Source organism: Aplidium turbinatum, chromosome 2 (assembly GCF_918807975.1).
Source record: "Aplidium turbinatum chromosome 2, kaAplTurb1.1, whole genome shotgun sequence".
NCBI classification, from domain to species: Eukaryota; Metazoa; Chordata; class Ascidiacea; order Aplousobranchia; family Polyclinidae; genus Aplidium; species Aplidium turbinatum.
In genome coordinates, this window is record NC_137473.1 from 7,368,680 (window position 1) to 7,419,502 (window position 50,823).

Here is a 50,823-nt window from a genome sequence, read left to right on the forward strand (position 1 = left end):
GGGTAGCTGATAGGGTTTGAAACAAGAGCGAATGCAAAGAAAAAGGTTTTGATTTACTTTTCACATTAATGTATTAATACCATATCTGTGACCTAAAATAAAGCAAACGAAGGCACCTGCTATATAAACTGATCATGATTGACGTCGTAATATTTACAGGGGATTGATCAGTTTTGTAGATTAGTGTCTCAACTTAAGTTGTAACTGTTTTGGTTCATTTGTCAATTCATTTGTTGCACTCCCCGTGGACGTCGCTATAATAACATCTGGACTGGAAGCCAAATTCGACCGGAGAAGATGCGGCTCAAACAGGATTGCTATGTTGACAGATTTAATGTTAAATTTGAGAAATTTGGCAATTTTAATGAAATCTCACAAGGCACTGTCGCAACACATTTGGCCATTGGTCAACGGTCGCAAAATTTCTATCAATTTTTGATAAAGTTTATAAAAAACATTAAATGAGCATAGGTTTGTCGTGTGTTTCTGAGCACGGCGCTCTGTCCCTCAAGCTTTCTACTCAGTTAATTATTGCCTTGTTTTCTTCCAGCCTTGGTTCTACGTTTTCTTCATTCGTTCATTCATTCAGTTCTGTTGTTGCAGCATTGTGTACGTTCGGAAGCAGTTATTTATGTATCCTTTTATTTGCAGATGTAGTTGCTTTCTATTTTATTAAAGCCTTTGCAAGGTTGTTGTACAAGTTAATTAAGTTTACTTCAAGGCTATAGATTACTGATTTTTTATCCTGTGTGCCGACATATAGCTCATAACATAACTTCGTCAATACCATCAATCGTCATAAGTGCGTCGCGAGCTCAGCAAATTCTTGTGTGCCGCTTCGAAACTTATGAAACAGTTGATTCCATTAGGAGACGCGAGATACCAAAACTTCAAGTAAACATTTTTTAGACGTCCGCGACCGCTTCGAAAGCACCACAAGGTGTCCGCCAAGACAAACAGGTTTAGAATCACTGCCTTAGGCTATGGGAGTAATCATGCTGTTGGCAAATTAACCTAAAATGTAATATGCCAAATGTAATATGTATATATGCCACAGCAAATTGAATGATCAAGTTTTTCAAAACATATCAAATGCTGAATACAATTAAAAAACGCCAAACATATGTCAAAATGCCAAACTCAAAGTAGCTTGCTGCCAAACGCATTAAAAAAATGCCAAATTTCTGAAATCAGACATTGAAACTGCCAATATGGCTATCTCGTTTGAGCCTCATCTTGCACGACAGCGTTTGGCTTCCAATCCAGATGCTATAAAAACGGAGTCCACGTGGTACCGAAAGGTTTTCTCATCAGTTGAGATTTTGCTAGTGCAAGTATGAAGTTGCTGATTTTCTTCGAGTATGTGGTGATCACAGAAGGAGGCATTGAAGTCACAATAGTTCAGAGAGGTTGACAGAAGGGGGCATTCAGTTCATTTCAATAGGTCGTAGCCCTATGGAGGGTGGGAGTCATTTCTCTACAAAGCAGCTTTTTTTGCCCGATCAAGTCCACCACTCCAATCGAGAACTTTCTCCATCCTCTTTGTTCTTCTTCTTTCAGATTTTCCTTTTCCATACACCTCTCTTTCGATAGTAGCCAAAACTAAACTATCTCCCCCTTTTTCCAATGACCATATTTGCGAAGCTTCCTCTCTTTGACGTTCGTCAGCATTCCTTCACTTTCTCGGATTCCAATTATGTTTCTCACCCATTCATTCCTGCGTCTGTCAGTCCAACTTTCTCTCAACACTCCTCTCCATAACCACATTTCAAAAGCATTGATTGTATTCTCCTTTGATTTTCTTAATGTCCACATTTCCAATCCGCAGAGCGCAAGACTCCACACTGAAGCTTTTGCTGTGTGGTTGATGGCATCCTAAACAATTAATAACCTTTTATTTTTAATAATTCCAGTTTGATCATAAGCAACATGTGATTAGAAAGCTCAACCACATCAACAATGCCGGGTTCGATTCTGAAACAACTAGATCAGTGCTCTTCAACTTCTCCTGTATCTTCCAGAATCGATGCTGTTATGCCACGTTCCCTTGTTATTGACGTAATAACCAACTGGTTTTATTGATGATTTACAAACCTGAAATGAAGTCGCCAAACTAGAAAATCTCAAATGCGATGTCAGGAATATATCGAGTAAAGCGTTGATGTCCGAGACCTCATCAAACAACTCATTTGTCATCTCTACATGAAGATCAATCTGTTCTGCCATTTCTTTTACTTCTTGATATTTTACGATTTCTGAGGAATGTCCATCCAATGTTAGCTGGGTGCTTCCCTTGATGATACCATTTGTCAATATAATCCAGAGTGATGACGTAATTGGAAGCTTGAGGGTAGCATCTCAGCATAGTCCTTAGCAATTCCTTTCAGTAATTCAGCTGTTCTTGCTCCTTAAAAGTCAGAACTACGACTTTGTGAGATTGTCACCTTGAAAGATTCAATTATAAAGTCATAAGACTCCGATCGAACGAAGATGGAAGACGCCATACTTGAGTTTCACCCTTGCTTTGGTGAAAACTCTTGTTTGGGTGTAACTTGATACATGGATATGCACCACTGATGATCCCTAACAAGGGTGAAACTCGAGTATGGCGTCTTTCATTTTCGTTCGTTGGGGGTCTTATGACTTCACAAGCCCTCGCATCCCCTTCTTAGACTCGATTGTACTAGCCAGTTCAGAAAATTATTCACTTGTGCTTTGCAACAGTAACAACAACGTCTCGTTATGTCAACCAATAGACTGCTGTGAAGGAATTATTTAATAACAAGGGACTCTTTTGATTTAAAACAATTCACAAAAATTCCCCGTGTACACTTCAGTGACAAAAATACTGCTTTGAAGGCTCCTGAAATTTTATCATCTGTTCGATCACAATACATAATGTAGTCCACTGGGTTGGTGTGTGCGTAGTTAGTGCAGCATACCTGGCTTCGAGTGTGCACAGAAGAGCTCTCTACTTTCTAGCCCAAGCTCATTTCTTCAAGAGCAGAAACGATGAAACTTACGCCCTGTTCTAAAGTCTCATGTGGCATTGATCGATGCTGGAGAATGTGCATCAGTATCTCACCTTTGGCACTAAAGAACTTGATAATCAGGGGAATGTTTCACTGCGTTAAGAGTGGACGCATCAACAGATATTGAAAATGGCTGCTGTTCAAGTGCTGACAGCCTTTACTTCTGTGGACCAAGAACACCAGTAACAGAGCCATAACTATCACGAGTGCAGCCGTAACTACCGCCAGTGCAGCCGTATAACTACCACCGGTAAAGCCGTAACTACCAACGGTGAAGCTGCTGCTGTAACTAACACCAATGCAGCTGTAACTACCGTCAGTGCAGCTGTAACTTCCACCGGTGCAGCGGTTGCTACCACCGGTGCAGCCGTAACTACCACAGGTGCAGCGGTTGCTACCACCAATGCAGCCGTATCTACCGCCGGTGCAGCCGTAACTACCACCGGTGCAGCGGTTGCTACCACCAATGCAGCCGTATCTACCACCGGTGCAGCCATAACTACCATCGGTGTAGCCGTATCTACCACTAGTGCAGCCGTAACTACCACCGGTGCATCCATAACTACCACAGGTGCAGCCATAACTACCACCGGTGCTGCGGTTGCTACCACCAATTCAGCCGTAACTACGGCCGGAGCAGCCATAACTACTACAGGTGTATCCGAAACTACCGCCAGTGCAGCCGTAACTACCACCAGTGTATCCGTTACTACCACCGGTGCAGCGGTTGCTACCACCAATGCAGCCGTAACTACCGCCGGTGCAGCCATAACTACCACCAATGCAGCCGCATCTACCACCGGTGCAGCCATAACTACCACCGGTGTAGCCGTATCTACCACCAGTGCAGCTGTCACTACCACCGGTGCAGCGGTTGCTACCACCAATGCAGCCGTAACTACCGCTGGTGCAGCCGTAACTACCGCCAGTGCAGCCGTAACTACCACCAGTGTATCTGTTACTACCACAGGTGCAGCAGTTGCTACCACCAATGCAGCCGTATCTACCGGCGGTGCAGCCATAACTACCACCGGTGCAGCAATTGCTACCACCAATGCAGCCGTAACTACCGCCGGTGCAGCCATAACTACCGCCGGTGTAGCCGTATTTACCACCAGTGCAGCCGTATCTACCACCGGTGCATCCATAACTACCACCGGTGAAGCCATAACTACCACCGGTGCTGCGGTTGCTACCACGAATGCAGCCGTAACTATCGCCGGTGCAGCCGTAACTACCGCCAGTGAAGCCGTAACTACGCCAAGTGCAGCCAGTGTAATGCTCCGGGTCCCCAGAACGATAGGGTCCATCATTGACCAAATGCAACATTCTGAAGTAAAAACATTGCTCTCTCATGCGACTGGTTAACAATTGAAATTGACCTACTACTGCTGTGTATGAAGTGTGAGGTGAAACGTGCCTTGTTTCTGGATGTGTGACATGGTTTTTGGAAGTGTGAAGGGAATTAAGGGGCAGCACTTATCGCCACCAGCGGTACCGGTAATCTTGTTTATTCCAGCCAATCTATACACATCTTTTGAAATTTCTAAATGGCCCTAGTCTAATAGAAAAGGACATGAGACTTATTTCAGGTGGTTTCAAGTGACAATTCACATTAGATGTGCTAACAAAGTAGTGGGAAAGCATAACTATACTGGCATTTTGTTTACAGAGCGATTCTTTTTAAAGTCAGTGAATCTCGTTTAGGACTGTAGGCCGACTTCACATAATACCAGAGAAGCATAGATTTGAAACTGCTCAAGTACTTTAGTAATGACTCAGCTTCCGATCTAGTTCTTAAGTTTCAAGTTGCTACATTTCTGTAAGGCCTTTAGAGCTTCAATTACAAAAGGGATGAAAAGCCATAGGTTCGACAACGCCAGACATGTGCAACCAAAGCAGTGGCCCGCGGGCCGCACTGCAGTCCGCCAGGTTGTTCCGTACGGCCCGCGTGGTGCTCAGCAAAATGTTAGAAGTTCATACTAGCCATCACTATTTGATGCAGTTTACATCAAAGCATAAGAAATTTTCGCACGCTGTGCACAGAAATATTGTGCTTTGTGATGCAAGAATGCTGCGTTGCATAATTTCGCAATGCGAGATTAGCACTAAGAAAAAGCTGTGTGGCATTGTACAGTACCGTAGTTGATACTTGATGTAGTTGTTGGTGCTACATAGATAGTCTACTGTTGGATTTTGTTTTAGCTTAAGTAGTTGGCATCATTTGCTAGTTCTTTTACTTACGTTATTTGTAGTTGAAAGTGTTAATTTCGACACTTTTACAGTTGATAAAAAGTTGTAATTTTTAACAATAATTTAGTTTTTAGCCTACATCCAATTATATTATGAGTAAAAAGCGAAAAAAATAACGATGAACGGCGGTTGTTTAATGACGAATGGTTTGTAAAATACTTTGTTATTCATTAAAATACAAATCCCATTTGCTTGATTTAAACATAAAAAGCATAAAGGATTTTGTAAAACATTTTTGGAAGCATTTGGAGCACAAAAAATTGTTTTGAACCATTTTATAATCCATCAGGAAAATTTGTCTATTAAATTCCTGATGGCATTGATATCACGAAAGAAGTTGTTCACTGTGTCAATTACGTTCGTTCTCGAGGATTAAACCATAGGCAGTTTAAGGTTTTTTTGAAAGAACTGGATTGCGATTACCCGGATATTAGTCTACTTATTTCTCGTCGGTTCGTTGGTTAAGCGGGGCCAACAATTTAAAAAGATTTTGTAACTTGAGAAATCAGATCAAATGTTTCATATCAACTAAAAATCAAAATGTCTCTTTTTTAAAAGATGAAAAGTGGTTAAATGACTTGGCAATCCTCTCCGATGTAACGCAACATCTCGCACAATTAAATGGACAACTACAAGGAAGGAATCAACTGGCAAATAAAATGTTTGAGCACATTACATCATTCCAGAGGAAACTGGTTCTTTTTATAGGTCAATTTAGCAACTCTGTGCTCACACACTTTCCATGTTTGAAAATGCAACATGATGAAGGACAAGATATCAATACCAAAAATACGGCTCTATGATAGAAAAATTGTCTGCTGCCTTTGATGCTCGCTTCTTGGATTTTCGACAACTTGAAAGTGATTTTAATATTTTTTCAAACCCATTTAACACAGCTGTAGATCAAAGTCCTGATCAACTTCAACTTGAACTGATTGATTTACAGTCAGACAATGACAGACATGAAAAGAGCTTTTGATGAAAACGATTTGTTGAACTTTTATAAAAACTATGTTAGGGGGAAGCACCAGAATCTTATCGACCATGCCTTAAAAACTTCGCTTTTTGGAAGCACATATTGCTGAGAGCAATTTTTCTATAAGATGAAATATTGCAAAGGAAAGCAAAGAGGCCAACTATCGGACCATCATTTTAAAAGTCAACTTCGAGTTGCTTGTAGTTCTGTGAAAGCAAATATTCCAAAAGTTTGCAAAGACCTGCAACAGCAAAAATCACATTAATCTGTGATTAAATACGCTTGACTGAATTTAGATTCCTCATCTTCCATCGACAATTATTAACAGTTTTTCAATAAACTGTCGCACAAGTGTGTCGTTGACTACATTAAATCTATTTCTTAACTACATAAACTATTTTCATAGGAAAGTAGTTTCATGATACTAATTTTTTCTGAAAAAATCATGTGGCCCGCGTTAGCATTCAAAATGTTGTATTTGGCCCTCCAGTGAAAAAGGTTGCACATGCCTGGACTACGTCATGCCTTATCCTTTACAACGAATAAGAAATCTGTTTTTCCCCAAGATATTTGAAACAACTATTTTCAGTGGGCATTCACATTTATGTACATGGTACAATAGCCAATGTGTGCCTTCCGTATACTAGGGTAAAGTGAAACAACACTGGATTTGTTGGAACTACGTTAATTAGTTGGTATCCTTACATTCTTATTTATCAACACGCAACAACTTGGTGAGATGCCTAGCTGGAACATCTTGGAGTGCTAGTACATCCACACTACGTAAAAGTGCTCTTGCACATGTTTACATAACCAATAAATGTGTATAGGCATACCTACTAGGCCTATGTGATAAGATGGGGACGCCACGGACGGATATTCGAAATTTCCTAAACGACTATAGGCAAGTCTTCGTCGAAGATGCGCTATCAAATCATGTCGCCATGAAAAACTTTAATTGAAACTTAACTTCAATGCTAAAACAAACTTTGTAGCTCTAACTTCTACAAAAATATAGATTTTAATTACATCAAATGTAGCTATTATTCTCTAAACCCTTACAGCCTGTTTCACCCTAAAAGGGGGATCGTCAGAAGCTCCTTATTCAAGGATAATAATAATATATTTTAATTTGGTATATTTAGTCAAATACAAAGCATCAGTCTTAGGCAAAAAGCCGAATATTAGAGAACAATATGCACAAAATGCGACCAAAAAAGTAAAAAGATGGATTTTTTTTTATTTCGAAATTTACATTGTTCATTTCGCAAGTAATTTAGGGTCATTTTAAAGTCTAGTACCCCAACACTCAATTTTTTTTTCTGGATCCGCTTTTGCGTAAAGCCACCACTTTGAATTTCAATCTCATATGTATTATATAGGCTACAAGCAATTTTTAAATAAATTTAGTCACTTGCACACACTAGAATATTTGAGTAGGCTGCCAAGGCTACACTGAATATTTGAGCGTAGTTATGCCTAAGTTTTTTTGTTTTTTTTAAATTTCCCAACGCACCTCTCTAAAATAATTGTATCTTCGATAATCTATTTATCGATCCTCAAAAAGGATTTTTATATTTTTACCGGTCGGATGAACTTTTATTCTTGAAAGGTGAAGAGCCACTGACCCCTACGCCAATATCATGATTACTAAACCCGTTAAAAATAATAATGAAGGAAGTCTAAACTTAAACCATACTGTGATATCATCAAAACGTCTACTGGTGATTTTTATGCAATAGCCTATTTATACGCTTAAGATCTAACGCAAACCATTTTGAGCCTATTATGATTCAAATTTGTTTAGTGTCTGATATTGGCCACCATATGATCAGTCGCCATCTCCGCCTGAAGCAGACTACGCATCAACCTGGGTCATTTGCCTCCATGAGTCACGCTTTTTAGCAAGCTTTCCCACTGTTGCCAAATGTTGTCATGCCATTGCCTTGGTGGTCTGCTTCGTTTTATTTTTCCGTTAACTTTACCTTCCATGCAGATTATGCTGACAACGTATTTTGATTTTTTTGTATGGTGGAAAATTTTAAAATTTTTGATTTTATTGTAAATGCGATTGGGTGTAGCTTCGTTATAGTCAATAGGTCTTCTATTCTCATGTGGTCAAGTAGCCTTTTGTTGGTCATGCTTCTCATGATGTGATTTTGGAAAGTGGTGAGTTTTTGCATTGTTTTGTACGCTTTAATTACGCATTCTAGACTCGGTAAAATTTTTTTGGCGAATTTTTCATTCCCCAACCCTATTCTATCATAAGTGGAGGTTTTTCATGCTTGGGAAGAAAATATCAGTAACAAAGCTTAACAAGTATAAAAAGTCACCCTCCTCATTGAAAACGTTTTCACGTATTGCACGATAATAAGATATATATAAAAGCAAGTGTGATTTAACGGTTCTCATTATACTAAGCCTTCGGCACTAAAGAGAGTAGAGTGGCCAGTTCCTTTCTCTCGCCGCCTTTACTTCAGCAACTACGCCCACCCAATTTATTACACCCTGGGTAGACGTGAGCGGTGTTTTTCAACAACCAGCTGAAGCCGGGAGTCGAACCAGGTTTGCATAATTGGAAAGCCAACGCCTTATCCGTTGCGCCATCCCACCAGAGTTGATGACTTATGCAATAAGAAGCAATTCCATCCGTCCCATTGATGTTGTCAGTTTTTTAAATAAACAAAATTCGGTTTTATTTATTTTTATCTTTGTATCGGAATTGGGGGTCCGCGAATAAACAGATTTATAAATAGTGGTCCGTGGCCCAAAAAAGTTTGGGAAACCCTGGCCTACTGTATCAATTTACCTTCTCCACATGTATCAATTTACCTTTTTCAAAAAAAGTTATAAAATACTGATTTTTGTATGCTTGGATGCACATTGCAGAAAAAACGTGACATGCCCTTGAAGCCTTATCAATGAACTGTCAAATGAGTTTGGTTTCATCTTTCAGGAACTTTTCTTTAATTTTCCAGACGAAAATAATCATGAGTTAAAAATTTTACGAAATTACTCAAAAAACACACTTTCACAATTTTATGCCATAAAAGCACGAGATAGCTGCATGGTGCAAGTTTTGTAGGCATTATTTTCACAGATCTTCCACCTAATGACAATATTTTTTGTACATTTCTGTAGGGGGGGTGTATCAAATTACCTTCCGTATCAAATTACCTTCCCTTCCCCTATTCTTTTTTTTCTGTAGCCTAACTAAACTGAGTGTTTTTCTGATAGTTTTATTTTCTGAAACTGAGTGCAAGAAGGATCTTAATGACTGCAATCAGCCTACCCCAAAAATGGGGTTTTGAGGTACCTTTGTTTAGGCTAATAACTTAAGATGTTCAGTTTCAGTTCAGTAATTTTTATTTCTGACCATCACAGCAAAAAACAATACACGTCAACATAGCAAAGGTCGAGAAAAAGGTGGAAGCGACAAAACGCGAACGTTAGAACGTGCTTGTGACCGAAGTAAATTATTGAGTTGAAAGAAATTTGCACGGTCGCAACACCTTGAGAAAAATTTAACATAGAAAGGGAAATATAAAAATAAAAATTTACAAATGTAAAATAAACAGCATAGGCGTAGCTTACACATTCAGTCAATGGTTTAAACAAAGTACATGTTTGAAATATGCAAGTAATATACACAATGCAAAAGTTGCGCAAGTTCCCATACCGACAGGGAGACTGCCATACGGTGTAGGGCCTACTAATCAATCGCCACCCTACGGAAATAACGACAATTGGATGTTTAGATCCATTTTGTGATGTAGATTATTTTATTAGCCATTGATTGAAAAAAAGCTTTTCATGTTTTAACTTGAGTTGAGCACTACCTAAGGTTTCATATTGGATGGCAATCATCAGGTGCAAGTGCAACACTTATTCAAAGAGATTTTATTCTGATGGTTGTTATCCAAATTAAAACGTTAGGTGGCGCTTAACTTGGCGATGTTAGTTTTCTGTAATTACTTTAGCTCTGCTTGCTGCATTTATTATAGCAGAGCTAAAACAAATTTAATGTTTTAGCATTGCTTGCTGCATTTCACTCAGCAGCGTTAATTTAACGTTATTTAACGTTAGTAAATAAAGGCAGTAAAGATGAAGATCTTTAAAGCAAAGTTCACGTCAAATGTTTTGCTGCCTTTATTTACTAACGTTAAGCATGTGTGATTAAAATCAAAACTGATCAAATTAAGAAGAGATGTTTTGGGATGTAGAAGTTATATCCTTTTGTCTACACTTCGAAAAAGAGTTTAATTTAAAGTGCTAAAGCTACAAATTGGTTGATCTTTAGTTGCCGAAGATGGACAGGTTGCCTACATTGCAAACTTAAAAGAAGCAAAGAAGTGATCAAATATTGCCTCGGCTACATGGCATTAATTATAAAAAACAAAAGTTAAAGTTTATTGCCAGATAACAATTGCTTTTTTTTCATAACCCGTGACGTCTCTAAAACTTAAATGTGGCTTGGGCTGCTTGTGAAGTCAAACAGAGCTATCGACTTACCGATAACCTTTTGCCTGAATGCAGTTTCTTTAGCCAAAATATAGCTTTAGAGTTTAGGCAAACAGGATTTTGCCAAGGGTTTTCTCTTATCCCTTCCAATTATACCCTATGTTTTTGGGGCCCCAAATTCAGACAGGCATATCTAACAAGTTCTAGTTCGTAGGCCCCGTTGGAATGGTTACGGGTCCCTAAAATTATCCCGGGTCTAAAACTACCCTCTGGACCCCTTTTCAACGTCACAATCCACATGTTTTAAAACAATAGGCTACCCGTTTAAATTTTTAAGCACCCTTCATACAGAGTTATGACAAAAGAAATAAACCGAAGAACGTGTCGGAATCTAAGTCTTTCATGTGTTCTGTGTGAGGCCCGACTTGTGAGGTAACGAAGAGCCTTTCTCCTTTGTAGAGTTTTATGTATCTGGATTGATAGGACGTCTTTTCGCCATGTATTCCTGAACCTTCTCCAAGCAGATAACTGTTTTCCAAGATGTTAAATGTTTTTTTACCGTTTCGAAGATAGGTGACATGGCGGTGTAAATGTCCGCTTTCTAAAACAAAAAGAATTGAACATTTTAGGAAAAATAAAGGGTTGTGCTTATAAATATCTATTGCATTGACTCTCACAATGCAATATGAGAAGCCATAGATAGGTTACCAGTTGACTTTTATATCGGTCAGTAGGCTAAGTAAAAAATAAATATCTGGCTGTAATCAAAATGTGGATTTGAGGTATTCCTTGTCACTAGAACGAACAACGGTTGATTGAAAATTTGCAACTCATGCAGCCAGGTAGGCTATCTCATCACCATTGTAGTTCCGTTCAACAGACCATAGCTCTAAGAAGGTCTTAGGCATTCCTCTCTAGAGCAGCGTAGGCTACTGTTCATACATGAAAGAAATCAAGGGCTGTAGTCGAAGGGGCGCCACTCCGCAATCGACTATTGCAGTACGGTGGCGTACATAAAATCAAAGTAACCTTAACAGCCTGTTTTACTTTTTGTGAAATCGTCAAAAAGTTCTTATTCAAATTAATGGAATTATTGATATTTATTAGGGTGGTCCTTAAAAATCATTTTTTTGAAATTTACTGCTCCTAACCCTTAAAAAGTTTCGTCCTTACAAAAAATGAGGTCTTGCAAAATTTTTTTAAATTTGAAGATAATTTAGAGGGTGCACAAGACCCCTCAAGTTCCGCATCCCCCTAAAAATGCAAAATTTAGATATCTCGAAAACCGCTTGAGCTAGAGATGTGCTTTTGGTGTCTAAAGATGCAGAAGACAAGGTTTTCTATACGCTTTTTGAACATTGAATATGCCTATCTAAAGTAGAAAAGCAGTTATTTTGAAAAAACTACTTTTTAAGGGTTTTGCGTGTAAGATTCTCAATTAAACAATAGTGTAGACCAAAAAACACAATTCTGCAATTTACTTTTCTGACCTGTTAAATTGAAATGTTACAAGTAAGCAAAAAACAGTGTTTAAAGTGACTAGAAATCCAGCGACCTAGGCAGCAGATACACAATGTTCATAATCTTTAACAACCTGTAAGTACTGTTTTCATGTCCCTAAGTCTAGCTGAGTTCCGAGCTAATGTAAAACTTCATGAAATTCATGTAAAACTTAAAGCTGAGTTCCGAGCTAATGTTCCTGTGGTTGTCAACTGGGATGGAAAGCTTCTCAGAGACTTGACAACCAAACAGCATGTCGACCGCTTGCACTTTGCAGATTATTGTAACTGGTAATGGGGTTTCTCAGCTGCTGCAAGTAGCAAAATTGCCAAACGGAACGGGATCAAAACAAGCAAAAGCTGCTGTAGAAGCTCTCAATGAATGGGGCCTAAAAAGAACAAGTGATTGCGCTATTTTTTGACACTACTGCTTCCAACACAGGGCGAAAGCTTGGCTCATGTGTTCTCATTGAACAAAAGCTGCAAAAAGACCTATTGTATCTAGCATGCCGCCATCATATTCATGAGCTGCTAGTACAAACAGCTTTTACCACAATCATGGGAAGCATTGCTTCACCAGATGTTCTAGTATTTAAAAGATTTCAAACACGCTGGGAGTTTATAGACACGACAAGGTTCACCACAATAGCTGAAAACAAACAAATAGCTACTACAGTCATCGATGTGGATTTAATAGCTTGGGCTGAAAAATCTTTGAAGGAAAGAGAAGAGTTACGATTTACTATTCCTCCGAGGGGTGTTCATTTTATGACTCCTGGCCCAATGCATAAAGAAATGTCGAAGATTTTGTACTCATTAAAAGTTTAGATGTTTTATGACCAGTTTAAACTTACAGAAAGAGAAAGGAGTGGGCTCTTGCAAATGTGTATTTTTGCTACAAAATTGTACCTTAAGGCATGGATAGAATCTCCTGCTGCGGCCCCAAATAACGATCTAGATCTTTTAAAGCATATTCCAGTATTAACACTGCAGTGTCGAATGCTGTATCATCCACGTTTTCCTCCCACCTGTGGTATCTGTCTGAAGAACTAGCTGCTCTTGCCTTTTTTGATCATTCTGTGTCGGCCCAAACCAAAAAACTCATGGTTAAAGCAATACAAAAGCGGGAAGAAACTGAGGATGCCCCTTAACGACTGACCATCAATTCTGCAATGACTGATCGACTGGAGTTGTCTGACCAGGTTAATAAGGGGTCATTGTCACTGTTCAAAGAACTGGACATATCAACTGAGGTTATGGAACAGGATCCAGAAACCTGGGGAATCTGTGATGCTTACTGTGAGGCATCAAAGGTAGTAGACACTCTAACTGTCACAGATGACCACACTGAGCGAGGTGTAGCTCTCATAAGAGGGATATAACCGCATCCTCACTCACAATGAAGAACAGGTTCAGTATCTGATGCAGGTGGTTGCAGACCTTCGGAAACGATTTCCAAACTGCAATAAAGCCACTTTAGCTGACAAGCATGTGTTGGCAAACAATTAACAATGCGGACAGAAAAACTATGTGATTTTTATGCCAAAGCAATGCGAAAAGCTAGTTAATTTTGCGGTCAGTGATATTCTGATAAAGCCCAATAATTTGTCATAATGCTAAGCTTATGCTTTGTATGATATAGTTTACTGCGCATTTTTTTCCTGTTTTTGATTACAAGAAGTGATTTTGTAGCTTTTTTCAAAAACAAATTATCGAGTCTCAGAATTTAAGTAAATTTTCTCGTAAGGACCACCTTACCTGACCCTGTTATTTGTGCAAGGACCACCCTATTACCCTACAACACATGTTTGCAATGTTCTATTTGTTTACTTGTAACATCACAATTTAACAGGTTAGAAAGGTAAATTGTAGAATTGTGTTTTTTTGGTCTACACTATTGTTTAACTAAGAATCTTACACGCAAAACCCTTAAAAAGTAGTTTTTTCAAAATAACTGCTTGTTTACTTAAGATAGGCATATTCAATGTTCAGAAAGCATATAGAAAACCTTGTCTTCTGCATCTTTAGACACCAAAAGCACACCTCTAGCTCAAGCGGTTTTCGAGATATCCAAATTTTGCATTTTTAGGGGGATGCGGAACTTGAGGGGTCTTGTGCACCCTCTAAATTATCTTCAAATTTAAAAAAATTTTGCAAGACCTCATTTTTTGTAAGGACGAAACTTTTTAAGGGTTAGGAGCAGTAAATTTCAAAAAAATGATTTTTAAGGACCACCCTAATATTTATTTAACAATAGTTAAGAGTAAAATAACAAAGGTTAGGTAAAGTTGTTAATTAATTACAACTTTTATATATCAAACAATAGGTTGACTTTTGAAGATTTGTAGTCTGCGTATTATTCCATCCACTAAATACTGCTAAAGGCAGAAAACTTCTTCAAACGCGTTGTCTCATCTCACACCCGAGAGTCGATCTTGCAGTTGTTTCGTTCACAAAGTCGGGAGCTTAACAAACTGAGCTATACACTTACTACTTGGCTTGTATCTGTATTTGAGTTGGCTGTAGACGTAGTATGGACCGGTTTGTTGAATAATCAAGTGATTTGTGTCCAATTTAACTCCGTTGCATACGTATGTGGTCCCGGATTCATTGTCCTCCCAATAAGTGATAGTTTGTTCTTCTGTAAATGATAGAAATTTGTTTAATTGTCCAGTATGGTGGCCTCTACCAAAAATCCCAAACGCTAAATTTTACGCAACTTGTAAAAATTGAAGGTCTCACGTTTGGCTGCTGAGCACCAGGGAATTAGAAGATTACTTTCTATTAGAGTTAGACTATAAGTTTATTTAGTTTTGGAAATAACGAAATTTGGTTGGCCCATTCTTTTCACTCCGCTACCTTTCAGCAACTACATCCACCCATTTTATTGGACCCTGGGTAGACGTGAGTGTTATATTTCAAAAAAAAGCAAAGAGTAGGCAAAACTCATTTTAAGAAAACTTTTCTTTCTGACTCAAAATTAGTCTAATTACTGCTTCTCTGTGCTCGCCTATAGGGTTACATTACACAAAATTATTCTAACTAAATGAGTAAATACATAAAATTGTCATCAAAGCCTTTGCTAAAAAGTCGTTTTGTTCTACACGAGAATAAGCTAGTTGATGAAAAATAGGCTATTTTAGCTCAGACAATCATTTCATGTGGTAGCTTACACAGATCTTTAATTAGACCGGGACCAGTCTTCCGTAGGCCTACTCGATCTGAAGAGGATCTGTAGGCTTACAAATAAAGTGGTGGCTATCTGGAAGACAAAATCAAAATTTTAAGTAGGATTATTTGAGCTCTTTTATACGTTCATGTATAGAATATTTACTTTCATGCTTCTTTTCGTACAGTTTACTATCCGCCGTCAGATGAGCCATCGGCTTTCGTACTTTCAAGTATTTTTCCATCGTTCTATTGTCACCTTGTTGAAGACTTTTTATCACTGAAATAGAAGTGTAACAGGTTTAAATAGTAATAGTCTACGAATATAGTGTTTATTTTGAGTGATAACTCACATATAACATTTTGTCTTCAAAGGAAGCAAACTTGATAAAAATGCAGAAATGCAAGAAAGTAAACCGGTTGTAGCGTAATTGAGCTGAAATGAGGTACCGTAGCCTATTTATATAACATCTTCGGCTGTTTTATTTTTTCTTTCTTATATTGTATTACGCTAATATCTGACTTTATATTTTTTGTTATGGATGTTTTGTTGAAGATTAGACAAATAGCGTATTGCGTTTCAGTAGGGATATGTTATGCATTTGTGACATCATAAAAGCATGACACAAAAAGAATATGAAGTTGAAAACGCTGTTGAGTGTAGAAGTAGATAGTAGAAGTAATTAACCGACAGCTTGCACACTTTCACACATCTGTCCAACATCGAACAGCATAAATCGTAAACACACCAAAACAGTTTACACAAAGACGGTGCAAAGATTACTACTTGTGCCCCTGAAAAAAGGGCATATGAAACAATACAAAAAAGACAAAAAAAAGACACTTCCAAAGAAAACTTTTAAGACTTCAAAAACACGGAGTGATTTCAACGATACCGAGTCTCCTAGAAAGATTCAGAATTTCTAACACGGTCTTGGGCCTAGATTAAAAAGTAGCCTATCACTTGGACTCTTCTTCGCTACACATAGAGCTTGTGTGAATTATGTGTGCAGAGGCAACGCGGAAGAAATAGCCTGTACAAGAGCAAAGACGAATTATCAGATTATTATAAAAAAGCGATCTGTTTTCCGAAACCGATGAAAGAAAGCACTTTATCGATTTTCCTTGTTTGATTACAACGTTTTTGTTTGTTTGGAAAAGCTGTTGGGTAGCAAAAATAGAACCTGTTATCAGGTGATACCATAATATCGATTCCAGTTCCTTTTTCAGGACAAAAGAGAAGTCATTAAGTGAAGTGTATGTAAATACCCTTTTTATGACTTTATAAAAATTTTTGAAAACCCCAGGTAAATATTTTTTAGGTAGGTCTACAGGCTACACAATAACCTAGCCTATTTGGTGCTAAGTTTCAAATATTGTGGATTTAATTGTGATGTAATTGTTCTTCTTAGCCGAGCTCAGTTTCCAAATTGAAAAATTCTGTTGTGCTATTAAATCTTTTTTTTTTATTGGACGGATGCACGCTTTACAATAATTTTCCGTCAAAAACAAAACACCGCATGTAAAATATTTATACTGTAGTTTATATCAAAAGAAATACTTCAGAAAATCTGTATTTCTACAATAATCTATCACTTTACGTACCTTTTAAATTAATAGACAGCGGTCCTACAGAACTGCACTTTTCCAACTCTCTGTCAACCAGCCTAACAATATTCTAAAAAAAGTGTTTATTTTTTTAAAAAGGATTTTAATTGAGTTGCTGTATAACGGTGATTCTTAACTGGGGGGCACGCCTCCGATAGAGGGCGTGAACTACTTTTCATAAGGGGCGTAAGCTTTCCAACGATATTTAATCTTTTTGCAGTAATTTCCATATTCTGAACTATTGGTTTACCATTTCTATTTTTCAAGAACTGGAAGTAACAGACAGGGCAATATGCAGGAAGATTAAAATATTTCATGTATGAACACTCATTGAGTTATTTATCGAAGAGACTCAGCATAAGAGACTTTGCCTCTAATAAATAACAAAAAGTATCCTGAACTTAGTTATCAAGGTACTGTAGTTATGCAAAAGCAAAGTCTTCATAAAAAGACGGAGCTCTTGTAGGCTAGATGTTTTTTTAACCTGTGTAAGGAGATGCAGTCTGATTGCAAATTGTATAATCTAGTGTATTTTTCACACGAATGATTAATGGTTGTCTAAAAAATATATGCTAATTAGAAGGTTCATACCCAAACTATACATCTGGGAAAATCGAGGTAACAAGGAAATCCGGTGATTTCAGTGACCTAAGTTGGACGCTGCACTCGCAGATGGTAACTTTAAGTTTGAGTGGACTAATCAACAACAGTTCATCTGATTGCCTTGAAAGCAAACAGCAGAAAACAGTTTCAGATAGAGATGAAAACATGGAAACCAATTAAAAAAATTTTGAAGAAGCACAAGAGGAATTTTCTACATGAAAGTTTAATCACACAGGCAAAGCAGACTTCAAAAACGTGGAACTGCTGATTATCTTCCTATTTCCCAACTTCCCCCAATTCAAGATATTCAAAGACTAACAATGGTCGGATCCACATATCTTTGCTCCTTTTCTACTGCAGTTGCTGCCAGAAACAAGGACTGGCTGAGAGTTGAAGACTTATCAAACAACGTTGCGCAATTTCTGGAGTTAAACTTTACATTAAGGATCTAATTCTAATTGCTTAAAATTAGTTCGCCCAGTTAGCTCAGTGGTTACGCGCGCGGCTCAAGATCACGCGGCGCTGGTTCGACTCTTGGGGCGTGCGCTTGAGCAACGCATTTCAGGACTGCTTTCCATTCAACTAATAATTCCCCGACAAGATCACTTCAACAATCGGAAAACTTCACTCAGCCAATCTCGATAACCGGCCCTGCGTCAAAAACCTCTACAAGTATGCGAAACTACCAGGGATAACCTATCAAGGCTTTGTCAGTCCGAGGATAAAGATTCAAAACCAACCATCCAAAATCAATTTTAAGTAAGCTTATCTCACTCGTAGGTGCGTGATCAACAAAAACAAAATTACTTCTGGTGTTACAGTTGTTCGAAACCGGGAGGGGGAGACGTAGAACTTGTAATTATTGGTGAAAGGGGCGTACCAAAGAAAAGGTTAACAACCACTGCTGTATAAGGTTGCTAATTATTGTTCAAACTAACAAACTTTTTCCTTCCAATTCCATTAGAAGTAACACTGAACCACTAAATAACTTTTTCCCTTACAAAGAGTCAATAGAATCTACGAGATTTGAAGTAGCTAAAAATTCAAGCGTTTCGGCAAGGTTAATTTTTCACAGTTTGAAAAAATTGCAAATGAAATTAAACACTACGAGCACTTCAGAACTTTATAAACATTACGTATATCTGTCTAAATATGAACGCTATTACTTACGTCTTTCGCTTGATTGGATAGAGGTTTGCTTTTCCAAACCCTGATGCTTTCTTCAAGACGATATAGACTTTTTTCCAATCGCTCTGCGAATACACATAACACGAAATTACCAGGGTATACCGTAGTTGTAAATTTATAAAAGAGAAGCCACTAGGCTAGCACTACATATCGGCCTACAAGAGCTTTTGCTACAAAAAGATAGATATAAACATAAAGCTGTTGTTATAACATGGCAATAAGCATTAGAATAACAAATTAAGCCTATAGAACTTAAATTTCACGAAACTATCTAATGCAGGGGTGCCCAATGTGCTTCTCACAGGAACAATATTTGTGCCCCTGTCTGGTCTCTACAAAATACTATCTTAAAGCTTAGGCAAATTTCAAGGACAAAGATGAGCGGAAAATTTAATGCGGCCCTCCAAGACTTGCAAAAGCGAAATGCCGCCTGTGGCTACAAAATTTTAGGCACTCCTGATCTAACGTAGTCTATGTCATTTCTTTGTCCTCTTAAACCATGGCCTTCTCCATAGTTGAATCTGGACTGGAAACGGATTAAAAGCTTGGGTGTCGATGTACAACAGTTGGCCAAAGTGAAAAGCGATTACGCGACGCAGTGAAGTGCAGCAGCGCTTTAGAGAAAGCGAGCACGTGCGTTGTGCCAAAAAGAAGTCATTTTAAGAAATGAGCAGAGAAGGTAGCTGCTGTTCATAGATATTGTAATGACTTAGGGTGGGCCGTTTTTGACTTTTTTTCGAAATTTAAAAACGACTAGTCTTAAAAAGTGGCACATACATGAAAAAATTACGTGTGCAAAATTTCATCAGTTTGGGGGTGCATCTTCTGCCCCCGCAGGGGGGTCAAACTTTCAATTTTTTGAAAAAAAAGGGGAAATTTCACTTTCCGTTTTAACATAATTTTTTTTATAATTTTTCTACTGGCTAGTTATAAATTGTAACTGGGATGTACCCAGAACTTTCCTATGTAAAGGCATGTTCGAAGCTTAAGGTTTATTGCCCCCGCATCGACGACCAAAATGCTGAATTTTCACCAATTTGAAATGCTATTTTGTCATTGCTCAATAAACAAACTTGTCGCAAAAGTGCGAGATGGTGGTAACGCTGTACGCTCATTTATGTTCTGTCCACTAACTTTGTAGGATGATACAAACTGATAAACTATAAGACGTAGTCTTGCTTAAATTAAAAGCAATAGTAGCCTACGTTTGATCAGTTGCAGCTATAAAACGCAACCCATAATTTACTTCAGAATAAAAGCAATATGATCTGCAGGTTCCGTAAATGGAATGTACTGTACAGTTCCACGTGAATTGTTATCATGATCTTGTTTACACAAATTTGTCATTTACAATCCATTAAACGTTCACTTGATAGGCTACTACAGAACCACATACAAGAGTAACCTTTGTTTGACAGCAATGTAACGATAAAACAGAACTTGTGTTAAAAAAAAAAAAAAAAACGAAATTGTGTCAAAAATACAACAAACAACAAGGTCTTTTAGACAGTTCCCCAGATTATTGCTCAAATTTAGTTCAGGCTGAAGTCTAATGAATCATAAACTTTTGTTTCGACTGGAACCTAGGATTTTTTTTCTTTAATTGTAATATTGCTTTAAAGTAGGCTACCCATCTCTTTCAATGCTGTCCACTACATGTGATGAGCATCTGTTGTGTGTGGCAGAGAAAACGTAGAAAACAACTGTTGTGAAGGCATCTTTGTTTTGATGTGCTCTTTTATCACATTGCTGTCAACACCACGCATCGCTGGGGGTTCCGTAACTGGAATATTTTGCCAGTCTATCATCTCAAAATAACGTACGGAACTGAACTGCAATATTGACAGGGTGAATTTTTGCTGACGAGTGCTATGAGATGATAATTTTCTTGAAATGAAAATTCTTCTCCATCCTAGTTCCCTTACATAGGCTACTCTTTGGTATAACATATGATTGCAATCAAAATGTTTTCAGGATGGGCATAAAACGCATTCCTCTTATTACTTTGTTGAGGATATTGCGAGCTTTATTCGATAGCTTCTGAGCACTGAGCACTGAGCAGAGTGTAGAATTTTAAAGAAATGGTTTGGCCATTAGTGAAATGGCTTTCCTTTATAATGGCAAACCATACTGGAATATGAACATTCATAATATAGTCTACACGTTCCACCAATACAGCTGACGCGTTAGATGCAACATATAAACGTAGAATTCTATTAGCTGTGTTCAACCATCTTGAGTGGTTCATCATACCTGGACTCCTATATGCGAAATGAATTGATATATCTCCACTTTTCACTGCTCTGTGCATGTGTAGAAGATATTTTTTGTCAGTGCTGAGGTCATTTTCAACAATTTCAATCTCTGGTGCCGGAACTGCTTTATATTTTACAACATCTAGTTGTGTGACAGTGGCTAGCTGCTTTATAATGGGCCCAGTGAAGCTATCAGGTCTGCTAGTATTGCCATATCTTTTATAAGATGCCTAAGAGGCAATTCATTACTATGGAGTAGGCATATTAACCATTGAAGTGGCTTTTGGAAATGAGCTTTATCACGACGCCTTTTTGACCTGTGTTTATTGCGGTTCCATCGCATCCAATTGCCATTACATTATCGTAGCTAATTTTATTGGATCCAAGATATTCAAGAATCCCGATAGCTATTGACACACTAGATCCGTTGGCTGCAGTAAAATGACCAATGAAATGAGAACTTGGCTCCCCAAGTAAAGTAATGTGCTCTTCAACTGCGAAACGTTTTCGAAGTTGCCCACCAATTTCATCTTGTTTGATGGTTTAATCTTTTCGACCATCAAAATATATGCTTTGCAAATTTATGCACATGATAGGCCTACTTTCCATTTGAGTTGTAGGCCTAAACCTCATTTCTTTTCTCGCTCTTCTCACTTTGCTTTTATCTATGACTGATTGACAACTCCCGCATCTTGTAGAAATGATGAAGCAATAAGTGCTGCAGACCTATCTGAAATACCAGTACGATCGCATGATTCAGCAAATACTACTAAACTGGAAGTAACCTTGCTTTTTCTGGGGTTTTCCGAGGCAAAACTGGGTTGATAATCAAAATCTTCGCAGCGTTCTTCATTGGATGACAAAGTTTCTGAGCTTGAATAAGAAGTTAAAGGTGTTTTAAACAAAGTGCTACTTGTACCTGCTCCTGGGTCTTCACGTAAACAACCAAACTGTTCTGATCTTGCGAGTCTCCTCGGAAAACGTTTAAAATTAGATTTTGTGGCCGATTTATCATGTTTATCAATCACCATTATGCGAGTTGTTCTTTGATCAAGAAGGAACTGTTGTTCTGTAACAGGGATATGATTTTCCTGAGGGCAAGTACATTGCAGAAAATTGGAACACTTAGGCTACAACAACCGATTTTAAATATTTTTACTTTGCAGATTCTTTCATTTGGTCTAAATTTTGCTGAAATTTAGGCCCATCTCTAGAATTTGATTTCAAAAGGTTATTCATTCTTTTTTTGTAACTCTTTATCATAAATACGTACTGATGTTCGTACCTCATTCGTATCATCCTGCAAAGTTAATGGACAGAAGATAAATGAGCGTACAGCGTTAACACCATCTCGCCCTTTTGCGACAAGTTTGTTTATTGAGCAATGACAAAATAGCATCTCAAATTGGTGAAAATTTAGCATTTTGGTCTTCGATGCGGGGGCAGTAAACCTTAAGCTTCGAACATGTCTTTACATAGGAACGTTCTGGGTACATCCCACTTAGCCTACAATTTATAACTAGCCAGTAGAAAAATTATAACAAAAATTATGTTAAAACGGAAAGTGAAACTTCCCCTTTTTTTTTTAAAAATTGAAAGTTTGACCCACCTGCTGGGGCAGAAGATGCACCCCCAAACTGATAAAATTTTGCACATGTAATTTTTTCATGCATGTGCCACTTTTTATGACTAGCCGTTTTTAAATTTCGAAAAAAAGTCAAAAACGGCCCACCCTATAATGTAATTTTCATAGATACTATTTGCAATATCATGTGGTGTTAGAATCGTTCGTGCAATTGTCAGTTTGTAACAGTTAGTTTTGGATAGGCTGTAAGTTGTTAATTTATGAATTAGTAGCCGTTGTTGTGCTATTGTTTTTCATTGGCACAGGAGGTCAAGAAAACACATGCTACGAACTTTCAGTCAAAGTATGCACTGGGAACAATAATTTTATAAAGCCTGCTGATGAGTGATATAGCCTGCAGTCTGTTACAGCAGATCTGTTTTCTAGGGTTTTTAAAGGGCCCGATTTCAAAGATTCCCCACAAATATGAAATTGGTTAGCTTATCAGTTTTGAAAGCAGAGCCCGGAATCTTCAATTGTTCACATTTAGCATTGAAGGGGCCCAGATTTTAGGAGTTTGGGGTGTACCGGTACTGAGTACATTTTTATTTTAGTGCTTTTTCAGTTGCTTCCCCACCCCTTCTTGTACAGTGCCAGCACTGTGCAAGTTAGGGTTACTTACTAACCCCCACTAAGGGCTTGGGTTAGTTTAGGGTTAGTTACAAAGGTATCCAAAAACCTCCTTTTTTTGGATAACTGGCTCTATCCATTTTGCCAGAATCAACTGTATGTGCTTGAAGACATTATGGATTTTCTGAAACTGCTGCTGTGTTGGAGCTATTTTCAAAGTTTTGGTCTATCTTGAATGTTTCTTCACCGACTACTGGTAAACACAAGCGCAACATTGTTTTAGATACAATCAAATCTCCTGAAGATTGGAAGCTGGGATTTCTTTTGCAATTCGGAAACTAGCCTACATATCTGTTTGGGAAAACTCGAAAGTAAGTTTAAAATGTCTTCATAGTTTAGTAGGTTTCTCTGCAAAATTGAATGAAAGTTTTTGCTATGAGACGCCTTAGTGATTTTGTTTTCTTTCCGACCTTAATTGTTAAAAATCACATAAATTACTAATGTGATGTATTTTTAAACCACGTTTGTATATTTTGTAGCACAAAAGTAGGATTCTCAATTCTTACTTTTTCCTCGACATTTTTGATGAACTCATGAACTAGCATACTTGTTAGAAATATGTATGACATTGATCATAAAATCATTACAATTAATTTTATTTATTCATTTTTACAGTTACCTGGATTAACAAGAGAAACTGCCTTGGCCGTTCGGCAAACGTGTCAAGCCATCACTGGTCTGGCCAAATACCTCATCAACTTTTGTGGTTTCAAGTATGTGCTGCTGGGTAAAATTCAGTCTGACACTATTGAGGGTCGATTCGGACATATCAGACAACTTACTTAACTATTGTATTTCGATGCGTCAGTTGCTGGAAAGCGATCGACAACTAAGAACGCTATCATTGATAAAATACTCCCATATATCTGTTCAAGACATTGAGCAAGCCGTTCAAGCAACAAACAGTGCAGACAGGCGCGGATTTATGGGGGGGGCCCAGGGGGCCCGGGCCCCCCCCGAAATGTTGCGAGGAATTATTGTTGAAATTCTATGTATCCGCATCAAATCGTTTGATATGCGTCTACACAACTGATATTAGTCCCACGGCAGACTTAACTTATCTGGGAGGGGGGGGGGGGTAATTTTTTGTTATTATTATGGTTAAAATCATCCATCGATCAGACTCCTTTATTCCGTTATACAACTGTAAATGCATTTTAATAGCAACATTTGTTGGAGCTGACTCAGCTGAAACCAATGCTGAACGAAATGACGTCAGTTGAAACAATCTGAAACCTTGAATGGCTGTTTTATAGTTTTTAGCCTTCATTATAATTTCAATCAATTGCCGTCTATGCTTGCAAACATACAAACATCCAATTGGTCATGGACACTGCATACAGGGTTTTAAACCAGATTTCAAGATTACTTTGCATGCTTAGCAATTTTTATTCAAGCAAAATGTATTTTTCAAACATTCACAATTGATGAAATGGCTGTTTCTTTTAATGTATTTTTTATTTTATGGCATATCGTATAATATGTCGTAGTATAGTGGCGTAGCCAAGGGGAGGGGGGGTTACAACCCCCTCCCCCTTTGGCACGCGTGTGACATCACGATATTGAGAATAATGCTTTCAGTCTCTGTTTCTCTAAAATAAAGTTTTCCTAATTTTAAACGAAACTGCATTAAAAGAGCGAGTTTTGCCAATACCAAACATTTAAATATCTCAGCCAGGAATTAGCAACAAGAAAACATAGAGACTTAGGTTTATTACCGAAAAATCCGAAGAAAACATGATCTTATCACCATTTTACAGGAATATTTATACCCACATTTTTGTTGAAAATGCTCCCAGAATGCACCAAATTCAAAGCAATTTTTCAAAATTTTCTGGGGGCTGCCCCCCAGACCCCCGCCGCTGGGTGTCGCATTTGGCGAAGACGCCGACGGGCTTCGCTCGCCGGCCGTAAAAACCCCCCCCTTTCAAAATTCCTGGCTACGCTACTGTCGTAGTATCATTGTTAATATCTGTTTTATCTTTTTCTTTCTGTTTAATTGATTTTCAAATTTTCTGGCCCCCCCCGAAAAAAACTCCTAGATCCGCGCCTGAGTGCAGATCATGAAGCGGAATCAAAGGCTGAGTTGCTTTATGGCGATCTGCAGTTCAATATCTTGCCAACAGAAAACGACATAGGCGTCATATACTACGTCACTGGCTACTGCTGCAGGTCGCTGATAAGGAGCACTAAATGCGAAAAAGGCACACACGCTACTGTTGCAAGCGTCAAAAACGCTACTGAAGACATTGTACCCGAGACTGCTCACAATTTTTTAACGGACATAAACCGTGGCGGCTTGTGGAAGCCGACTCCCGAACTATTCGGTATTGGTTGTCTTTGTTGGAAAATATTTGCTGAACTCTCCAGGGAGAACTTGCGGCAAAACTTTTTAAGCTCAATGAAACCTCGAAACGTATTTCGAGAAATAGTGACAATGGCTTTTCATGAAGGCGTTGAAGTATCACCTTGGTCAGTGGCTGCAATGTGTGAGAAAGGACACAACATTTTAGAAGGCATTTCGATTCGTTTTTTTAATACAATATGCAAAAATCTTATTCGTCAGAGGAACGAATTTAAACCTAAAAAAGGTTCGTGCAAGCTGCGCAAGCTCACAGGAAAAAAACGCATCTAATTAATGTTGTGTTTGCGAGCTGTGACCGGCATTTTTTCGACGTAGCCATGGTCACAACAAATATGTTTTTTTATTGTGTAAAACGTATTGCCACAGTTATTACATTTTCTGTTTGCTTGTAAATTGTCGCGCTTGTCACTGTTATAACTTTTTTCTGTATTGCTTGTAAATTGTCGGGCTTAACTATAAGTGCCGTGATAGTCACCAGTAAGAGCAATATTGCAATCATGGTTGTAACCTGTTTGATTATAGTTATGAGTTATGACATATAATCTAGATATTATGACTGCAACATAAATAACTACTGTACTAGATTGTAACATCAGCACTAATGGTTACATCCAATGCATGTAACGCAAATATTTTTTCTATAGATAGCAATATCTTTCGCACATCTACTTTGTGAGTAAAGTATCGTCACTAGTTTTCTACAGTATATTCGTATTAATAGCATACCTCTTTAACTTTGCAGTATTAATGCAACAAAACTTTGTGTTTGCTAATTTCCTGTTGTCTTGATAACAAATCAAGACGGACTATATAGTCCGTCTTGTAACAATTTGATTAAACAGCAAGTTTGAAATTTTTTGTAGTCTTTAATGACCCAGTTGAGACCCAAACTTAATCCTTTGCATGTTTTATTCTATTAATAATTGTACAAATATAGTACAATACAAGCATACTTCGTATAATGCAGTTATTAGTTTTGCTTACAACTTAAACTAACCAAAGATGCGCGCAAATTGGATAACCACTATTGCTATGCCCATAATGCGATGCTTCTCTTTGGCCAACTGTTGTACACTGCGTAAAGTCGGTTTCCAGTCCAGATTCTACTATTTAGAAGTCCATGTCTTAAATTATGCTTAATATAGCGGGTAACATTACAAAAAAAATATTGTAGTAAGCTGAGCTGCATCACACACTTACGGGTTTCTTTTTCCAAGTTCCTTGATTGATCGTTGTAAGATAAAATCAAAGCGATCACAACACCACCTGTAAATACTACAGCACAGATAGGGGCAAAGATAACAATTTTTGAAGCAACCATTTTTCAAAAGTGTCAAGAAATGTTCTTGTGGAATAAAAAATGTTTATTAAGGCGGCGTTTAGTAAAATTCTATGTTTTCATGCAAAGATAGGCTACAAGCGTATAGCATTTGTCTAATTTTAAGAATTGATCCATGAAGTGAGGAGACTACTGCGTACTTACATGATCCAGAAACAGCAAAAACAAAACTGTGTGCACGCCAAATGCTTTTGGAAAAATTTAAAGGTATGTACGAACGTTAAAAATTTGTTAAACGTTAAACGTAGATAGGAAACGCTTAAATTTCCTATTCAAAAAGTAAGTGTTCGAGCTCAAAAATTCAGTGATTGAACAGAGATTGATTTGAATAACCTTTGTCTCAAATATGACTTGACAACTTTGTCATTTAAAGCTCCCACAAACTTCCAAAAGTGGTTTAGAAATCTTTACGTTTTACTAAACTCAAATTTGAGAGCAATAAAAAACCATATGCATACGAAGCCGAGTAATGCAACCAGATTTTACATATCTACGTTTATTTTAACATTTACATCAAACAAAAGCTATGTAATTTCTATAGCTTTCTGTAAATGTTAAATATAAACGTTAATATGTCTGGTTACGTTACTTGGCTTCTTATGCTTACGGTAGCCTACAAGCTACAACAAAACAAATTCAATAAAAAATCAACAAACTTAAACTTGCAAAAGCTACTAGTTCTGTATTGCAGCAAAATAACTATTACTTCCCTATACAAGGCGAATTATGTTAAAGTTAGAGGACTTTATATTCTCAAGATATGTGTCTTTCGTAGCTCCTTCAGCTGACAACTCAAAAAAATTGTCCACTCGTCGCGCACAAGCTGCAAATTATGGCTGCAAAGTGTTGTGGCCAATTTGACATCGTTTTGAAAAGAGGAACTGGCGCAATGTCAACACGCTTTGTTCCACTTGTTTGATTTCTTTTAACTGACAAAGCGGGACTTTCCGATTCGTCTCAGGTGAATTGTTGTTGCAAATTCGCGTTCTTTTCAAATGTTTGAGCGGTGGAATTATAAACGTTTGACTTTGTCAGACAACTGGTATTGGCCGTTTTTGCAAACCAAACGTATGCTTACTTGTTTTTATCACAAACGCTATGACTGAAACCAAACAGAAGGAAAATTATGGAAAGTGTTACTTGAAAGGTTTATGCTTAGCCTTTTCATTATTCGTAATCGTTGTCATCGTGCTTGTGATTTTTTCCTATCTATACTATGAATCATACTCAAAGAGGTTAAGTTATTTGCATCAGGATTTGCAATGCATGGAATGCTGCATTAGTGAAAACAGCGAGAAATACTGCGTTGAAGAATGCAAGGATAGGTAAGTTTAAATATAACCTGGATTTGTCGTATACAAGTTTACTAATTTGCTGTTGGTAGTGAAAGATTTAGTTTAAATAAACAAGAAAGCAAAAAAGTCCATTTTTGTGTCCATCTTCAAACATGCCACTGTGTGTCCTGCCAAAGACATACAAACATTCTTGAGCTCACCATTCGGCTTTGCAGCCAGCATACTGGGCTGGGTTAGAGTTAGGGTGAGGTTGTGGAATCTAAACAAACTCACTCGACTCCTCTCCGCTATGTTTGAGAAAGACTTAGAAGACGTCGGACGTCTTTCCTGTTCTGGTGGGAACCTTACACATAAGACGTAATATTTTTTTAAGGTGTCTCTCCCATTTAATGATTTTAAAAACGTGTTAGAACTGGGTAGTTTTTACACATTGTAACATCAATGTAATGCAAAGTCGAAACAAGGTAGCCTACACTCCAGGTCTATATGTTATAGTAACGAATAAGTAATTTTTTATGCATATCCTAGTAATGTTTTCTATAACGTTAAGGGTCAGGATTATGTTTTTCAATCTATTTGTTTGTCAATTCTAATGTTTGTCAATCTTTTTCAAATAGAATCATAACGAACTTGTATACACGTTATAAACGTTTCATGCAAGACGCAGTCAATGCTTGGAATCAAGTTCGAAAATAAAAGAAGAAGAACGAACTTGTTTTTTTTTGTTTTTTTTTTACTTACGTCAATGTAAATACATTATATATACAATTTTAATGATGGGTAACTTAATGCTAAAGTTTACACATTATTTGTATTTGTTTACGTTGTTGCAGAGTGCATTGCGACTGGCACAATGATCCCAATTACAGCAAAGCTAAAATCACTCAAGTAAATATTTAAACATTTGTTTATTGTTCAAGTTTTGTGAAATTGGTAGTCATTTATAAAAAGATGCATTGCAACGTAGTTTGCAACTCTGTAGTGTATAGGCTACACATTAATCATCAATCATGATTGTAAGTGTCAATCTTGCTGGCAAATAAAGTTTATTGCTTACTTCACAATGAAGATATTAACGAACTATTTTTCGCTAATATCTACATTGTGAAGTAAGCAAAGACCATGCTGCTAAACGCGAAACTCAATCTATTGCAAAGTTTACTGTGATTAGAGTTTATACAGTATATGTTTCATTAGTTTGTTTATTTGTTCCATCGGCTTCCCACAATATTACAGCTACAACTACTATATTTAGTCTTAATTTAAACAGCTAACTCTAATTAGTTGCTTTACGATAATTGCACTTCAATTTTAGTGTTGATATTTTGGTCATAATATGGCTTAATAATTTCTGTCAACATAAAACTTTTCAGATTTTTTGTTTTACAACAAAAATTGTATTTGTCCAAATTTTTGTTTGGAGAGCACACGTGACGAAATATTCCTGTAAGACCGTCTTTTGTAGGCTACAGCTGAGGCCTAATACTTTACACCACATCATGCTTTTGAGATAGATTTAGCACAAGGCCAAAGTGTTATAGCCTAAGCCACTACCAACACTACAATTTTAACAATGTTTTGTAGGCTGTGGAAGATATCCTGAAACAAGGCGATCACATTTCACTAGGTAAGTTAGTAAAAGACTTAGATAAATCATACGCAGCAGCGTTGACAGGAGTCCATGGGAGTAGGCTACTATAGCATCCGGGATAATTTTAGGTGCCTGGAATCTTTTCAAATGCCCAGAAACTTGAAGAAATCAAAGCTTATTATTTTGCTGCAATGCGTATGCTTCAAATCTAATTTTAGAGAAAACGCTAGCCTTTGAGTAATAACAACAAGAAAACAAACATATAGAATTTTAATTATAAGCCTAAACTAATACTGTATAGTTTGTGCGCTGAGACTTAGCAAGCGTCTTATTGCATGCTTAGCTGATGTGGTTTTCCGGTCGATTAATGCAAATCTTAAGCAAGCAGACATGTCATTTGGATAGCTCACCTGGACTTAATGTAAATAAAAAATATTTGAATGTCTTCTTTACACGCTTATGTGTCCTACATGTGGTTAAAAACTAGACTATCTGGCTAAAAAAAGTTGTACATCTGCTTTTAGTTATTCTGTTAGCGTATGATTTATTGTTTTAAGACATGAACGATGAAAAGCAAATGAAAAGAATTAAGAAACAACTCAAAGAAGAGATCCTTAAACAAGACACTCCATCAGCTCACTTGGTTGTGGCTAACACAGGCACAAAGTCGAGAGAAAGTAAATAGCTTTTGTTTCAATGTTGTTGATAGGCTAGTTAGCCTTTTGCTATTGTGTTGTTTTCTGAATCTTGCATGACTTTCTACGAAAGAAGGGCCACTTTACCAAGGACCAGAATCGTCTGCAGAATCATTGGATTCAGTAAATTGTGTCATTTTGTTTATGAGCAACCGTATTGCCATAAGTACAACTACTGTAGGTCTGTAGCCTAGCCTATATTACGTGCCGTAAAACGTTTGTTGAGATAAAGCTTAAAGGGAGCCTAAACAAACAATTGATTTTACTGTTGTTATAATTTTAGCTCAATTTTGCAGAAAGGAAAACTCAAAGCAATCATGTAACATGGCAGTGGAGGGACGGAGCAGGCGAAGCCTTCAATACAAAATTGTCAAACAAACATGCTTTTTATTTCAACCAAACAAATGGAAAACTTACTATAGATGTGTTGCAAAGTGGACAATACAACTTGCAAATGCACACTACCTTTATCGCAGGAAATCTAAGGTATTAACAGAGGCTATTGAAAACGGGAGCACCTCAAGTCTAGCCTTTAAATTTAACCCCTCTCCTATTAATTTATTTGTAGGATAATTAACATAATAGTCAAATTTAGTTCTATCTTAAAATGTAGTGCTTTTTTCATTTTATCATTTGCAATTACGCTTATTATAAACCAAGAGTCAAAAATCCTTTTATGAACCTCGCCTTAAAACTTGATATGGTTTAGATCAGGGTTTCCCAAACTGTAGTTTGCGGACCATTGATGGTCCGCGACGACTGCACAAGTGGTCTGTGGCGATATGACAAGAAATCAAAGTCACACATGTACGACTGTAGGCTACGTTATACAGTACTTACCCTGTCAAAGATAATTGCCGCAGTTCTTTACAACTGAAATGATTTCGAAAGCTTTTGCTATCCAGTATCGTAAATCTTACTTGTTGCACCTTCGTTGCAGTTAAAAAGTTGTTTACGAAAAATTAGTGATTCGTGGCCCAAAAAATTTCACAAATAGTGGTCCGTGGCCCAAAAAAGTTTGGGAAACCTTGGTTTAGATTAGATGTTTGTAGCGGCCTTAATTTATATGTGGTATAGTATAGTAGCCTGGAGTTTGCAGCCTAAACATGACTTTTTCAAACTTCATACGACCTTTTAATCGACGTGGGTTTCCTTTTACTTTAAATGAACTATTTTACTTTTACCAAAACACGAACTCTCGTTTTTAGATGAAATACTTCTATTACAGCGTTACATGATACAACCGTTTGCATTAATGTTATAAAGGCAATGCTTTTTGCATTATTTAGAAGCCATAAAGTGAAACAAAAGCTCTACAGGAAAGAAGACTTTGAGCATCCCATTTTGAAGGAGTGCAGAGAGTTCTCAACAAAATATTGCACGCTTGAATCTTCAGCAGTGATGACCCTGGATGAAAACGATCAACTACACTTCGTCTATCACTCGCCATCTAATGTTGAAATTAGCGCAAAAGAATCTGACACTTTCATCAGTTTGTATATGATTTGATGCTCTATTTCTATACGGCTGCATTGACATTGTCTGCTTCGTAAAGGGGCGAAGAGCATCGCATTCCGCAATGGATACAGCGCTCTATAAAAACAACTAAACAAACATTATTATGCAACTATTATATAGCCTAACTAAATGCACTTTTTTTGTAGTTTTTGCGCATTGATTTTTTATTATATATTGACTTTTTTATCGCAATTACCGTATGGCAGTTATCTGTAAAACATTTAAAAAATGCAAAGTGATGTGATGTTAGTGATTTTACCAGGAACACTATTGTGTAGGCTAATTTAATATTAGTAACGTAGCTTGTAGGCTACATAATCAGAGATAATAAACCTGAGGCAACTAGTTAAACAAAAGCTTTTCAATAAGAAGGATCGAAGCACGTTTTGTGGTTGGAAAATTATTACCCATGTGAAACTCTTCAATGACTGCGGTAGAAGAAGGAGAATGAAAAGAAGGCCTAAAATAAGATGGAGAAACTTTCTATAGAGCTAATCAGTAGCATTGACATGGAAGGTCCAGGGATACTTTTAGACCCTAGCCCGGGATAAATTTAGGAGCCTGTGAGCTTTTTAAGAGGCCAGTAAACTTGAAGAAACCACCGCGTATTCTTTGGATATAATGTTTTTTTCTTAGAAGTGTCTTGATCTGGCGCCCGAGGATCTCATTGGTACAAGGCCTAAGTTACCCTCTCAGCGTTCATGGGCCTAATACCTATGGAAGCTGAGAGATTAAAAAGGATGTCTAGTTGTCTACAAAGCCTACTCTAGAAATCTAAATTTGTGTATTGTAATGGAAAGTTACAGCATAATAAACTTAAATCTCTAAATCAGCAATTCTGTTAGTCATTTCTCTGCTTTTGTCACGAGTCCCAGCAACTTCACTTTTTTCTGGCCTCAAAAGGAGAATGAGATAGTCTAGGCCTACATAAGAATGGCAGAATATAGACTAGAGAATTTGCAGAAAAATTAGAAATGAGTTAATTTTGCGTCTTTCCGTTTCTTGCTGGGCTACTTGGATTACAGGTTTTCTAAACAAAAATATTCAAATGTACTCAGCTGCACCTCTATACGCCTGCATAGACACTGTCTGCTTTGAAAAGCGCTGAGGAGCAACGCATTCTGCGATAGATACAGCGCTATGTAAAAACAAGCATTATTGTTATCATATAATTACCCAGACTGGTTTCATGTTGGCTCAACATTTGTTGATGTTGATTTGAACTGTAGGCTACTTCTGAAAAGGCAAAAAATGAAAACAAGTTTTAAATTCCAAATTTAAGGAAGTTTTAGTCCTTTTAACCTGGAAATTGTTCCGATGAAAATTATTACATGTTGAAAAAACCTTATTGTATGAAAAATCTATGCAAACCTGTATGAGATAAAACATGATAGGCCTACCTGAACTCTATCTCACAGGACATTTGATTTTCTTTTGTTCGTAGGGTTACATCCAGTGGTTGAAGATTTAGATTAAATGGACGGGAAGGCAATCTTTGTCCACCTTCAAGCATGCCTTTAATTGTCCTGCGAAATACATAGCCGCATGCTCTTGAGCGGAGTCGAACCGGCGCCCTTTCGAGTGCCGTACAAGAGCTTTTACCACTCAGCTATGAAGCCGACAGTAAATTTGAATGAAAATGATATTATCAAACTGCAAGTGGACACCTGCCACTTTTATCGGACATCCCAACTTTTCAAAAATTTACCAAATTCTCACAATAAAACTCTGGCAACTACTAAAAAAGATAATCGGGAATTCGATGCATCTGTAGGCATGTGTTGATACACATACTTGTCCTAGCTACTTTTTGCATGTTGAACAAGATTGTGTGGGCGTTTTTAATGTTTACAGAAACAAGAAGGAGGACTCCTTTAAAACTTGGCAGTTGATTACGATTTAAAAGCTATCAACTTTAGAGCCTGGGAAGGAGCCCAAATGGCTCAAACAAACAAAACAGTTGAAAGCATTAACTTTATGCTAAGTAGGCTAATCAGAATATACAGATAAAACCAAGCAACCACACGGCTTTTAACATCATACATTAGAGTCTAATGTATGATGTTAAATGCCGTGTGGTTGCTTGGTTTTATCTGTCTACGGTTAAAGAAAGTTACCTCTCTACCAAAATTGTACAATGAGAATATAATTTGCAAAAAGTCATTTTTTTGGTATCCATGTGCAAAGCGTTGTAACCTCACCAGTGGCTTGCTTAATGAATTAACACACAGATTTAATGTAACAATTTTCTGAAAGAAAACAAGGTCAGCTTTCTTCATATTGTGAATATTAAAAAACTCGATAAAAAAAAAAGTTTTTTGAAAAAGACGACTTTTGCAGAAAAAAATAGCTTTTGCAGCATGAACAGTATAATAATAATAATCATGTTTTATTTGCGCTAATCGCGGCAACATACAAGACAATGCAATCACAAAATCAAGTTCACATAATCTAAAAAGGTAATTAGCTTAGTAGTATGTCGTGTGGTTGTTCCGACATTTTTACAGCCACAAACTTACCAGTATGATTTATGCGCAAATTCAGATGTTCAATCTACATATAGTAGACTCGGAATGAAAGAAAATCCATGCAAGCTTGAAAGAATCGACAAACGCATCTTCACTTGTAACCCAGACAGCAAGTCAAGCGCCTTTTACATTGATTCAACGTCTGCAGACTGAATCAATGTCAATATATAGTAATGCTTATATAGTCAATATATAGTATATTTAGTCAATGTATAGTAGTAGATCTCTATTTGCCTGGCATTTGTTTTATTTGCCTTTTTTGTGATGTATTGTTTTAATACTTTCTATTGTTAGCCTATATTTTTTACTGTTCTTTTTTGACCCCATGCTATTTTGTTTTCACACAGAGTAAAAAATAAGAACAACTCAGAAATCAGTTCGGACTTGAGAGAAAAGTCGTTCGAAATTGGAGGAATATTCGTTGGAATATCCAATACTGTTTTCTAACTAGATGTTTGTAGCTTGTTTTTGCAAAATCATTAAACCTTAGGTGCTTGTTTAAATATAAGTGAACAAAGGAACTAGTGACAGACAAGGAACAAGAATTGGGAATTTTGTGACGATGCTTGTTTTAGTTGTAATCATCCACCCATGGAGACGTTTTGATTACATTCACTCGCAATAGCGCGATAACTGATTTGGTTGAACAAACTGTCTCCCTTGGATTAGTCCACATAACATCCAATAACATCCACATAGCTGCTTGTAGCGTCCAAACGTAATGTGCGCTCATTTGCATCGAAGCAAAGTATAAATAAACTAGTTACAACAAATGAAGAACTGAAATTTTATGTCGTGTCAGTAAATTTGTTTGTCGCAACCTTTTACTACCTCATCGAATTTCATTTCACAGGTATAAAATTTCTGCTGCTTTGCATGAATCATTGTGTTGCTTAACAAAGCCTGTTTTTACGTTTGAATAGTGACAACTTTTGTCAATATGATTTGTCGCAATCTCGTTTAACAAAGGTTTCAAGGTTTGAATTGAAAACAAAACTCACCAAGTCATTCAAGAATCATTGCAAGGTCACTTGATGTTTGAAAACAAGAACTCTCAGAAAGTTACAAGATGAGAACAGCAGACTATGACGACTTTACTTTAGCCATTTGAGAACCACTGAAAACACAAGGTTATTTCTGCCTGATGGTTTTCCGTTTTTCACAGTTTGACCTAATGGTTCTCCAAAAGGCAAATGGGAAGATTAAATATTCGTCTATTTGTGTTCTGAATGTTTAATGCAAATCTTCATCACTTGGGAAGCAACTGATTCAACTACAGCTATAGCCTACTTATTTGCTATTTTCTATCTGTTGTGAAGCTGTAGGCTTGTGCAATGTGTACAACTGTGTTACTATCTGTGCAGTCATAAAAGTCGAAAATAAACAAGGGTTTCCCTTTCAGTTCTTACCAATTTTACTATTTACATCAAGCTAAGACTATAATATTTGATGGGCTGTTCTTGAAAATTTTGTTTGAACAAATTTAAATTGCACCATTACTCCATTAGGCTATATTTACAATCCTTTTATATGAAACAGCTGTCAAGAAAAAAAGGTACCATCTTTATTTTTGTAAATTTGACCGTGCTAACTGATGGAACTACGTTACGCATTGATACTCACAGACGAAACTACGTTACGCATTGATACTCACAGACGAAACTACGTTACGCATTGACACTCACAGAGAAAACTACGTTACGCATTGATATTCACAGATGAAACTACGTTACGCATTGACACAAACAGACGAAACTACGTTATGCATTGACACTCACAGACGAAACTACGTTACGCATTGATACTCACAGACGAAACTATGTTACGCATTGATACTCACAGACAAAACTACGTTACGCATTGATACTCACAGACGAAACTACGTTACGCATTGACACTCACAGACGAAACTACGTTACGCATTGACACTCACAACCCCCCCCCCCCCCCTATATAAGCAAATAATCTGTTAACATCTCTTTTATGAGCATCCAGTTGTATGTGGCGTCACAACGAGTTACGTCACATATCACAAAGTTGTTTCCAAATACTCATCTTTGCATAAATTTTGGGAAACAGTAACGTATAGCCTACTTTTCGGTATAACGACCTCAGCCGCACCTGAGTTGTTTCAATTAAATCAAGCACACCCATAAATTAAAATGCTGTGACGCCTATTTGCATTTAAATTTATTTTTGTACTTATTACGTGGCAACGCAATATACATATTTATGCACACTCACCACAATACATACGCAACAAAAATATTGCACAAATTAGCCATAATAAAACAAACAAATTTAATTAGTTGTTTGAATTATTCCACGTACTTTGGAACCAGTAAAGCGTTTACAATATTACTTCAAGTCGAAATAAATTCAAAGCAGGTTTTTTTGCAATGTGACTGCACTGAATAATAATTTATAGCTTAAAATGACTGCACGTTATTTATTTCGGCATAAAGCAATTTTGAACTTATTACAATGAAATATTGAAATGCAATGGCTTGCAGCAATGTTTGAGCAAATATACTGTACAACATGTTTGATGTATTGTTGTTGACGCGTAAGCTAGATTTCGACGATTTTCGTAAAACAAAGTAGGTCAATATGCTATGCATTAAGTCTATATCTGTCTAGTATTTTTTCTCTTATATTTGCTTTTGATTTTTTTCTGATGTAATGTTTTTCTGATTTTATTATGATAACTTCTATTGCTGTTTTGGGCCAATAGTATTTCGTTTTTAAAATAGAGTGCAAAATAAGGCTACATATGTGGCCAACTTTGTGGCCAACATTTTGGGCCAATAGTATTTCGTTTTTAAAATAGAGTGCAAAATAAGGCTACATATGTGGCCAACTTAAACATTAGCGGAAAATTCGTTTGAACTTTGAGAAATTTCCATCAAAATCAGAGGAAAGTTCTTTGGAATATCCAGTGTTGGTTTCTAAGTAGATGTTTGCAGCTTATCCTTGTACAATCAAGAGATGTTATTTGAGTAAAACAATTTGAATATAAGTAAAAAGAGGTACCAGTAATTCAAGAGGAGGAACAAGAACTGTGGCATTGTTTGTCCCAACAAAGTTTAACTTACTGTTAAGTGTTAAGTGTTCATTCATAGCTTGTCACGCCAGTGTCGGAGCCAGGTAACTGCACTGTTTGTGATGTTTTTGAGGTCGTTGTCTGAAAATATGAATGACTTACTGTTAAATGTTTACACATGGTGACGTTTTGATTGCTTTCAGTCGTGGCTCCTGCTTGTTTACTTTTCACCTTTTTTGTGTACCTTATTTCAATCAGCTTATTGTGTATTGCGTCAATCAACATTGTGTTGAGTCACCACGGTACCTTTTGTTTGTAGAAGAAGATAAATATGTTTTCTATTTTCAGCTCTACTAGGCCTACGTTCATTAATCAATAATCGTTACAGTATTCACAAAGCATTAAATAAAAGTCGCGGTGAGGAATTAATTAATTATTGGAAATTCTGTTCGCTGAATTTCAATTTGCGCCACAACGCCATATTTATAAACCAAAAAAGAAAAAAATTACGACCTGTTTTTGTAAACCGTCCGTTCTGACTGACAAAACCCTTTGGTAAAAGTTGCAAGATTTTTAACAACCTAGGAGAAAGGAAAAAGCTGCCATTTATGACTCTGTTTGAAAACACTCTTTTTTATTGTAGTCCATGCAAAATGTTGTAATGTTTTGCATGACGAACTTATTCTACGTAATAAAGAAAGCTGTGGAAAAACTGTAGAAGACGATTGGAAGTTGTGGAAGACGATTGGAAGCTGTGGAAGACAATTGGAAGCTGTGGAAGACGATTGAAAGCTGTGAAAGGCGATTGGAAGCTATGGAAGACGATTGGAAGCTGTGGAATACGATTGGAAGCTGTGGAAGAAGACGATTGGAAGCTATGGAAGAAGACGATTGGAAGCTGTGAAAGACAATTGGAAGCTGTGGAAGACGATTGGAAGCTATGGAGGAAGACGATTGGAAGCTATGGAAGACGATTGGAAGCTGTGGAAGACGATTGGAAGCTGTGAAAGACGATTGAAAGCTATGGAAGACGATTGGAAGCTGTGGAAGACGATTGGAAGCTGTGGCAGACGATTGGAAGCTGTGGAATACGATTGGAAGCTGTGAAAGACGATTGGAAGCTGTGAAAGACGATTGGAAGCTATGGAAGAAGACGATTGGAAGCTATGGAAGACGAATGGAAGCTGTGAAAGACGATTGGAGCTGTGGAAGACGATTGGAAGCTGTGAAAGACGATTGGAAGCTGTGGAAGACGACTGGAAGCTGTGGAAGACGATTGGAAGCTGTGGAAGATGCAATACCAGTCGCTTAAAAAAATATAAAACGATAAAAATGATAGCTATGTGCTTCTAGTATTACACATGATGTTCGCCCTTCGTTTCCAAAGATGGCCAATGAGACTGAAATCAAGATTTTTTGGCTTGTTGATCCAGAAACATGACTTGTGCGTGATTTTGTTTTAAGTGAAGGAGGGTTGTGCAGGACTTCAACCTCACTCTCTTGTCTCAGGCTTCAGGGTCCAATGGCAAGACATGGTCAAGACGATTGGGTGAAGCATGAGACGCAGCAGGATGACCATAACGTCTACGTGTCACGTCATGCTCTTGGACACGTCCTGCAACTGTGATACTGGGTGGTGCCTTCCTGTCCGTTGAGCTATATTCAGTGATGAGCTTCTTCCGCACAGTCTGCCACACATCCAGGTTTGAATAAGGTGAAAAGCCGGAGTGGTGTTATTTGACCCATAGCTGAGGCCCTGACAGGTGCTACTGCTACGGCTCAGAGTAGACCTGGGAGTGATGGAAAACTACGGGGTAACCCCATATTCCCCATAACTCCAGAATTCATACACTGGAGCCTTTCCAACCGGTTGCAGTTTTAACGTCATGCCCAGGACATAGTATTACACATAGAGTTAGGGCTACAAGTAGTAACAACAATCTATTGTTTTATTCTTTCAAAATTTGACCTCTTTCTCACGCAACAACAAAGTAACTTCATTGGTTGTAAAAGTCTAAGAACAAAAGTAGATTATAAATAGACCTACCATACGTCCCGGTTTGGCCGGGACAGTCCCGGTTTAAACGTCTGTCCCGGTGTCCCGTCCCGGTTAGCAAAATGTCCCGGAATTTTACTTTAGTGAAATTTTCACAATTAACTCCAACCTGATGCAAAATTATGAAATAATTCCGTCCCAAAAGGCTTAACTTTGCTCTAACTCGAGGCTTATTTTAATATCTTAATTTGTTTAGCTTATTAGGTTGAGTAAAATATCGCGCATAGCTTGAGAAATCCTTTAGTTAGGGAATAATGAGTGACGTTTATTGCGTCATTGACTTCAATGAAACGATGAAGCCAATGGTTTCTGAATGCATCCCGCTATAAATGTTTGATTTGTGAGTTAGTTAGTGTTATTTCTTTGTTCTCAGTGTTTGTTCTTTTTTTTTCTTATAAATGTCTGATTTGTAACTTACTGTAGTGTTGCTTAAATTAACATGTATTTTCCTTTAAATAAATTAATAAAATGTTTTATTCAATCGAAGTAGAATACTTAATTATGCAATATTAAAGCTTATAAATATAAACATGGAATAAAAATTTGCCAAGCTCAGGCCTTCGGCCTTTCGTCCAGTTATTTCATTCATAGTTTTGAGTTTGTCCCGGATTATGCCCAAGAAATTATGGTAAGTCTAATCATAAAGCAAATTGCACAGCAGGTGAACCAAATTAAGACAAAATGATTTATGTGTTTATCGCCACTAGCGTTCTGATTGTCACGCCACATTTGCTTATACAGTTTGTAAACAGTCCCTAACTTTGAGTAAATATTATGAAATAATGTCTTCTCTGCTAGTTTTATCATTGTATGCTTATTATTGCTATATGGCATGCTTACTAGTTTATTTGGCATTGTTGTACGCTTCTCTGCTTCCTCATGCATTCCATGCTTTTAAAGCATCTCTTCCTGCACAGCATTCTCCACAGGCTCATTCTTCCACCAGATTTGTTTTCTCCGTTGGTGCCCAGAATGAAACACCACAGGTTTTTAAAGTAGCTTCAGTGACTTGACCTTGAGTATTTTTGTAGTCTCAGACAAATAAGGTTGATAATGGGGTGGTTGTAAGATATGACGTACGATTTACTTGATTGAACGATGCAGTGTATATTTACTATTTTCCGTTGCTAATTATGATCGTTATGCATACTGTGTCATTTAATGTTTTGCAGCTTTGATATTGCACAACAAAATATATCAATCAATCAATCATCAGGCCTTTTGCGAACGCGAATTCAAGTAATTTTTCACTTTCAGCGTTGCGTTTCAGAGAAGCTGGGGTGAACAACCTAGACTTCTGCCGGAAACAAGCAAGTGGCAAGTTTTTACATGATAGCACATCTTGCAAAAGTTGAATATTTTTGTAGTCTCAGACAAGTGAGGTTAGTAAGGGGGTGCTTTATGGCGTACGATAACATTATTTTGATTTTAAGATTTCCTTTTTTTTCAGTAGGCGTTAGACACCCACCAGGTTAGACACGTTATTGAGCGTTAGTTCAATAGCTGTTCAAATCCTATAAAAATAATTGTGACTAGCAATTTATGACGCTGTTGCAAATAAAGCTTGTGTTTGTAACTTCTTACAAATGTAAACAATCAAAAAAGAGACACATAGTGGGTAGGCACTTTAACGTATTCTTTTGTGGCAAAGCAGTAACACAATCATGCATGACATATGACACTACCATGTAATGTAAGATAACCACTTAAAAAAAAAAACTTTTGTAAGAGCTTGTAAAGCATAAACCAATCAGATGCTGCGTTTGGTTTGGTAATTACAGAAGAAAAAAAAGTTGTGAAAGGGGTGGGAATCGAACCCACTTCATCGAAATGTATTCCCTAGCCTTAACTTTCTAAGACAAGCTGGCTAAGTTCGAACGTTCACATAGTTTACTTTCTATCAGAATAGTTTGCGTTTGTTTTTTGTTCTACCTCCAACGGCCATTTACGTAATGACGTCACAGACAACGCAGCTTCGGAGTTCGGATTGTTTCATGTCATGCATGATTACGTTACTGCTTTGGCACAGAAGAATACGTTAAAGTGCCTACCCACACAACGCCTGTGTAATCTGCAGGTCGTTGCAACACATGAGATTTATAAACCAATCAGAAGGTCAAATTTAAATCAACTGATTGCAGTCATGTGACTCACGCACGTTGAAAAGTAAATTAAAAGTGTACGTTGTTCATGTCATAAATTGGGTGGGCATAGTTACTGAAGGAAAGGCGGCCGAGTGAAAGGAACGGGCCACAGTACTCTCGTTAGTACCAAAGGCTTAGCATAATGGAAACCTTATCTTCTCATCACCCCCCCACCCCCAACGCTTGGATCAAACATGGGAATCATCTTTACGTTTAATTTCCAAACAGTGTTCAAAGCAAGAATCAACTCTCAAGCTAGAAGAGTCACAATTGTGAATCCTGCAGTCAGCTTCATCTTCGAACTTTGCTAGTATTTTGTTGCAAATACATACTCAGTGAACCATGTTTACCTGCAAAAGTAGACTTTCAATCGCATCGCTGAAACACTCCCCAAGTCCCCAGATAGCTAAATCCATCATTTTTACATGGATTCAATGTCTGCATACGTTGAATCTATGTAAATTGACGGATTTTGCTATCTGGGTTAAAAGTTGTGTGACGCAAACAATTGGAAAGTGATGGGTTGAAATTGGGTTTGTGAAAACTTTTGTAGAAAAAATGAGTTTTTAACTTGAGTCGTGAAAACAAATTTTGAATAAAAACTTTTTGCGTGGTTGGTGCTACCTTAAAAATACAAGCCCGTTTATACAGGGCATTGGAAAGAAATGTGTTCCACATTTGTGAATCCAGCACAAAATCGATTCTTTTCAAATTTATCACTTACTTGTCAGAGCGAAACACGGCGTCTATCCCTGTCAATTCTTGCTACAATCGTCTGCCGAGAAACGTATAGTTGATGGGAAGGCCTGAATGGCTAGCGTGGAAGCCACGCCTTTATGATAAGCGAATCGCAATTGCTCGTTGTACTGGTGAGTGCTCCGCCTAGTGCTGATAGCCAGGAAGAACGCTCGGTTCTTCACAACACAAACCTTTGTTTGCTTTGTGTGTTTTGAATCCTAACGTAACTAACATGGGATTTTCTAGAGGGGATGTCCCTACAAATGCTTCCCCCAGTTTCTAGATTGAGTTTTGTGATCAGATGAAAGCGTCAGCAACAGATGTGCGGGCTTGCTTTTTTGAATTGCTTCAAAGCTTGTAATAATCAAAGCAATCAAGCGAGGAATAGTATCAATGAAGTTTTAAATCGCATGGAAAGTCGATAGCTATCATGTTATGAAGTGATGATGATGATGTTCGCCCTTCGTTTCCGAAGATGGCCAATGAGACTGAGATCAAGTTTCTTTTTTTCTTTTTTTTATTGTTGACTTTGGTCAGTGTAGGCTACATGAGTGCGGAGATGGCTGATGAGGCCTATCTGTGCGGTGAAACTTCTGCTGCAGGATGGACATTGGAAGGATGGTTGGCTAGGGCCAGGGTTGTTTGAGGCTCGGGCCTTGCGATATTCTCGTTTTCTGACAGCAGATAGCGTACGGTGTTTCTCAGCTGATTTTGCGCCTTTATAAATAAGACTGCGCCATGTTGGTCGTTCTGCGGCTAAGTCTTCCCACAAATCTACGTCGATGGCGAATTCTTTCATGGAAGCTTTTAAAGTGTCCTTAAAGCGTTTTCTTTGACCACCTACATGACGTTTGCCGTTAGTCAGTTCTCCGTAGAGCAGTTGTTTAGGAATGCGATGGTTCGGCATTCGGTGGACATGGCCAGCCCATCTTATTTGTGCCTTTTTTACGAGGGTAAGAGTGCTGGGCATGTTTGCTTTACTGAGAACTTCCGTGTCTGGGACTTTGTCCTGCCATCGAATCTTGAGGAGCTTTCGGAGGCAAGAGAGGTGGAAGTGGTTCACCTGCCTTTCGTGTCTCCTATAAAAAGTCGAGGCCTCACATGCATACAGAAGGGTCGTCAGAATAACTGCTTTGTAAACTTTTAGCTTTGTGGGCAGCTTGATTCCCCGCCTCTCCCATACGTTAGACCTCAATCTACCGAAGGCGATAGATGCTTTGGCGATTCTGTTGTTGATTTCCAGGTCAATGGTGGCTGTGTTAGAAAGAGTACTACCGAGATACTTGAAACTTTGACATGCATGTATTATCTGGTCGTTTACAGTGATGAGTGGTTTGCTATAGGATTTTCCAGGGGCTGGTTGATACATTGCCTCTGTTTTCTTAGTGCTGATTGTTAGTCCAAAATTATCGCAAGCAGAGGAGAACTTATTCATTTGTTGTTGGATTTCGCTTTTGGAACAGGCGTTCAGGGCACAGTCATCCGCGTACAGAAGTTCTTAGATGACAGTTTCGGTAACTTTGGTGATTGCTTTGAAGCGTCTCAGGTTAAAAAGTTTTCCGTCACAACGATAGCGAATTGGAATACCATTGCAGTCTTTATCTCTGAAAGCATCTGTTAGCATTGCTGAAAACATCATGCTAAATAAGGTAGGTGCCAGGACACAACCCTGTTTAACGCCGTTTGTAACTGGGAAGGCTTCAGAGAATTCATTGTCATCAGCAACGTAGGCCATCATTCCATCATGAAATTGTCTTACAATGGAGATGTATGTGCTTGGGCATCCGTATTTGTGCATGATCTTCCACAACCCTTCCCTGCTCACTGTATCAAAAGCTTTTGTCAAATCGACAAAGACAGTGTAAAGGTCTTGGTGTTGCTCCATGCACTTTTCTTGAAGCTGTCTGGCCGCAAAGATCATATCTACAGTTCCTCGGCCCTGGCGAAATCCACACTGGCTTTCAGGGAGGAGGCCTTGCTCGAGATGGTTCAAGAGGCGGTTCAGTAAGACACGAGCGAGAATTTTTCCAGCAATTGACAGGAGAGAGATTCCTCGATGGTTGTCGCACAATTGGGGATTTCCCTTGCGTTTGTAAATGTGCACTATAGATGCATCTTTGAAGTCCTGGGGAAGTACACCTGTAACCCACATTGACTGGAATAATTCAGTAAGACTGTCAACAAGGCCCTTGCCACCTGATTTGTAGATCTCTGCTGGTATAGAGTCAGGTCCAGGGGCTTTTCCCAAGGGTAAGAGGTCGATGGCTTTCTGAACTTCATCAACTGTTGGGAGGGCGTCGAGTTCACGATTGGTGGTTACCTGAGGGAGGCGATCAATGGCTTCGTCGTTTATCTCTGAAGGCCGGTTGAGAACGTCATGGAAGTGTTCGGCCCACCTTTGTAAGATTTGCTTCTTGGTAGTGAGCAGAGTTGATCTATCGATGTTAAAAAGAGGGCGTGGTTTAGAGGTGGACGGACCATACACAGTTATGAAGTAATGTTATGAAGTAATGCTAACGCAGACTACTGTAAAATGTTGTCACTCTTTTTTTTTAAATAGGTGTAGCCTAATTAGGCTATTTAGTGGTTCTTTTTTATTAGAATAGAGTTGCTGTACAATTGCAAAACAAAGTTTATAACTGAAGGTGTATTGCATCAATAATAATTTCAGTGAATAAACAGACTAAGTTTAAAAAAAGGCATTAACTAAAAGGTGCCGAAAGCTTTTGTTTCTTTTGTATACTTATTTGAAACTTTATTGCAAAACTCAATATTTTGCTGAAGATGTTTCGTAGATGTAAGTTTTTGTGTTGAGGCTTTACTTATGTTTTCATGGAATTATAAGTTGCAATTATAAATCAAAAATTTAAGTTAGAAAAACATATGAAAAGCATAAAGAATGGAAAAAATATTCTATTCTTGTGCGTACCTGTTTCTGTTCATGATTTCTGGTGCTGTAGTTACTCTGTTTACATATAAAGTGGTGTCTCACGAAAATCACTTGAAAGACCTTGAAGCCACCAACCGATGCTTCAGTTGTTGTATCAGCAGCAATATTTCTTGCATTACAAGCGAGATTTGCAAATCCAAGTAAGTAGACTGTAGCCAGATTTTTTGTATAAATGTTTTAGAACATTTTGCAAAATATTTAACAGAAAACGCTTTTTCTACAACGAAGATAACGTTCCCTTTTATATATACGTGTGATGTCACTTGACATGTGACAGCACAATACCGTCATCGTTTTATCATGGATTACGTTTATTTCAAATAGTTTGAAGCAAACACTTCTATGACGTGTTAATTGAGAATCCCAATTAATTTTTCATAAAAACTCTTTTTGTAAAGGCATGCATATTCATGGTTATTTCATACAATACTTGAAATAGATTTAGCCAAATTACCAAACACATACAGAGCTTCTTTCTCGTGTTTAGCACTACTAAAACTATCTGTGTAAATACAAAACCAGATAAAACGTATAGCTAATTTGTCAAGCTATTTGCACGTTGATCGATGAATGCATTATCAGAATTATATTATTCAACTATCTTATTGCTTGGAATTTAGAACCCTTTTGCGATAAAACCATTTATGCCACTACACGATTAAACGTTATACGCTTAACCGTATTCATCTGTAATTCTCAAATGCTTTTTCAATATTGTTGTTTAAAGGAAAGTTGCACTGTAACAGAGTGAATGTGTTGCTGCGTAAATAAAAAAGAAAGATAATTTTGATGACTCAATAGATTCTTTGATATTTAGGCTTACAGACACAAGTATTTGTGGTCAACTTGAAAACTCTGTGTCTTCTGAACACTTTCAAGTTCACAGAAACGACAAGATAAAAGAGGTAAGAATACGAATGCAAAATAGAAAAAATATATCTCCACATATTCTGAAAAGGATCGAATAGTAAAAAAAAAACATTCTCATTAATTTGATTTATCTAAAACTAATAAATTATTTTCAAAGCTTGTCTAGGATCAAAAAATCTTTTCTAACACTTAATGGGAATAATTTTACTTATCACGGTTTTTAAACCTCTGACCTAGCTGATAATCAAGTACAAAAATATTTTGGTAAAAGTGTGAAAATCTAGTTTGGTCTCCAAATATTGTAACAAACATCAAATTTTGACTTTTCAGATCGTTGAAGGTGTTCTAAGCAAACATGCTTCCAAACGCTTTCATGGTAAGACTTTAGTATACTTGACATGACAAACTATCTACACAACCAAAATTTCTAAAACAGAGAAAATAACCACTTTGCAAAATAAGACTAATTGATTCAGATGTCAATAAGTCACGTGATAAATGTTTTCACTGGAATTGTCACCATCAAGCCACCCATTTACTTTAATGGTTGTAAAATACACAGTGCCTCTCTACTTTTAAAAAGCGACGAAGGAACGACAAAAACAATTTTAGCTTATGTTTTTGTAAAAGGTTGTTTTCTGCCTGTTTTTATTTTTTTATTTTGACAAATCTGGTTAGCTTCTGCACTGTTTAAGGTTTAAATTCAAATTAATTATTATGTCACACCTGCCACTACAAAAAAGTTTTTGATAGTTTCTCAGTTGCTTTTAAGTTTTTAGTTTTTCTGTAGTTGTTCCCAACCAGCAAAGTTGCTATTTTGCATCGTTTTAGCATCTGGCAACGTTAAATGGTACATAAAAAAGTAGTATTGTCTAGAAAGATTGATTTCAAACATTACCTCAACTGTAGGTTCACGGAAACGTTTCACTTTCTGAAACTCTAATTGTCTTTTCCTTTGTTCAGTGTAGGCTATCTTACAGAAAAAAGATTCCAGCAAAAACGCAGGTTGCAAGCAAGTCACTTGGTAAATGATCATTTATCTTATCGTCGTTTTTTTATTAGAATTCACTGAACTTCATGACATCACCACAGTTACCAAACCGCGAGCACATTTAGCTGGCATTGGAAGATCTGGGGCACTTCATCCTGTGCCAACAGGTATGGCCGATAAAAAAGTTGACTTAAAAAGCAACCATCGCAAATTGGTCCAAGGATTCTGTTGTAATTTCTTTCAAAAAATGACTTTCCCAAGTCTACATTGCATTACAAGCTCAAAAAGTGTGAAGGATAATCTTGATTTATTTTTCCTATGTCTTTTTGATTGGTTTGTGGTGGGAATTTTTATCATCAAATTAAGAAAGTCACAGAACATATTTAATCTTGGTAGTTTTTCGTATGCTACTTGTAGACTGTAAGTGTAGACTGTAGAGGCTTTGTATAACTGAAGCAAACTCAACCACAGTGCTTGACAGAGCGAGTTACTTGCAACTTCTTCCTATTCACTAAGTACAAGTTTCATTTTAAACTGAAATAAGATATTTATTTGGATAAAGACTAGAAATTAAACAGAACATGGTATTTGTTTTTACTTTTGATCAGGTAAACGTCATCACGAGTACCGGAATACCTGTTGGGATCATCGACATCTGATAAACTTTGCTAGCCCACAAGAAGGAATGAGCTATAACCAAAGCTCAGGAGCGCTTGCTATTCCCCGGGCAGGAAAATACTACGTCTATGTTCATACAACATTTTATACAAGTCCGTCAGCAATAAACAGTACATCACAACGGTAAGTGGTGTACAATATACATTAGTCGTTCTCAAAGTGTTCGATATCGCCCCCTTCCTCTGAGGGTAATTTTAAAGGCAAGGTGAAAAAAGAGTAGAAAAACTCGATTGCGGAGAGAGAATAATTATATTAAACCACTAACCAAGTATATTCGCTACCAAAGCATTACTATGCTAAAATTATTTCAAACCTTTGTATAGGCTGCCAAGGTCATGCATCACATGGAACCGCAGTCCATGCAATTTTATAATAATTTTGTAAAATATCACATACTTTCTTAAAAAGGGGGGAAAGTAATGTTTCCAGAGTGATAAGGGAGCATGGAGTAAAAACAAATGCGAACCACTGATATACATGAATCAGTCTTAACAATTCGATTGGACTCTTTTTATTCTTTACTTACTCTCTTGTTCATTCCAGCGATTCTTGCGCTTATCTCTTCATTTATCCTTCTGCATCACTACAATTATTCTTCCTTGCTGCTTCTCTTCTCCAAACTTTAATCTGATATAACCTTTTATTAATTTTTAAACGATCCCTTTTTTTTCTGCTTGCCTGATGTAATATTAAATTAAATTGAAAAATAAATTTTGTGTCTCTATTCTAATAGGGATATCAGAAAAGTAAATCTTTCTTATTTGCGCCTGTGAGGTCAAATGTTTTTCCCTTCACATCATTTTCAAACAACCATTGAAGGCTTTGCTGACGCTTGCTTAAAAATATTTTGAATTTGAAAGAAAAAAAGTATTTGAATATTTCTGTATAGGCAGAAAATCAGCCTTACTTTTTTATGATGTTTTAATTAAAACTTAATATTTTATAAACCAGCGTTGAAACTATCAGTTTCATTGATTCTATTTTTACCTTTGTTTCTACTTACGTCATCGAATAACATCAATCGTTTAACCGATTTTCAAAGGCGTCACAAGCACACCATTCGAAAGTGTACCCTTGCTTTTCAAGAATGACACTATTGTTTTTTCGCTCAATCAAGCTTGTTTAGATGCACGAAGTTGCAAGCAAGGCTATGCGCAAGTTAAATCTCGTGCTGTGGGTTAAAACAAATTGAACAATGTTACATTCAACTGAATGATCACATGTTTTCAACGCAGCAATGTTTACCGCCTATCCCATTCTGTGAAACGCCACCACAAAATGCAAGAACCCAACAGCAAAAGCCAAGAAAAAGTTCTTATCCATAGTAAAGAAGAAAAAAGAAGTTTCATTAAACCAGAAATGAAAGTTCATAAAAATAGTGTTAGCAAAAAAATAAAATTCCATACTCTCCATTCCAATGGTGTGTATAAGCTCGATAAAGGAGACCAACTCATTGTATACTACGAAATGCCAGATACTGTTCGTATTTCCACCAGCAACAAAGAAACTCACTTTGGTGCCTTTATGATCTGAATTGAGGAAAATAACTTTGATGGTAGATTAACGTTGTTTCAACATTGGAAACATTGTTGCAAAAGTTTCTTCAAACAATTAAAGTTCCTTATGTATTGTTTTTGTAAATATGAACGTACCGCTATAAACTAAAGAAAAAATGTAAATATCTTTTTACTAGCATACTGTGACTTCTGAAAGCACTAGGCAGATAAAAGCGTTTTTAACAACGATTTTACAAAAAAATGCATATGAAAGACCAAAGACTAGTTCATTTTATAACTTAAATTATGTTTATATATGTGATATATGTAATAGGCTATATTTCAAAGGCACCTTCGCATAGTCGTCCTCGTAAGTTTCAATTTGAGAAACTGAACTTACTACAACTGTCGAGAAAATGATCAGGATATTAAAAATTACTAAAAGTTGAGTTGAGCAATGAACTCAGTTCCAATACGATTATAATTACGTATAACTTTGGTTATAGATTTGTAACTTTTAGTTTTTTGTAACTTTTGAAAATATTTTTCCACAAAAGCTTTGCCGCAATAAATACTCTAAGATATATTTTTGCAATTATGTTTTTTACTTTTCTAAATCACTTGAAGCTTTTAGAAGCATTTTGAAAATGTTAAACATCACTATGCCGTAAACGGTATTTATCTTTTATAAATTGCTTTATTGTTTTCTTGTTTTCTTGGTATCAATCATAATCGAATATTTTCTCGTCTTGCTTGAACTCCCAAGGCTAAAAATCTGACAAAGGTCAAAACCGAAATTCAAGATAGCCTACTGTATATATTTTCACTCAAGCGTTAAAAATGTCCCAATGTCGGGGTGGTACTCGATTTCGGACGTTTCTGTCCTGAAACGCTTTGCGCTGACGCTAATTACTTTGTACGCTTACTTTGTTTGCCACAGTTGAGTTCTGTCTTGCATACTGAGCTGCAGTTGCTTTGTTAAGTTAAACCTTTAATAGAAGTGTTGTTTGCTGAGTTAACCTTATTGTGTTTTAGGTTATGCAACTTCTTAGTTATTTAAAACCAACTTCGTGTGACTAAATGTATGGTATTACAGTCGGTTTGTGCGATTTTTCACGCCGTGGTTACAGTTATTTCTCATCCTTACAGTCATGAAAAATTATTGTATTTTCTCGACATTTCTAAAATTTATACATTTTGTAGAACAGACAATTTTCACTGTATTTTAT

General features: G+C 37.2%; 3 protein-coding genes across 3 annotated transcripts in view; 2 read left to right on the forward strand and 1 right to left on the reverse strand.

Moving 5' to 3' along the window:
• Positions 1-9,609: 9,609 nt before the first annotated feature.
• LOC145765538 (tumor necrosis factor ligand superfamily member 15-like) lies at positions 9,610-27,770 on the reverse strand. The gene is made up of 6 exons (XM_082577372.1): positions 26,863-27,770; positions 18,771-18,853; positions 16,995-17,067; positions 15,556-15,669; positions 14,713-14,862; positions 9,610-11,323 (listed from the first exon to the last, which is right to left on the reverse strand). The coding sequence occupies exons 1-6, from the start codon at positions 26,981-26,983 to the stop codon at positions 11,076-11,078; spliced, it is 789 nt and encodes a 262-aa protein (XP_082433498.1). The 5' UTR covers positions 26,984-27,770; the 3' UTR covers positions 9,610-11,075.
• Positions 27,771-28,025: 255 nt separating this feature from the next.
• On the forward strand, positions 28,026-32,339 carry LOC145764969 (uncharacterized). The gene is made up of 6 exons (XM_082576686.1): positions 28,026-28,326; positions 29,130-29,184; positions 29,881-29,923; positions 30,445-30,564; positions 30,879-31,068; positions 31,872-32,339. The coding sequence occupies exons 1-6, from the start codon at positions 28,100-28,102 to the stop codon at positions 32,089-32,091; spliced, it is 855 nt and encodes a 284-aa protein (XP_082432812.1). The 5' UTR covers positions 28,026-28,099; the 3' UTR covers positions 32,092-32,339.
• Positions 32,340-45,303: 12,964 nt separating this feature from the next.
• Positions 45,304-50,823, forward strand: part of LOC145765191 (uncharacterized) — a 7,478-nt gene continuing 1,958 nt past the window's right edge. Inside the window, exons 1-6 of the mRNA XM_082576969.1 lie at positions 45,304-45,699; positions 46,377-46,464; positions 46,760-46,805; positions 47,492-47,587; positions 48,029-48,221; positions 49,334-50,823. The exon at positions 49,334-50,823 is cut by the window's right edge and continues 1,958 nt beyond it. Of these exons, the coding sequence (XP_082433095.1) occupies positions 45,509-45,699; positions 46,377-46,464; positions 46,760-46,805; positions 47,492-47,587; positions 48,029-48,221; positions 49,334-49,631 (912 nt within the window). The 5' untranslated portion in view covers positions 45,304-45,508 and the 3' untranslated portion in view covers positions 49,632-50,823. The remainder of the gene's footprint in view (positions 45,700-46,376; positions 46,465-46,759; positions 46,806-47,491; positions 47,588-48,028; positions 48,222-49,333) is intronic.

Coding starts and splice junctions, on each gene's coding strand:
- LOC145765538 (XM_082577372.1), bottom strand. CDS start 26,983: ATGGTTGCTTCAAAAATTGTTATCTTTGCCCCTATCTGTGCTGTAGTA. Junction 18,854..26,862: donor GAACTTGGAAAAAGAAACCC/GTAAGTGTGTGA, acceptor GTGTATTCGCAG/AGCGATTGGAAAAAAGTCTA. Junction 14,863..15,555: donor GTACGAAAAGAAGCATGAAA/GTAAATATTCTA, acceptor TATCATTTACAG/AAGAACAAACTATCACTTAT.
- LOC145764969 (XM_082576686.1), top strand. CDS start 28,100: ATGACTGAAACCAAACAGAAGGAAAATTATGGAAAGTGTTACTTGAAA. Junction 29,185..29,880: donor GCAAAGCTAAAATCACTCAA/GTAAATATTTAA, acceptor AATGTTTTGTAG/GCTGTGGAAGATATCCTGAA. Junction 29,924..30,444: donor AGGCGATCACATTTCACTAG/GTAAGTTAGTAA, acceptor TATTGTTTTAAG/ACATGAACGATGAAAAGCAA.